General features: G+C 44.4%; 3 protein-coding genes across 3 annotated transcripts; all 3 read right to left on the reverse strand.

Annotated features, from left to right (window-relative positions):
* Nucleotides 1–11,725: 11,725 nt before the first annotated feature.
* On the reverse strand, nt 11,726–17,499 carry LOC123130209 (phospholipase D delta-like). The gene is made up of 3 exons (XM_044550163.1): nt 16,498–17,499; nt 15,171–15,287; nt 11,726–13,376 (listed from the first exon to the last, which is right to left on the reverse strand). The coding sequence occupies exons 1-3, from the start codon at nt 17,485–17,487 to the stop codon at nt 11,874–11,876; spliced, it is 2,610 nt and encodes an 869-aa protein (XP_044406098.1). The 5' UTR covers nt 17,488–17,499; the 3' UTR covers nt 11,726–11,873.
* Nucleotides 17,500–18,478: 979 nt separating this feature from the next.
* On the reverse strand, nt 18,479–25,749 carry LOC123129401 (serine carboxypeptidase-like 51). The gene is made up of 14 exons (XM_044549583.1): nt 25,716–25,749; nt 23,586–23,947; nt 23,379–23,443; nt 21,266–21,366; nt 21,073–21,167; nt 20,859–20,966; nt 20,462–20,749; nt 20,291–20,358; nt 20,067–20,172; nt 19,685–19,960; nt 19,514–19,564; nt 18,855–18,907; nt 18,639–18,771; nt 18,479–18,547 (listed from the first exon to the last, which is right to left on the reverse strand). Exons 1-14 carry the CDS (start codon nt 25,747–25,749, stop codon nt 18,479–18,481), a joined length of 1,809 nt encoding a protein of 602 aa, XP_044405518.1.
* Nucleotides 25,750–27,839: 2,090 nt separating this feature from the next.
* On the reverse strand, nt 27,840–32,592 carry LOC123131909 (serine/threonine-protein kinase STY46). Its single transcript, XM_044551620.1, has 16 exons — nt 31,990–32,592; nt 31,773–31,887; nt 31,525–31,610; nt 31,314–31,436; nt 30,880–30,934; nt 30,367–30,477; nt 30,211–30,261; nt 29,832–30,010; nt 29,644–29,751; nt 29,426–29,499; nt 29,158–29,333; nt 28,955–29,050; nt 28,788–28,868; nt 28,596–28,649; nt 28,332–28,466; nt 27,840–28,137 (listed from the first exon to the last, which is right to left on the reverse strand). The coding sequence occupies exons 1-16, from the start codon at nt 32,208–32,210 to the stop codon at nt 28,066–28,068; spliced, it is 1,737 nt and encodes a 578-aa protein (XP_044407555.1). The 5' UTR covers nt 32,211–32,592; the 3' UTR covers nt 27,840–28,065.
* Nucleotides 32,593–72,089: the final 39,497 nt, after the last annotated feature.

Below are 72,089 nucleotides of genomic sequence, written 5' to 3' on the forward strand. Positions count from 1 at the left end.
GACGCGGTCATTGATAGAATCCTTCAGTCGCTTCCACCGAGCTACAAGAGCTTTGTGATGAACTTCAATATGCAGGGGATGGAAAAGACCATTCCTGAGGTATATTCAATGCTGAAATCAGCAGAGGTGGAGATCAAAAAGGAACATCAAGTGTTGATGGTTAATAAAACCACTAAGTTTAAGAAAGGCAAGGGTAAGAAGAACTTCAAGAAGGACGGTAAGGGGGTTGCCGCGTCCGGTAAGCAAGCTGCCGGGAAGAAGCCAAAGAATGGACCCAAGCCCGAGACTGAGTGTTTTTATTGCAAGGGAAGTGGTCACTGGAAGCGGAACTGCCCTAGATACTTAGCGGACAAGAAGGCCGGCAACACTAAAGGTATATGTGATATACATGTAATTGATGTGTACCTTACCAGTACTCGTACTAGCTCCTGGGTATTTGATACCGGTGCGGTTGCTCACATTTGTAACTCAAAGCAGGAGCTGCGGAATAAGCGGAGACTGGCGAAGGACGAGGTGACGACGCGCGTCGGGAATGGTTCCAAGGTCGATGTGATCGCCGTCGGCACGCTACCTCTACATTTACCTACGGGATTAGTTTTAAACCTCAATAATTGTTATTTAGTGCCAGCTTTGAGCATGAACATTGTATCAGGATCTCGTTTAATTTGAGATGGTTACTCATTTAAATCCGAGAATAATGGTTGTTCTATTTATATGAGAGATATGTTTTATGGTCATGCCCCGCTGGTGAATGGTTTATTCTTAATGAATGTCGAGCGTAATGTTACACATATTCATAGTGTGAATACCAAAAGATGTAAGGTTGATAATGATAGTCCCACATACTTGTGGCACTGCCGCCTTGATCACATAGGTGTCAAACGCATGAAGAAGCTCCATACAGATGGACTTTTGGAGTCTCTTGATTACGAATCATTTGACACATGCGAACCATGCCTCATGGGTAAAATGACCAAGACTCCGTTCTTAGGAACAATGGAGCGAGCGACCAACTTATTGGAAATCATACATACTAATGTGTGCGGTCCAATGAGTGTTGAGGCTCGCGGTGGCTATCGTTATGTTCTCACCCTCACTGATGACTTGAGTAGATATGGGTATGTCTACTTAATGAAACACAAGTCTGAGACCTTTGAAAAGTTCAAGGAATTTTAGAGTGAGGTTGAGAATCAACGAGACAGAAAAATCAAGTTCTTGCGATCAAATCATGGGGGAGAATACTTGAGTCACGAATTTGGCACGCACTTAAGGAAATGTGGAATAGTTTCACAACTCACGCCTCCTAGAACACCTTAGCGTAATGGTGTGTCCGAACGTCGTAATCGCACTCTATTGGATATGGTGCGATCTATGATGTCTCTTACCGATCTATCGCTGTCATTTTGGGGCTATGCTTTAGAGACTGCCGCATTCACTTTAAATAGGGCTCCGTTGAAATCCGTTGAGACGACACCGTATGAATTATGGTTTGGGAAGAAACCTAAGCTGTCGTTTCTAAAAGTTTGGGGATGCGATGCTTATGTCAAGAAACTTCAACCTGAAAAGCTCGAACCCAAATCGGAAAAATGCGTCTTCATAGGATACCCTAAAGAAACTATTGGGTATACCTTCTACCTCAGATCCGAAGGCAAGATCTTTGTTGCGAAGAATGGATCCTTTCTAGAGAAAGAGTTTCTCTCGAAAGAAGTAAGTGGGAGGAAAGTAGAACTTGATGAAGTATTGCCTCTTGAACCGGAGAGTGGCGCAGCTCAAGAAAATGTTCCTGAGGTGCCTGCACCGACTAGAGAGGAAGCTAATGATGATGATCATGGAACTTCAGATCAAGTTGCTACTAAACTTCATAGGTCCACAAGGACACATTCCGCACCAGAGTGGTACGGCAACCCTGTCCTGGAAATCATGTTGTTAGACAATGGTGAACCTTCGAACTATGAAGAAGCGATGGCGGGCCTAGATTCCGACAAATGGTTGGAAGCCATGAAATCCAAGATGATCGGCGAAGTATGGACTTTGACTGACTTGCCCGATGATCGGCGAGCCATAGAAAATAAATGGATCTTTAAGAAGAAGACAGACGCGGATGGTAATGTAATCATCTATAAAGATCAGCTTGTCACTAAGGGTTATCGACAAGTTCAAGGGGTTGACTATGATGAGACTTTCTCACCCATAGCGAAGCTGAAGTCCGTCCGAGTCATGTTAGCAATAGCCGCATTCTATGATTATGAGATATGGCAAATGGACGTCAAAACGGCATTCCTTAATGGTTTCCTTAAGGAAGAATTGTATATGATGCAGCCCGAAGGTTTTGTCGATCCTAAGAATGCTGACAAGGTGTGCAAGCTCCAACGCTCGATCTATGGGCTGGTGCAAGCATCTCGGAGTTGGAACATTCGTTTTGATGAGATGATCAAAGCGTTTGGGTTTACGCAGACTTATGGAGAAGCCTGCATTTACAAGAAAGTGAGTGGGAGCTCTGTAGCGTTTCTCATATTGTATGTGGATGACATACTGTTGATGGGAAATGATATAGAATTCTTGGAAAGCATAAAGGCCTACTTGAACAAGTGTTTTTCAATGAAGGATCTTGGAGAAGCTGCTTACATATTAGGCATCAAGATCTATAGAGATAGATCGAGATGCCTCATTGGTCTTTCACAGAGTACGTACTGTGACAAGATATTGAAGAAGTTCAATATGGACCAATCAAAGAAGGGGTTCTTGCCTGTGTTGCAAGGTACGAGATTGAGCACGGCTCAATGCCCGACCACGGCAGAAGATAGAGAAAAGATGAGTGTCGTCCCTATGCCTCGGCCATAGGGTCTATCATGTATGGTATGCTGTGTACCAGACCTGATATAAACCTTGCCGTAAGTTTAGTAGGAAGGTACCAAAGTAATCCCGGCATGGAACACTGGACAGCGGTCAAGAATATCCTGAAGTACCTGAAGAGGATTAAGGATATGTTTCTCGTTTATGGAGGTGATGAAGAGCTCGTCGTAAAGGGTTACGTCGATGCTAGCTTCGACACAGATCTGGATGACTCTAAGTCACAAACCGGATACGTGTATATTTTGAATGGTGGGGCAGTAAGCTGGTGCAGTTGCAAGCAAAGCGTTGTGGCGGGATCTACATGTGAAGCGGAGTACATGGCAGCCTCGGAGGCAGCACAAGAAGCAATCTGGGTGAAGGAGTTCATTACCGACCTAGGAGTCATTCCCAATGCGTCGGGCCCGATGACTCTCTTCTGTGACAACACTGGAGCTATTGCCCTTGCCAAGGAGCCCAGGTTTCACAGGAAGACCAGGCATATCAAGCGTCGCTACAATTCCATTCGTGAAAGTGTTCAAAATGGAGACATAGATATTTTTAAAGTACATACGGACCTGAATGTAGCAGATCCGTTGACTAAACCTCTCCCTAGAGCAAAACATGATCAACACCAGAACTCTATGGGTGTTCGATTCATCATAATGTAACTAGACTATTGACTCTGGTGCAAGTGGGAGACTGTTGGAAATATGCCCTAGAGGCAATAATAAAATGGTTATTATTATATTTCCTTGTTCATGATAATTGTCTATTGTTCATGCTATAATTGTGTTATCCGGAAATCATAATACATGTGTGAATACATAGACCACAACACGTCCCTAGTGAGCCTCTAGTTGACTAGCTCGTTGATCAAAAGATAGTCATGGTTTCCTGACTATGGACATTAGATGTCATTGATAACGGGATCACATCATTAGGAGAATGATGTGATGGACAAGACCCAATCCTAAGCATAGCTCAAAGATCGTGTGGTTCGTTTGCTATTGCTTTTCCGAATGTCAAGTATCATTTCCTTAGACCATGAGATTGTGCAACTCCCGGATACCGTAGGAGTGCTTTGGGTGTGCCAAACGTCACAACATAACTGGGTGACTATAAAGGTGCACTATGGGTATCTCCGAAAGTGTCTGTTGGGTTGGCACGAATCGAGACTGGCATTTGTCACTCCGTATGACGGAGAGGTATCTCTGGGCCCACTCGGTAATGCATCATCATAATGAGCTCAAAGTGACCAAGTGTTGATCACGGGATCATGCATTACCGTACGAGTAAAGTGACTTGCCGGTAACGAGATTGAACGAGGTATTGGGATACCGACGATCGAGTCTCGGGCAAGTAACGTACCGATTGACAAAGGGAATTGTATACGGGATTGATTGGATCCTTGACATCATGGTTCATCCGATGAGATCATCGAGGAGCATGTGGGAGCCAACATGGGTATCCAGATCCCGTTGTTGGTTATTGACCGGAGAGTCGTCTCGGTCATGTCTGCGTGTCTCCCGAACCCGTAGGGTCTACACACTTAAGGTTCGGTGACGCTAGGGTTGTTGAGATATTAGTATGTGGTAACCCGAAAGTTGTTCGGAGTCCCGGATGAGATCCCGGACGTCACGAGGAGTTCCGGAATGGTCCATAGGTGAAGAATTATATATAGGAAGTCCAGTTTCGGTCATCGGGAAAGTTTCGGGGGTCATCGGTATTGTACCGGGACCACCGGAAGGGTCCCAGGGGTCCAACGGGTGGGGCCACCTATCCCGGAGGGCCCCATGGGCTGAAGTGGGGAAGGGAACCAGCCCCTGGTGGGCTGGTGCGCCCCCCTTGGGCCTCCCCCTGCGCCTAGGGTTGGAAACCCTAGGGGTGGGGGGCGCCCCACTTGACTTGTGGGGCAAGCCACCCCCTTGGCCACCGCCCCCCCTTGGAGATCCCATCTCCTAGGGCCGGCGCCCCCCTAGGGGTCCTATATATAGTGGGGGGGAGGGAGGGCAGCGGTACCCTAGCCCCTGGCGCCTCCCTCTCCCTCCCGTGACACCTCTCCCTCTCGCTAAGCTTGGCGAAGCCCTGCCGAGATCGCCGCTGTTTCCACCACCACACCGTCGTGCTGCTGGATCTCCATCAACCTCTCCTTCCCCCTTGCTGGATCAAGAAGGAGGAGACGTCTTCCCAACCGTACGTGTGTTGAACGCGGAGGTGCCGTCCGTTCGGCGCTAGATCATCGGTGATTTGGATCACGACGAGTACGACTCCATCAACCCCGTTCTCTTGAACGCTTCCGCTCGCGATCTACAAGGGTATGTAGATGCACTCCCCTCTTCCTCGTTGCTAGATGACTCCATAGATTGATCTTGGTGATGCGTAGAAAATTTTAAAATTCTGCTCCGTTCCCCAACACATCATGCCCGGAGAAAACACCTACCTTTAATATGCACCATGCATGCTACTCATATTCAATAAATATTATACAACTATACGATAATAAAAGCAATAATGTGTATGCATTTATGTATATAATTATCATATTGTTAATCTAAATACTAATATTTCATACAACCAAATCTAGTTGAAATAGCCGAAACCAATTTCCATGGCAATACGCGCAGGGGTATCATATTAGTTCTCATTTGATATGAGATAAAGGATTGGGACATCCCTTGTCCTTTTTTAAACCAGGGGACATCCCATGTCTAACTACAATACAACTCATTCTATAAACATCCATTCTCTCTTTCCCAATAGTTGCTAAACGCTTTGTAAGTGTACAGTAGCTTTAAAAAAACCAGATCATAATAAATTGCTACAAATCCCATTTTCCTTAATTTATGTAAACATAATGTGCCACAATTGACAATTTAAACATTTATATGTTATTTCTAGTTTAAGTGATTAAACTATTTCCATGGAATTTTGATTATTAGCACCACTAATCTACTAAATGCCCTGCTCTAGCATATTCTGCTTATATTCCATAGTGTGCAAAACTCCAAGGAAAAAAATGGCCGAATAGAGATATTTTGGTGAAAGGGAAACTACATAATAATATAATTGGCGTGTCTTAATAATCTAGGTGGTCCACGGTTATTGGTACGTAGATCTAGGTGTTTTATTTTATAATTGTCTTTCTATTTAATATTGTATAGTCTCTTGAGAGTTTCTACTTTCAAAACTATGAACCCATCCCTCTTTATCACTATTGGAACTCTATTTAGATGCACTTTTGCTCTCTTTTGGACTTTAGTTTTATTTAATCCTAAAATAGAAAAACATTTTTTTAAAATTTACTTACATCTAAGATAACAAATGTATAGTCTGAGATATTTGAACCTAGATATTAGAGGATACTAAAATGAACCATAGCCCATATACACTATAAATTATCAAAGGGAAACACATCAATATGTGGAGGCATGCTATTTTGTAGTTTATTCACATGTCTAATAGCAATCAATTTGCTGAATAATATTGTTGAGAGAAAATGTATTAAAATAGAAAAAAGGGAAGTAACTTTTGCTATAAGATATTACTTAAATTTAGTGGAAACATATTTGCAATGACAAACATCAAAATTACATCACAAATGAAATTATATATCTTTATATTTGGAAGCAATATTATTTGATTGACTTTGTTAAGTGTAATAGAAAACTTTAGTAGCTAAATTGGTACAATGTCTACGGGCATGAAGGCTACTACAACATCCATCATATTGGTAATAATTGAAAATAAACAATTTGTTTGTTGGATATACTAATTGTGCAGCTACAGTGTATATACAATTAAGTTATTTTCTTATAAAACAATTGTTTCAAACATATAGCTTGAATAAGTATATAAAGCAAGATCCTGTGGTAAATATTTGTACTGCATTTTTATTGGAAAAATTATTTGTTTTGTGGCTTACATATACATGTGGATCTAGGTTCCATCTGTGAGTAAACAATCACCTCCGGTTCTCGAGCATAATTGGGCAATGTTTGAGGTTTCAAATCACAATTTTTTGCCCATAAGCCTGAAAGTATGTTATTCATATGGTGGACAGAAATTTGCATATCCAAAATTTTATAAACTAACAACATTGAGATTGGATCTCATCGACTGTCACACCTTTTTTCACTCCCCCTCCTCTATCCATGCAGAGATAATATAGACATATAATAAAAAAGGTGGTGTAAATGACACACAACAAAAATGAGGATGACAAAAGTTATATGAAGTTTTTCCGACGCATTTTGTGTGACCGGATCACACTTAAAGAATCGTATTTGTACATTTTATCTTAATTTTGATCCATGTCCTAAGAAACTGACAAGAAGTTAATAATAAAAGACACAAATCGAATATCATTAAAAAAAGAGAAAATATGGTATCTTAGCTTACCTTTTTGCCTGGCCACGTTGACCTTGCTTCTAGGGTAGCGATGTGAGAGTACACGGATCGTAGATGAGTGTTTGAAGAACTTCTTCATGTCTTCGTGTGATGGCCTGGCTTATTAGGGATGATAGACTACTCATATTAATAAGGAATTCCTTCTTTTTTGGGAGCCCATTCAGACAGAACTCCAAAGTTAAGTGTGCTCAGCTTGGAGTAGTGTCAGGATGGGTGACCGACCGGGAAGTTGCTCCAGGGTGCGCACGAGTGAGGACAAAGTGTGCAGAAAAGACTAGTATTGATCTGTGGGGCCAGTCTAGATCCCGCCAGGAGTAACGACCACCGGCGGGTGTGTTTGGAGCGTTACAAGTTGGTATCAGAGCCGACCCTCGCGGTTACACGGATGTTTGCTGACAGGTACGCGGTCATGTTGTTCATGACGTTTGTGACCCGTCGTGGCACGCAGCATCGTACATGTACCGGACTGGATGCACAGACGTATGTGCCAAGAGGGAACGTTCCTGTGGCCCGACGAGGACGTTGGTTCCTCTGAGTGGGGGTGTATGTGATGGCCTGGCTTATTAGCGATGATAAACTACTCATATCAACAAAGAATTCCTTCTTTTCTGGGAGCCCATTCAGACAAAACTCCAAAGTTAAGCGTGCTCAGCTTGGAGTAGTGTCAGGATGGGTGAACGACCGAGAAGTTGCTCCCGGGTGCGCAGAAGTGAGGACAAAGTGCACAAAAGAGACTAGTATTGATCCATGGGCCAGTTTAGATCCCGCCAGGAGTAACGACCACCGGCGGGTGTGTCCGGGGCGTTACACTTCGCCACTGTTTGCATCATGCCTCCCGGATAAAAGAGTAAACAAAAACACACAACATAAGAATAAACCTATTACTTTTTGTTCTCCATTCACACATTTAGTGGTGTACATCAACCTGGAATTCTAGCAGTTGGGCTCTCGGGAAGGTTTTTATGTTAGAGAATTATCATATTGCAATTTTAGAATTCCGATCAGTACTAGGAATTTCAACATCATATCCAAGAGAGCATGCACTACATATGTATTTCTTCATGTTATATCCAAACTTCAATTCGTAATTTTATTTGCATGGGCATTTATCTATAAATTATCTTTGTTCTCTTGTGTGCTATTTAGACTCCGTTATTGAATTGTGATGTATTGTGCTTTGTTTTATAATCTTATATAGAAACATATGAACAGAAAGTCAAACAAATACAAAAATAAGCAAAAAATAGTAACACAAATGGGATTATCATAAATCACTATAATGACAACTCAACCTTTGCCTTAAATGCTCGCTCAAGCATACAAAGACTGCGACAATAGTGCATGTATTTTCTTTTCCAAATTCCTTTTTGTGTGTGGGAATTTCTGGTTCAAATCCAAATGAGAGATATTCAATTGGTTTTACTCAATCATGTATTTTGGGCACAAAATAATTATATTGTGTAGGAATCCAATCAAGGTTTGACGAAATTTGACAAAAGTTTGAATTATGCATGAATTCATGTCTCATTGAGATGACCTGACCGAACTGCAAATATGTTGGTACATACTGAAATCGCTGAAAACTTTGACGGAATTCCATTGGAATCGACAATTACGCACAAATAATTAGTAGTCTGATCCTACCTTGAAGGATTAAGGGTTGGATCTGATAGAATGGGGCACCTCATCTTGGTTTTATTTTACTACACCTTATGACAAGCTTTGGGAATAGTGAGTTATAGAACTTGACAGCAAGCTCACCATGTTGGTTGCAATGTGCAACATTGCTAAAAAGTGCCTACATCAATAAACAAAGTTGTAACTGAATCTATGATGATAATGATGAAGTTACATAAATAAAAGAAGCAACATGGACTTGGAATAGAAAAGAAACAACAATGAGTACACAAAGGATATAAGATGTGGCTAGAAATGTTAGCTCAGAAACCTTTGTCTCACAAGAAGATGCAAATATATAAATATCACTAATTACTTTCATTGCATCGATCAATCAATACAACACTAGATGTCATTTTTGTTGATCAATTATCATACACATGTAGATGAAATTGAGTGTCATTGACCACATAGACACATAGTACATGCTACGGCGAATGTATAAACACACAAGGATCCTTCATGTGTCGGTATCTGCTAGGAACCAACGACCAATGTGTGACAGAGCTACGTGAAGGCTAGCCCCCCCCCCCCCCGCCACCATAGCCTCAGAAAAGATAGTGAAGACTTATTTTTGGGTGGAGATAAGTTACCAACTTGCATCATGTTGCATAAAAAAACTCGAAATCCCCATATACATAGACAATGATTTGTTCTCTAACTTTAGTGCCACTACTATCAGCGTCAACAAGCTTTAATCTTGCGATTTGAGTTGTCTCGCTAAGGTTTGGTTTGTAATATAGAATTAAGATTTTGACCAATCCATAGGCATTTTTATTGTTATTTTTTATGTAGGAAGGTGCACTATTCATATGTATTTCTCACGTTATATCCATATTTTATTTCATATATTTTTTATTTGCACATGTATTTGTGTTACAATCTTCATGTTTTCATTTAGTATTTAAAAGAGATCTAAAATCTTGTTGATCATACAAAGATAGAGGTTGTGGTGCACAGATAGTACTCTTCAAATCCAAGGTAAGATATCCAACTAATCTTTCCTAATTAGGTTCCACACAAATTAGTCATACGAGTAGCAATCATGGTCCCGCATTTTGGTTTGGAAAGAGTCCAGACACTAATGAAATGATTGAAAGTTAAAAAAGGGTATTTAGTTTCGCTAGTATGGAAAATTGCACTTGAAATTGTCTAAATCCAATTACAGTTTGAAAAAAAAATTGAGATCACATTTGGCTCCAGTTAATGTGCCACTCAAATATTTTGATGGAAGTCTAATTATTTAGGCATGTACAACAATGACTAAATTTCCTAAATTTTGAGGAAAGATTATTTTTTATGTTATATGTATAAGGACTAATGGTCGATACCTACCATCTCCATTATGTTTATTTCCACCTTTCAATAAATTTAAGTGTGCAGTAGAATTGTTTTTCACCTTTCTCCCCTTCGAGAGGTTTGATTAAAATGTTATTGTGAATACCGGCAGAAAAGAAACTGTTGATGCAGATTTGTTACAATACTTATGTCAAAGAATTCAGATCCTTTAGAGTGCTAATTCAGACACCATTAGCACTTGCTAATTGAGGTGAGTGCACACATATCAATACTTACTTCCCATGTTTAGTTACAATTGTTTGGCAGTATACGTCAAAACTCAAAGGGTCTGTATAGAACACATCTAGATGTGACATAGTTATGTCACATCTAACTTGATGTCTACTATGTTTGTGGTCTATTTTTTGTCCCAACTTTTTTTTGGGTTCCTTGTCACTGTGTATTTGTAAGAGTTTAGATGTGGCATCCTTAGAAAACATCTAGATGTGAATTAGAGGCTACATGCTCTTTTTTTCCACTGATTCTATCTCTTACTCCCTGCGAAGTGTTAAAAACGCTATTATATTATGAGACGGAGGAAGTGCGTAATAACAAGTTTGATTAGAGGTAACTAGAAGTAGGGAATGGGAATTTAGAAGACACATGACCTCAAATCCGTCTTACGATTTATGTGTGAGAGTTGATAGTCCACTTGCGTCGTTTTTAGTAACATGGGAGGTGATGAAAATTGGAAGATAGTTGTTTTAATTACATCTTGACGCTCATCATAACTTAAGTTATCATGTTTTTAAGTACTATAATATTTTACTAATTCTTAATACTAACCAAACAAGGAGTACGCTCAACTCAAAACAAAAAAACAAGGAGCAAGCTTCACCCTTAATTTCCTACATCCAATGTCAAATTGTAATACCACTCCGTATCCTAAGCACCCATGCCCACTTTCCCAACTAGGACTATATGTATTCGTCTGAAAATTTATTTTGGGTAACTCGATTTTTGAGGCCATTAGATTAAGATCCAATAGTCGAGAGCGGACGTTTGGCTCCCGGGAGCCATGGAGGCCTTTTCTTGAAAACAAATCAAAATTCAAACTTTTCGGTTTCAAAAAAATTTTAAAAAAATTGTGCAAGTAAACAAGTATGTTATGTCTATGTGTGTAAGATTTCAGAATGAAAAACGTTGAAATGTGACCTGTACAAAAAAGATAAATTCATGGCCTGAAAGGATGAATAGTATCATGTGTTAAAAAGCCCCAGATTTGTCTTTTTTTGCACAGCCCTCATTTCAACTTATTTTGCCCTGAAAATTTACACACATGTGTGTTATGCCTTCATGTATATGTTTTTTTTCAGGTTTTTTTGAAATTTAGAAAATATGAAATTCGACAAAATTCAAAATTTTCAAAACCGAGTTCCATGGAGCTCGGCCTCCAAAGACAATATCCGCCAATAGTGATCCTTCTTTCTTTTTCCTCCTTCAACCATTCCTTCTCTCACAAAATCGACTTATCCAAATTATAAATTTAGTCAACTTACATATAGCTTTTGTGAACTCAAACGCGTTGTAAGTGTGCAGTAGGTTGCTACAAATCCCATTTCCCTTAATTTGTGTAAACATAATGTTAGAGCTCAAAGGGTCAGTACTCAGTAGGAAGGCTACATGGTGAGATGATCGGGAAACTTGTTGGTGGAGCCTAGGACCCTGCCGCCGACGTCGGGGAAGAACTCGTGCCCCGTCAGCGGCCACACGCTGCCGTCGTGGTCCACCTCCACCGGATACTTCATCAGGTGCCCCTGCATCGTCTCCACCACCTCCCCCTCGTCCGTGTACCTGTCCCAGTTCTCCCGGGCCACCTGATTCACCAGCCTCACGCACTCCGGCGACTCCGGCGCCTTCAGCACCTCAGCCAGCCCGCCCAGGTGCTCCTCCCACAGCGACATCCTGTACCGGTGCACCTGCCCGCGCGGCCGCCGTCCGGTGTGATGCGGCTGGTGCGCGCCGACGGCGATCTCGGTGTCGCGGGAGCCGGAGAGGGAGCGCTGGTTGACGTTCGCGGAGCCGAGGAGCACGTACTCGTCGTCCACGACCATCCCCTTGGAGTGCACGTACACCATGAACCGTCCGTGCCTCCGCGCCAGCGCCGCCGGGCTCGTCCCCGTCTCCGCCGCCCGTCCGTACAGATCCGCCGGTGCCTGTTCGCGGTTGCCGAGGCAGTAGAAGTTGAGGTAGTCCTGCGGGTGCGCTCTGCCGCTGGCCCCGGCCTCCACGATCGCCGACGCGACGACCTCGTACATCGCCTGCATCGTCTTCCCCTGCCAGAAGAGGGCCTCCTGCGCCGGCGCCGACCCAGGCGGCCCCTCCGCCGCCGGCCACATCGGCAACACCACGTACGCCGCGAAGTCCTCCCCGGCCCTGATCTTGCTCGCCGCCTTCAGCGCGATCTCCATCGGCACCAGGTTGCCGGCGCCCGGGTGCCGGAACGGCGCCGGCCACGCGTACGACGATCCCAGGAAGCGCTCGGTCTCGAGGTACACGAACCGGTCGGCGGCGCGGATCGCCGCCACGTACGCCGCGTGGATGCTCTGCTCCACGGCCAGGCTCTTGTCGCAGAGCAGGTGCCGCGCCTCCATCTCCTCCGTCTCCCAGGAGCGCGGGAACCCCTTCACCGACCCGGCGTCCACCGACCGGAACACCTGCGCGTGCCAGCACCGGGGGTCATCCTCCGGCAGGACGCGCAGGGCGTCATCTTCGCCGTCGGCGACGACCGGGCTGAGGATCCAGGGGATGCGCTGGAGCTTCAGCAGGGCATCGTCCTTCCCGTGCTTGGACGCCTTCAAGTGCTTGGCCGTCGCCCTCCGCCACCGCTGCTCGAAGTTCTTGAGGACGTCGTACGCGGCGGCGCCGTCGAGGCGGCAGTGCATGTCGTGCCACGGCAGACGGGGCCCGTTCTCCCCGGCGGCGTCGCCGAGCGTGGGGTTGTGGATGTCCCCCCGGAAGACGGTGTCGAGGTCCCCGAAGAGCCGGTGGGCCGGGGTGTCGTATCGGCCAGCGGCGAGGTCGAGGCCGCCCAGAAAAGCCGTGATCCGGCGGGTGGCCTCGGACGCCGGCGTGTCGACGAGGATGCTCTTCTGGTTGTGCGCGTACGGCGTGCCCACCACCTGCACGCTGGACAGGCATCGCACTGATCAGCTCATGCATCTAGTTCCAAATTGAGAAAAGTTATATAACACTCTTTTAAATGTTGTTTTTTTATTTAACACTGATTCCTAGGATGAGGATTTGTGGCACGCAAGTGCGAGGGCACTCAAGTGCCAGCCTTTTATTTTGGCTTCCAATTTTCAAAGTTCTATATCTTTTAAATGTTCCTCGTGACCAGTGCTTTGAAATAAGATAATTTCGAATAGATTTTGATTACTTTAAAAAAATTAAGTTTCGATTGTTGAAACTTAGTACAAGTGTAAAAAAAATGTGTCTACGATTGACAGAAAAAATTGCTTAAAAATATATCTCAGAAACTTGTTGAAACTTTGCATTTTTAGATGAAAAAATCGTAATTTCCATCGTTCAAACCTAAATCTTTTTGAGGGATTTTCCTTTTTAATGTGCCCTCATGCGAGATTCAACTACTTCGCGAATCGCAAGGCAGGTCGAGTGCGCGACAAGGCTTGACAGGTTAGTGCCCCCGCACTTACGTGCCCCTGCGAATTTCCGCTGATTTCCCCCTCCTTATATAACATTAACTCTAAAATTTGTGCCTTCTATAACACTTCCATCACTTCTGTTAGCATATATCGTTTAGTTTGCTTGTCAGTTTTTTAAGGCAGAGAAAATTGCCCCTGCCTATCACACAAACCGTCTCTGATTTTCTTTCGGTTTTCCCCCATGTCTTCCCACACCTAGCGAGCGATGGCGGCACAACGATGGCAGCGGGGACTCGCGAGACACAGGAGAGATTAAGGGCGGCGTCATTGCTGGGTAAGACAGTGCCGCGGAGGTCGGCCATGGAGGGGCTGGAGATGGTAGCCATGGAGGGACTGCAGATGCGCCGGACGACGAGGTACAACTGTGGACTAGGAGTCAGTTCTCAACCATTTGTAAGGTGGACTATGTAACCAACAACCTGAGAGAGTGATTCAATAAATGGATTAAGCACCACAAGACTTTGAACTTGGACGACTTAATGGGCAAGCTTAGGTAGATGATTATGATCATGTGGAATCGAAGGAGAAAAGTAGCAAAAAAAGTTAGTTGGTTTAATTTTGCCCCACATAATTAATAAGTTGAATGCAAATAGTAGAGTTAAAGTTGGAGGTGGTAGAATGCTCGGAAGAAGTTGCTGAAGTTACTCAATTGGGAGGCATCAGATTTAGGTTTGTCGTCAACTTGCATAGCACTACATGTTCTTGCATACAATGGCAAATTGTCGGCCTTTCTTGCAAACATGCTCTAGCATTCATCACATCACTTGTCAATGCACATGTATAGAATTATGTGGACTTAGATTACTCCATTGACATGTTTATAGCAGCTTATGACCAACTAATCCCTGCTATTTGTTCATTTTTGGGGTAATATGCAAACCATGTGTTTGTTTTTTTTTTCTAATTATGCAACTGCAATGTATACAAATTAGTTTATCTTTTTTAAATGATATTTTCAAACATATAGCTCGAATAAATATATACGTCAAGGCTCCATGAACAATTAATGTACTAAAAATAAAGGTAGTGGAAATGACACAAAGCTAAACTGAGGATGATGAAAATTTTATGAATTTTTTTGAGGCATTTGGTACGATAAGATTATACGGGACTTGTGAACTTAAAGGATTTAATTTGCACATTTACCTAAATTTTGACCAATGTCCGAAGAAACCATCAGGTAGTTAATAATAAATCACACAAACCAAAAAACATTACAAATATAAGAGAAAATATGGTATCTTAGCTTGCCTTTTGCTTGGCCATGTCGACTTTGCTTCTAGGGTAGCGATGCGAGAGTACACAAATCACAGATGACTGTTTGAAAAACTTCTTCGTGTCTTCGCCACTAGTTTGCATCATGCCTCCCTAATAAAATAGCAAATAAAAAACACAACATAAGAATACACCTATATGTTTTCTTCTTCATTCACACGTTTAGTGATGTATACGAGCCTCAAATTCTAGATATTGAGTTCTTCCACGAAGGTTTTTCTCGTGTCAGAGAATTTTTCATATTGCATCTTTGGTATTCATATTGATACTAGGAATTTCAACATCGTATTCAAGAGAAGCATGCTATATCCAAACTTCAATTTATACTTTTATTCACATGGGCATTTATCAATAAATTGTCAATATTCTCTTCCATGATGTTTAGACTCAGTTGCCAAATTGTGATGTCTTGTGCTTTGTTTTATGACAAAATATCGTGTGAAAACCAAGTTTCAATGAAAACTTTGCGGAAACCATGTTTGAAAGTTTCAAAAATTCTAAAAAAATGCATTATGTTAAGAGAGTGGTGTTATACTGACATGTGAAATTCCAAGTTCAAACACAAAACAGTTTACACGCTACAATAAAAACGATTTATGTTAAGAGACGTTTCTTGTTCGGCACTATTCAATGCTGATTTTTTTTGCACCTCATTATCAAATTTGTGTTTCAACTTGGAAGTTCACATGCTAATAGAACATCACGTTGTTAACATGTCGTATTTTCTATTAGATTTGCTCAAAACTTCAAAACATACTTTTGCACGTGGTTTCCATCGGTTTCCACCGAAGCTTGACTTTCACATGATATTATCTAGTTTTATAACCTCACGTAGAAAAATAGGACAAATATAAACAGAAAAACCAAACAAACACAAAAGAGGGCAAAAATCTAGTAAGGCAAACAGGATTATCATAAATCACCGTAATGACAACTCAACCTTGCCTTAAATGCTCGCTAAAGCATACAAAGACCAATGCAATAGTACATAGACTTACTGGTTCAAATTCCTTTTTGTGTGTGGGAACTTCTGGTTCCAATCCAAATGCGATATATTCAATTGGTTTTACCCAATCATGTATTTTGGACACAAATTAATTATATATATATATATATATATATATATATATATGAATTTTGATAAAAATTGGCAAAAGTTGGAATTTGGCCCCAATTCATTTCTAACTGAGATAACCTGATCGAACTGCAAATATGTTGGCACGTACTGAACTCGCTGAAATTTGCTAAATTTTGACGAAATTCCATTGGAATCGCCAATTACGCACTAGCAGGCTGATCTTACCGTGTTTAGGAAGAAGCTGGGGTGCAGGGGAGTGTCGTGATGGTCAGAGACGAGGAGGCAGACGCGGACGCCCTCCTGCGACTTGTACTTGAGCAGATCCCCCAGCGCCATCTTCTCCACCTCCACGCCGGCCAGCGCCCTCACCTCCGCCGCCTTCTCCGCCATCTCCGGCGACATCTCCTCCCGCAGCAGCCGCACCCTCGCGCCCACCGCCCACCCCGCCACGTACACCAGCTTCTGCGCCCCCAGCACCGCCATGCACACGTCCTCCCAGCACCGCCCGCGCTCGTACGAGCACGGCGCCCCCACCGCCACGTGCGCGTCCTGGTACAGCTTCAGCTCGCACCCGCGCCGCGCCGGGAAGTACGCCGGCACGCCGCCGAAGCGGCGCCGCCGGGAGGGCGACGACGATGCGGGGGTGAAGGTGAGGGAGACGCGGATGGCGGAGTTGGGTTTCGGCGGGCCGCGGCCGTCCGGGCGGAGCAGCGGGAGCCAGGCGTCCGCGATGGGCTTGCCGTCGAGGAGGGTTGCGGCCGGGAGGGTGGCGAAGCCGATGAGGTCGGAGCCGAAGGGGTCGGAGTCCCTGACCTGGAGGACGAGGCGGGAGGCCTCGTGCGCGAGGGGGATGCGTATGCGCGCCGACCAGTCCGGGGCCTCGGAGTTGCGGACGACGTAGGTGCGCGCGAGCGTGGTGTCCGGGCCGTCCGGCCCCGAGACGGCGACGACGGCGTAGGGGTCGGATGTCGGCACGATGCTGTGGCGGCCGCGAGGCTTTTGGCGGCGGCGGCGGCGGCGGCGGCGGAGGGGGCTGTCGGCGTCGGTGTCGGCGTCGATGTTGCGGCTGGGGAGGCGGCGGGGCCGGATGCAGAGCCGGCGGAGGATGGTGGAGAGGACGTCCATGTTGGGGAGGCCGCACGCCTCGTGGATGGTCAGGTCGAGGTCGCCGTGGAGGAGCTCGAGCCGCTCGCCGTCGTCGGCCATGGACGACATGGCCGGCCGGTCCGTCGGCGTGCGTTTGCGCGCGTCCGATCTCCGGGCCGTGCCGTTATGCTCCCGCCACCTTTATGAGCTAATTAGCAGGCGTTGCAAGACACTGACAGGTGGGGCCAAACGAGGAAACAGCGTGGACCTGAGAGGTCAGGTGGGCCCCTGAGATGCGATTCTTGGCTTGGCTCGAGGCTGATGCTTGTGCTGCTCCTCTACTCAACGTCCCCCTCCTCTTCCGTTTTCTCTCGTTTCTTTTCGAGTTTAGGATGATGTACACGCCATGATACAAATATATTAAATAGAGTACGTAATATAGTTTTCTTTACGGGGTTGTATGTAATATACTTCTTCATGAAAAAACATTTAAATCAACCTTTGGACCTTTAACATTGGAAAAATAGTGTTTCTTTTGTTTTCATTTTCTTTGCTACAATTTTTATCGACCCACCTCGGTCTCTGTTGAGGGGGTCACAAGCAACAAGAGGTGCAAAAGGCAGCCACAACAGGAGGCACGAGAGAGGTCACCGAAGACGAAGAAGGGCAGCAACAATGGCGACTAACTCAGTCGGCGGAAAGTCTTTTTATTTTGGATTTTAGCATTGGTGCAATGATTTATTTTCTGATAAGAAAAAATACTAATACTAAGAAGATATCAATTACACCTAGCTCTCTATAACAACACGATATGAAGAGCTATTCAAAACATCGAGGATTCACACAACAAAATAATTAGAAATATATAAGGAAAGAGAAATGGTGACACACACCAAGCAGACACATCAACCAAACCATGACAATACCAGGAATACAAGTCTCCTATAGAAGCATCTCCAAGAAGGGAATGATGTGCCAACGCTGTTGTTCCCAAATCCAATCAGCAAAGGTCGGAACATGGGTTTTCACTGAATCATGATCACCATTTATCTTCTCGCAGATGGTACAATAGAGCTACCCCACCAAAAAAAGTACAATAGAGCTATAGTTGGTGTATCATCTAACTTGCCGGAGACTGGGTTATGCTACCTATCATGCTCAGTGCAATGCAAGGCTGGTCAGCAGGCACCTGCAATATCAGACATGCACCAATATCAACTTCAGCTCAAGAGCATCATATAAGACACCAAGGAGGGAAGCATATATGTTGATGAGCTTACAAAGTGTCCGGCTCGAAGGATCCAGTAGAAATGCAAGTTCTTGTAGGATCTGACGAAGGCCTGGGTGACCTTGGAGGACCCACAGTACAGGGGTTGCCTTGGCAGTCTTGTCAAGTTCTTTAGCCCCTCCCATCTGAAAGTACAAAAGCGTGATTAGAGGGCTCACACCTATCTGAACGACGAGGTGAAGCGTGACAGAGGAATTGAGGGCCTCACTTGAGCTTCTGCACCCATGCTTCTGCGCCGATCGTCGAGCAGATCACATCAAGCTTCACAAGAATAAATTTGTTGGACTTCTAGTACTATAAATAGAGACTTACATAAATTACGCCCATTCATGAAATGCTATTCATTTGGAAATAGCTGGGTATAGAATGTGGACCGTGGGAGTGGTTGTCTCTAAACTGAAAGACGAAAGTTCATGTGAACATTTTATTCAGAAAAAAAATTCATCTCAAATTCAGGAGCCGTTTCTTACTCAAAATGCTTCCATTGCTAATCTGGTACCTTCGTCCAATTGACAGTACATCGACCATTCGTAGCAATCAACCATTTGCTTCACACCGAAGATGAAATCAAGTCGTTTTTAGTGTCTTGGTTACAAGTTAGCCAGTTTCCATTTGTAAATTGCATGGTGACACCATTTCTCTTTCTAAATTGGAAGTAATATTTCAAGAAAATTTCACGGTGATTTGATTTGTAATTTGACTAAATGTTCTTTCATTACTCCTATTAATAAACTTCATGAACAATCAACAAATATATATGTACTAACATTACGCCTATAATAATTCACAAGCACACAAAAAAATGTCAAGGTTTTTATAGGTACTATTTGCCAGAGACATTAAGCAAAAATGAAGAGCAACAGTCACCTGGCCATTGTACACTGTCACATTCACGCCGTAAGACAACAACTCATCAACCTGTGGAAATTGCAGAGAGTTCATCAATTAGTGAAACATCGTCCCTTTCGTCGTAGTTTAACAAAACAAAAGTAAAATGAACAAATATTTGTCGGTCGGTCTGGAGCCAGGCTCACTTGCCTCGTCTATCCTAGGCTTCATGAAGTCATTGACCAGCGCGTTGTAGACCAGCTCAGATATCCCTTGCCACGTGAGGTTACTGGGGATGATTTTGAGCTTCTCCTTGATGACCCCATTCATGATGCCGCTTAAGGTGTTGGGGCTAGATGTAGCCTCCTTGCGGCTGAGGTACGTCGAGTACTTCATTGTCTGGGCATTGCTCGCCGCCGCCACCGATGACGAAGAGGCCGCTGACACCGGGTCCATGCCGGCTTCAAGCAAGAAGTTATAGGTGTCCTACAAAGGGGAAAACAAAACCCCCTAAGGTTTTCAAAGAAGTTGAAAGCCACACTAAGCTAGTTGAAAGCTACACTAAGTTAGTTGAAAGCTAGTTCACACTTACAACGCTGGCGCTCTTTGACTCGATAAACAAAAGCAAGTCCGTCCACGACTTCCACGCGGCGGCGAACTGCCCCGCAGCGATCTGCTCCTTCACGGTCGCCGCCATCCTGGTCAGAGTTTGCGCGCGCATGCATGCATGTGATCGGTGAGTCCGAATATATGTTTCCTTTTTTTGCCGTGTTAAGCAAGAAGGCAGGAAGGTAGGCATGGTAGCTCGAATGTTACCCTTTGGCGGCGTCGCCGGCGTTGTCGTCCAGCCTCGACACGTCCAGCAGCAGCGGCGCGTAGGAGAGCTGCTCCGATCCATCCATCCAAAAGAGCGCTCTTATTAATCTTAACAACGCATTATGCTACGCGATGAGATCAAATAGAAATCCAAGAAACCATTTCGCTCACCGCGAAGTCCTCCGGCGAGATGAAGCTGTCACCGAGCGCGACGCCGGCGAGCGTGAGGTTGAGCTCGCCGGCGCGGATGGCCCGGACGGCGGAGACGCCGAGCGTGACAGCGTACTTGCCGCCATAGGACTCGGCGACGAGGAACAGCGGGCTGCCCTCCCGCAGGGCGGGCACCTCCGTGGCTAGCGCCCTGAGGAGCGCCGTGGCGTCCGCGGCCGCCTGCCAGTCGCTGGTCACCAGCTCGCTGGCGTTCTCCACGTAGCTGTACCCGACGCCCACGGGGTTGTCCTGCCATTGCCATGCATCGAGCCAGCCATCAACACAGGGAACACGTTCCGACTCGACTGGTCAGGTCAGGAAGAACAAATATGGAGAGGAGTTTCGAGCTCTGGCTGACCACGAAGATGAGGTCGGCCTTCTGCAGCCAGGTGGAGTTGCGGGGGTTGAGGTCGACGTCCAGCGGCCCGACCTCCAGGAAGTTGCCGATCCCGACGCCGGACGCTCCCTGCTCGACGGAGAGACATCGACGGTGAGCTTTCGGTGGTACGGTGGGCAGCCATGGCTCCGGCATAGGTACGTAAGTAAGAAGAGAAGAGAAGATGATGGTGTACCGGGCCGCCCTGCAGCCAGAGGACGGTGGGCCATGGTTTTGACGGCGTGGACACCCTCTGCGGGCTCTTGTAGTACCACCAGAAGAGGTGAGCCTCTGCAACACACACCAAAAACCAAAAGCAGCCTCAGACTCTCGCGCCAACGAAACGATGACCAGACCAGCGTATATAGGGAACGGAGCACGTGGATTACTTGGCCGGACTTCGACGTATCCCCAGAGCTCGCTGCCGTCGGTGGCGCCGGCGGTGACGGACGCGGCGGAGCCAGCCCGGAGCAGAGACAGGCAGCAGAGGCTGAGCAGCAGGAGAGAGGACAGAGCGACGGGGCGGCAGTACTTGCCCATCTTCCAAGTGGCGCGTTATGCGCGGACTTGCACGGACTGTGGTCTGTGGTGGGCGTGCGTCTAGTAACAAGCGTTACGCGCCTAAAATAGGTGCCGCCATTGTGCGACATAGGCTGCGCATAAACAATTGCTTCGTCGGGAGTTCTAATGCGGCGGCTAGCCAGCAGCATCAGTCGTAACGACGTCCGGTCGACCACAATTACGCCGGCAATTTCACCCCGCTCCAAGGCGGCTTGGTCAGAGCTGCTGGCTACCACGACAGTGATCCCATGCATCTCTCGCCGGCCGCGCTTCAAACGAGGATGCACGTAGACGTAGCCATGCTTCAGCCTGTTAAACCACAATATTGGGCAACTGCTCGACACCCAAGGGGGGTGCGGCTATCTCATTATATATATGTATCAAAGGGTACAAGTACAAGGTGTATACACAAGTCTACGTATAAACAAGTCTACGTATACATATATAGTTTAACACCCTTCCTCAATCTTAACTGTGGCCTGAAGTACAAACTAAGTTAAGATTGCGCCTGCAGCCTACAAACTGTGGTTGTGGGAGAGGCTTCGTGAAGATGTCAGCAAGTTGATCTTTTGATGAGATGAACTTGATGCTAAGCAGCTTCTGTGCAACACGCTCTCGAACGAAGTGATAGTCAACCTCAATGTGTTTCGTCCGAGCATGAAACACTGGATTAGATGACAAGTACGTAGCACCAATGTTATCACACCAAAGCACTGGAGAAGGAGCCGAAGGGACTCGCAATTTTCTCAACAAAGACTGAACCCAAATGATCTCAGCCGTCGCATCAGCAACTGCTTTGTACTCAGCTTCAGTACTGCTATGAGACACCGTAGCCTGCTTGCGAGCATTCCAAGCGATCAGGTTAGAGCCAAGAAACACTACATACCCTGAGATCTCATAAGACGGCGCAGGTTGGAGGAGCAAACCATAGGACGCAGTGAGACAGATATAACGCAGGATGCGCTTCACAGCTGACCAATGAGATGTCCTGGGTGCATGAAGAAACTGACAGACACGATTGACTGCATAAGAGACATCTGGTCTGGTGATAGTAAGATACTGCAGGCCTCCAACAAGACTGCGGTACTCAGTGGCATCATCAGGTGAGAGAGGGTCTCCATCAAGAGCAGACAACCGATCAGTGGCAGACATCGAAGTACTGGCAGGTTTACACTTCAACATACCAGCACGACGCAACAAATCCAGAGAATACTTCTTCTGAGTAAGAGTTACTCCAGCAGAAGAACGTGAAACCTCCAGACCCAGGAAGAAGTGCAGAGCACCTAGATCCTTGACAGCAAAATCACCACTCAACGCAGCCACAAGACGATCTGCTGCAACATCTGAGGAACTGATGAGGATAATATCATCAACATAGACCAGTAAGTACATCGTAACCTCAGGACGCTGAAGAAGAAACAGCGATGTGTCAGCAGTGGAGGGAATAAACCCAAGTGCCCTCAAAACCGAGCCAAGTCGTGCGTGCCAGGCACGAGGAGCCTGCTTAAGCCCATAGAGCGCCTTAAAAAGACGACAGAGATGATGAGGACGTGCAGGATCCACAAACCCTGGCGGTTGATGCATATAGACCTCCTCCTCCAGGACTCCATGCAAGAAAGCGTTCTGCACATCAAGCTGACGGAGAAACCATCCACGAGTAACAGCAAGGGACAGCAGCAAGCGAATGGTAGTGGGCTTGATAACTGGACTAAACGTGTCTTCATAATCAAGACCATACCTCTGTTTGAAGCCCTTAGCCACTAGCCTTGCTTTGTAACGCTCGATGGAGCCATCAACATGTCTCTTAACTTTAAACACCCACTTAGAATCAATGATATTGACCCCAGATACGGGGGGAACAAGCTGCCAGGTGTCATTCTTCAGCAACACTTGAAACTCCTGTTCCATCGCAGCACGCCAGTGAGGAATGCCAAGTGCAGCCTGAAAATGGCGAGGCTCAGCAGTGGGATCCTCAGCAGCATGAGCCATGCACGCGGCGAGCCACGCTACAGTCCCATCGGTACGGATCTTGGGCTGAGAAACACCAGTCTGGCTGCGTGTGCGAGGTCGAGGAGCAGCAGTTTGTGGTTGCGGCGTCGGGCTTGATGCAGGAGACGACAGGGGCGAGGCCGAGTCGCACAGGCTCACGCCAGAGCCATCTGGCGCTGGAGAGGCGGGCGGTGTGTGGCCCGGCGAGGCCGACCCATCAAGCGCCGAAGTTCCTGGGCCAGGAGAGGAAGTGGCCGGCCCAGGAGACACCACCTGCGAAGCGGGCTCAGGCGACGCCCGTATGGCGGGCAAGGGCGATGCCCGCGAGGCGGCCACAGGCGAGGGCGATGCCTGCGGGGCGGGCGAGGGCGACGCCCGCGAGGCGGCTGCGGGTGCAGCTCCCGCGGGTTGCTGGGTGCTGCTCGGTATGCATGCCCCATGCACGCGATCATCCCCCGGATTCGGAGCGTGCGTCGATGCCTGTTCCTCAAGGAGCTCAAGACGAGCACCACGTCCAATACCTGCAGCATGGTTAGGAAGCAACACAGGAGCATTTACAACATCCACAAATTGATCAGGCGTAGGTGTGGTAGAAGAAACGTCTGGCATAGATGTGTTCGGAAGTGCGCGAAAGGGAAACACATTCTCATCAAATACAACGTCATGAGAAATGTAGACGCGATTGGTAGGAACATGCAGGCATTTGTACCCTTTGTGAAGGGAACTATACCCAAGAAAAACACACTTTTTCGACCGAAACTCTAGCTTATATTTGTTATACGGACGCAAATGAGGCCAACATGCACACCCGAAGACTTTGAGAAAGGTGTAATCTGGGATTTCATTAAGCAAGAGTTCAAGCGGAGTTTTCATATTCAGTAGTCGTGAGGGCAGCCTATTGATCAAAAAACAGGCAGTGGAGAAAGCATCACTCCAGAACCTAAAAGGTACGGAGGCATGAGCTAATAAAGTAATGCCGGTTTCTACAAGATGATGATGCTTACGTTCAGCAGTCCCATTCTGCTGATGTGTATGAGGACAAGACACACGATGAGCAATCCCAAGTTTGTTAAAGAACGAGTTGAGGTTGTGATATTCACCCCCCAGTCGCTTTGGACATGAATAATTTTCTGGCTAAGGAGACGCTCAACATGTGCTTGGAATTGTATGAACACATCAAACACATCAGATTTTTTCTTAATAAGATAGAGCCAAGTAAACCGACTATAAGCATCAATGAAACTGACATAATAATTGTGGCCACTGACAGACGTTTGGGCATGACCCCATACATCAGAGAACACAAGCTCAAGAGGATGTTTCACAACACGACTAGACTCTGAAAACGGGAGTTGATGACTCTTGCCTTGCTGACAGGCATCACAAATAGTTTCAGCAGTTTTATTTGACACAACCGGTAGTTCATGACGATACAACACATGACGGACTATGGGAGCAGCAGGATGACCAAGTCGCGCGTGCCAATGTGTCGGTGAGACACGAACACCACTGAACGCCTGAGGAGAAAACTGCATGGGAGGTGCGGTCGGCGCGTCAAGTGCATACAAGCCACGGCGAAGACGACCGCTAAGCAGAACGGCCCTCGTGTTCCGATCCTTGATAAAGAAACGAAAAGGATGAAACTCAGCAAGGACATTATTGTCACGAGTAAGTTGTGGAACAGACAACAAACTACGCGAAGCAGTGGGAATACGAAGGATATTAGAGAGATGCAGTTTTCGTGAATTGTGTGCAAGAAGGGATGCCTGACCAACATGGGAGATGCGCATACCTGCTCCGTTGGCGGTGTGCACCTGATCATGGCCGCGATATGGCTCCTGAGTGGAAAGCTTGCTCATGTCGTTGGTGAGGTGGTTCGTAGCTCCAGTGTCCATGTACCATGTAGGATCAATCGAGTAGGATGGAGTACGTCCATGCTCATGACTCACTACCGCAGCAGCCGCCTGTTTTTCATTCCCCTTGCCATTGTTGCCGAGGCCAAGGAAATCTTGCTTGTAGCGGCGATGACAGCGAGAAGCTATGTGGCGCTCTATGCCGCACAGTTGGCAGGCCTGCTGAGCGCCGCAACATGGGCAGCACGCCACTGGCCGCGATCCGCCTGTGATGGATGGTGCGGTGCTCCGCGAAGTCTGCTGAGATGGAGCCGCCGGCTTGGCAGGGAGCGACGGCTTCTATGATTTGCCGCGGGTCGCGGCGTTAGCGGAGGCAAAACTCGGAGCAGCTCTATGCGCTTTGATGCGCTGTTCGCGACCAAGAAGACGCGCGTACAGTTCCCGTGGCGGGAGAGGCGCCTCGCGACCATGGACGTTCTCAATAAGATTATCATAGTCATCATCAAGGCCATTAAGCACATGGGTGGTGAAATCCTCATCTCCAAGGGGCTGGCCAATTGAGGCCAGCGTATCGGCAAGACCGGACATCTTGTTGAAGTACTCCGTGATAGTGAGGCCATCGAGCTTGGTCTCCCCCAACTCAGTGCGGATAGAGTGAGCACGCGCCTGAGACTGAGAGGCAAAACTGCTGTGAAGCGCAGACCAAGCATCCCGAGATGTCACGGCGAAGATGACAAGTGACGATACGCTCGGAGTGAGCGAGGACTGAATGGCAGAAAGTATCGCCTGGTCTTGAGCCACCCACACGTGATGAGCCGGATGATACGGCGGCGGACACGGGATGGAGCCATCAACATAGCCCTCCAAGTAGCGACTCCGGAGGAGGGGTAGCACCTGCGCCCGCCACGACAAGTAGTTGTCCGGCGTAAGCTTTACCGAAAGGAGATGCGAGAAGTAAAACGGCGATGGCGCCGGAGCATAACCCGCAGGAGCATGAAGGCCCATCATCGGATCATCAACACGAGGAGGAGCAAGCGCCAAAGACGCCTCGTAGCCAGGAGCAGCCGGGGCATCGACCGGACCATGCGGGATTCCCGAGGACACGGCGGACGCAGCATCGTAGGCCGCCCCATAGGGCTGCAGATGCGACGTAGCCACCTGAGACGACGGGAGCGCCGACCCGTAGGTGATGCCGGCCAAGCAGAGGGCTGCGGTGGCGCAGCGCCATAGGTTGATGCAGGGGCGCCGTACCACGGGGCGTAGGGCTGGGGCGCGCCATAGGGCGGATGGATGCCGTAGGGCTGAGGGAGAGCCACCCCATAGGCAGCCGGCGCAGGGCCGCGAAGAGGCGGCGGCGCAAAGGCAATGGTCGAGGAAGTAGCGCCGCTGGCGGCGATCGGCGACCGTAGATCGCCCTGCCCGCCCTGCTCCTGCCCGCCCTGCTCGACCAAAGGGCCAGCCGAGGGTTCGCCGGGCAGCGAAGGCGGCCGCCAGGCTGTGGCGAGCGGGGGCGAAGCAAGGAAGGGCGACGAGGGGGCGATCGGCGCGACGGCGGCGGTGGAGGCAGCCAGGGCGGCGGCGGGGTTGGAGGAGGCCATCGCGGCGGCGGCGCTAGGAGGTGCAGCGGAAGATGCGAAAACCCTAGTCTGATACCATGTTAAACCAGAATATTGGGCAACTGCTTGACACCCAAGAGGGGTGCGGCTATCTCATTATATATAAGTATCAAAGGCTACAAGTACAAGGTGTATACACAAGTCTACGTATAAACAAGTCTACGTATACATATACAGTCTAACACAGCCCATCTACAGTTCTGCTTATCGGTCTCCTTACGCATGCGTAATCGATCTTTTGTGTTATCCGGTGCTTGCGTGGCATGCCAGCTCCCAGTTCAGCTGATAGTCCAGGGAACCCGTTCTGTTCTCTCGGGTAGGCGACTAGAAACCCTAGTTGCCGCCAGGGGAGTCCCTTCGCCTCGTTCCTCCGCCTCACCTCTGTCGGCGACCTTGGTGGTGAAGGGGGGGGGGGGGGGGTCATTGGATGTTCGCTTGTGGATCGTGTATCTTTAGGTTAGGCCCTAGTAGCTTAGGTTTTTGGCTCTTCATCGTCTTCGTTTCCGCGGCGGTAATGGCAGCGCTGAATAAAGAAACTTCAAATCTGTCCTCAACGAGGCAATCGGCCCTATGGTTGGTGGATGACAGGTATTGTTTCCTTCTTCGGCATCATAGTCGTGGTGGGGTGCTAGATCTAGAGTACGATGGCGTGTCCGAGATGTTGTCCCGGTCTGATTCATTCAACAGCAATGTCTTCACTTTTAATGAGTCACCTTGGAGGTCCGCAAAGCTGCATATAGGCGACGGACCCACGTGAAGCTCGGGTGAGGAGGTGATCCATTATTATTTTTCTTTGGTAGCTGCTGTGGTGGTGCCGGAGGAAGGTGACGGACATTGATGTTAAGCTCAGAGATGTTTAGCTATCTTTTCAGTTTTGTCATGTCAATCTTTACATGGCTTATACTTTGATTTTTATGATACAAATGAGACACGTTTTACCACGATTTTTTTCCGGATCTTTTGTGTTTTATCGTTCATTCAACAATAACACTAGAACAAGAACAGTTGATACATGGCAAGAGAAAAAAAAGAGGAAGCGAAATGGGGCAAAACAGCTACTACGTGAGGAAATTATTATCAGTGTACACTACAGTAGCGCGGGCATCGAATCACCTATACTCGGGCATCAACACAGAGGAAGCTTTGTTAGAGCTGGTGCTGCTGCTGCCTTCAGTGGCTCCTCTTCAGCGCCGAAAGGAAGCCCGACTTTGTTTTCTGCCGGCCGTCGCCGTCGGCTCCCACCTGTCATGTTACTTCCGAGTGAGATATGAACCGCCAAAACGTCTTATATGTAGGAATATGTTACTTGGCAAGAAGTAGTCGGTGAATTCCGACAGAATAAACTGCGTTTTGGTGCAGTTAACTGGGAAATCACGAGAAATTCGCTGAAACATGCGATGGATTCCGATGCAAAAACAAGGGTAGGCGAGGCTGACCTCTTTGGAGAGTCTCTGAAGGATCTCCAAGATCTGGGAGAAATCGGGCCTCTCGGCTGAATCTCTGTGCCAACATTTCTGAAGCAGCTCTGCGAGCTTGGGATTGGTATCCTTCGGAATCGTCGGCCTGATGCCCTGCACAAAATGCGCATCGAGAGGAGGGTTAATTAGCATCTCCGGAAAATGCTATCTCATAGCAATGGGTTCCATCAAGTTTATCGACAAGAAAAAAAGGCGGTTCCAACAAGTATCTGCAAGGCTTACCTTCTGAACAACACCTATTGCTGCTTGCAGTGGAGTTAGATAATCATAAGGAATCTGGACAAATAGAACAGTTACAATTTAACTCTAGAAGTAGAAGTAGACATATACAGATATATATGCTGCTTAAAAAGAAAGCGACATAAAAATGTTAGTCTACTTATGTAGAATAATAATAATAATAATTGCAGTTACCTTGCCGGTTAAAAGCTCCCATAGAACAATGCCAAAGCTAAAAACATCTGCCTTGTGATCATACGGCTTATGCTCTATGACCTGAAGTTAGATAGCACATACATGTTAGAATAGACAAAAAAAATCACTACTGTTTTCTTATGACATGTATAAACATGACGGCACACCTCAGGAGCCATCCAACGGTAAGTTCCAGTCTCTGCAGTCATCACTCCGGAAGTATCTTTCACACGTGCAACACCGAAATCCGCAACCTTTACAACCTGAAAAGGATGCTCTTTTTAATTATAGAGTTTTAACTATTAAGTGAAAATATCAGTAGGAAAGCTATCTGCTAAAATGCATAGCATGATTTATAACACACACCAACCTTGTTTTCATCCATGAGAAGATTTGCAGTCTTGAGATCTCGGTGAATTATGTTGTTCTGATGCAGGTAGCTCATTCCTTTAGAGATGTCTGTTGCCACTCTTAGTATTTCTGGGAGCTTGAAGGAACTGCCCTTTTTATGGAGGTAATCGTATACACTCCCTCCTGACATGAAGTCTAAAATATACCAAAAAGGGGGAAAGGTGTCAAAAACAATTAGCATTATCTGCATGATAACAATTACAAACATTAATCCCATTGTAATCTACCTGTTATAATATATAAGTTGGGCTGTCTTGTACAGGCACCGATAAACTGCACAACATTCCTGTGACGAACCTTTCTGCGAGCATGTGGATTAAGCAATAAGTCTATAACTCTATATAGGCATAAGTAATAATTGCCAGTAACTCAGTCAGGCATTTGAATACTGGCCAAACAAATCGGAGATGGAGCCTGTATATGGAGACTAAACTTTTAAGCTAACCTCATAATGTACACTTCCTGCGCAAAATCTTGGTACATATCTGCACTGATGCGCTCAGGTCTCACTACTTTAATGGCCACATCCTGGATGCAGTATGATCCACGGTACCTAAGAAAACAAAGAATAAAATGACATTCTGCCAGGTTTTCCAAGGTTTAACTGTTCTCACTTCACAAACAGGAACTTACAGGTCACCGTTTGATCCAGATGCAACCTTGTTCCCAAACTTGAGCAGCTTCAGGTCTATTTCCCAAACATCTGCTCCATCTGATGGTATTTGCACACTGGTAGATGTGGGCCTACTCTCTCCACCTTGCAGGCCTTCCAATGAAGGTGATGATGCGCTTGATACTGTACAAGCTTGTGCCTGTACACAACCCAATTTAGTATTCACAATGCATGTCTGCACAAACTTTTCTTTTGCATCATGAAACGAGAACTCTAGGAGATTGCATTTTCTATTATTCAGGTAAAGTTAGCAAATTTACTGAAACCAAACAGGAGAGTGCTTATTATTCAGTTAGAGGTATTAAACTTCACACAAGAAGCCCAGACAGAAGCCTATACCTCAACACTGCGAAATTTCTCCATTATCTTTTCTTGCAGCTGTTTAGTACCCTATGAGTGGCAGTAAAAGAGAATATATCAACACAAAAATTACTGAAATAGTAGTAAGGAAAAGGACACGCTCTAATGTGCTGAAATCAGTTAGCTATTGCATACCACAAGACGCCAACCGGTGACAACGAATACATCCAGTGAGTAGCCATCGATTGTTGAAAATGCGTGTGCTTCTTGGATGTCAAGACCGAGCTCACCAAGCAAACAAGTCAGCTGTAAATGTATATAAGTGTCAGTACAAGAATCCAGCCAGATGCTGAGTGGAGGACCTGGTCTGAAAGTACTTTACAGTAAAGTTCAAGTGATTTCAGTACAATGACATTAATTTTGATGTGTGTTAGAGAAAAGGTGATTTCAGTAAAATCCTGTAGATTTCTGATGTCAATGCATCTTAATAATTTATTTCTTGTATTTTATTTTATTCAAATTCTTCTTCTATTCACTTATTTTTGCGTATCATTTCTTAGTGACTACTCCCTCCGTCCCATAATATAAGAATGTTTTTGACACTAGTGAGGGAGTACTTGCCAGCTTCTGCATATACTGAATTTCATTTGCTGTGCTAAGAGGCCTATTTAGATGGGGATTATGCCTTGTCCTGGTACGTTTGTTTACCTGACTAAGTAGCTTTGGCTTATCAGTTGATGCAAATGCTATCTCATGCATTGGCCTGCAATATTCAGAACATAGAGAGAACTAATCAACTACACAGAAAAAAATATATAAAGGCACCAATTTATCCCTCTAAAGAAATTCACAATATTGTTCGAGGACAGTAAGGAAGTGATCTAAAACAAATATCTTATACAGTATAAATTTAGGAGCAGATTTGCAACTAAGCACTAATTATTTCGATTGTGGGGGGTGTTTTTCTACTTCTACAACTGCAAAGCGGCACCAAATAACACTTCCAATGATTATGGCCAACCTCTTCAAATGGAATAGCAACATTGTGAAATACAATCATATTAATACACCTTCATATTACTGTAAAAAATGTCGTAATCAAAAAGCAAGAAAGCACTTGAACTGAAAAAGAAATTATATACCTGGAGACGAGATGAACGCTATTATCATCGTCGTTATTGCTGCTACCAACATCAGACTCATTTGCTTCGAGAGCTAGTGCCTCTAGATTGGAGGACGAGCCGAATGCAGGAGGGGGGTGAACCCTGAAGAATAATTGCGCAAATCACGGCACAATTAGCAAACATGAGCAAATAAGGAGGTGTCTGACAGATATTCAGAGAGTATACGTACATTTGGCTGGGCAAGTGACTAGAAGGAACCATCTCCATCTCATGATCACAGGAATCATCCATATCACCATCAATAATCCTAGATACCTGAAGATCAAGCACGAAACAGAGCAGTTGCGTCAGTAATCATGAACAGAGACATGCAGAACACAATGTATGAAAACTGAATTTGTCAGAAGATTCATGAGATAACCCACACAAATTAAGTGTTTAACTTTGCAAGATTGTGCTCTGTCGGGAAGATGTTACCTGTACAACGCGCACCGACAGGGCGGGCCGGCGCGCCGGGTCGCGCGCCTCCTCGAGCAGCCGCTGGTGCGTCACCACGTCCTCCGCCCTCTCCGCGTTCACATCCAGCGCGTACCTGCACAGACAGGCGTCGCACGCACGACGGACGGCATCAACAATTCAGCTCGCACGCACGACGGTGCCGATCGGGCGGCGGGGAGCGGAGGAGAGGGCTCACCGGGCGGGCAGGCGGTGGAAGTGCGCCCAGAGAGCGTCCTGGAAGGCCGGCGAGATCTCGACGCCGCCGGAGGCGCGGAGGCGGGCGAGCACCTCGTTGTACACCTCGAGGCGCCGGCCCTGCTTGTCCGTCCGCCGTTCCCCCGCCCCGACTTCCGGCTGCTGCGGCCGTGGCGCGGACGAGTCGGCGGCCGGCGGCGGCGAGGGCTCCTCCACGGCCATCGGCTGCCGATCCAAGTCCAACCAACCAGGAGCGTCTGCAGGCGGGCGCGCGAGGTAGGAACAGGATGCCCGTGCTCCTACCGCCGCTGCGCTGCTTGCATGGGAGGCGGTGGCGGCCCCGCACGTGAAGAGGCGGCGAGAAGAAAAAGGCGGGCGCTTTATTATAGCGCTCGATCGATGCACGGGCGGCCAACGAGAACCGACGGCCGGATCAGAGATCAGAGACGAAGAAGACAGCGGAGATGACGGCGTCGCAAATTCGGCAATGCTTCTGCCTCTTTTGGGGTCGGATCGGGCCGGGATTGAATCGATTTGATTTGCGTCCGGAGGAGGAAAGAGGCTGTGAGGTTCGATTCGTGTTGGGGAAGAAAAGTGTAGGAGATCGTGGGGCTTGATGTGCGCCGCGCCCCCTGATTTATGTCTGTCTTTACACGGATTGATTTGATTAAGGATTAAATTATTTTAGGGCCAGATTGGGAGGCCCGTGACCAGATTGGTAAAATAATGAGGAGGCCAAGTCAGATGTGATGCGGCGAGTGGAGGATGCGCACTGACAGCCCGTCGTTTCCTTCGTCCCGGACAGATCCACGAGCATGAAACTAGTCACTGGCCTTCTGTCTACAGTACCATCTTATAGAGCTTAAATTTAAAATCTCATCAATCAAGGCAGCTGATGACTAAAGAAAAAATATCTCTCATATTTTACAAAATTAGCACTCAAACTTTAATCTGCATTAATTGCAATATATACATGGATGATCAGTAAATGAGTAGGAATGATTGCATGCATTTGTTGGTTTCTTTTAATCCTTGCATGCATCAATTTAATGCACCTTAGAATGTGAACATGTGGTGGAAAAGAAGTGAAAATAAGACTTATAATATGGTAAAACCAAGAAAATGAGATGAGACCAATAAACCAGAAAAGAGGGATTACTAGTAGATCTCACAAATCTTTGTTAACTAGAGACTAAGAGAGATGACACCCCACATGTTGCTGTGGGAATTGGATACTGTTATTTCTACGAGATTTTGTAGTAAGTATAAAACTTTAGTATTCGGATTAGCAATATTAAAAATTAAATTTATTACATTTGATTACTATATATAGTTGGCCAGTACTAGGCACTCGCGACAGCCCAAACACTCGGCCGGTCGCCTGCGGGCCGTTGGATCTGACCCGCACAGAACCACCACGACTGTTGGATCTGACGGTTCACGCTGGACTCGGTCACACCCTTCCTCGCTCCCATGAACTCTCTGCATCTCCTCCCCGCCTCACCTACTCCCTACATGCATGTCCTGCGCACCCCCGCACCTCCACCCCTATCGCCGGCTCGCCCCTTGCCGCGTCCCGTAGCAACGCCGTCATCGCCCGACGCTTTCGTCGTTTGCTCAATTAGCCGCTGCCGCCGTAGCACGTCGATGCCCGACGCTTTTGTCGTTTGCAGCAATTAGCCGCCGCTGTCGTAGCATGCTGACGAAGCACCGCCATGCTGTCGGCTGCAACTCCTAGTGTCGCCGCTCGCACCATCGTCGACATGTCGTATCGGTTGAAGCTTTTTTCATGGTTGAAGCTTTTTCACATACCGGTTGAAGCTTTTTTCGGCACCACTCGAAGAGTTTTTTCGCGGCTGAAGCTTTTTGTCCATGCCAATTGAAGCTTTTCCACATGGTTGAAGCTTTTCTCCTTCACTGGTTGAAGCTTTGTTACAAAAATAGTTGAAGCATTTTTCCACAGTTGAAGTTATTTCCACGCCAGTTGATGATTTTTCCACGGTTGAAGCTTTTTTTCATGTCGGTTGAAGATTTTTTTCCCATGCCAGTTGAAACTTTTTTCCATGCCAGTGGTAGCAAAAAAGTTGTGTCCGTTTGTAGCAAAAAAAAATTATTGTCGCTCGCTGTCGGGATTGCATCATCTTCATGAATGATTCAGTAAATAAAATGTCATCGCTGGTAGTAGCAAATGAAGTCATAGATAGTAGCAAAACCAAACGCCAGTTCCAGCAAACAAAAAACAACAACGGACTCCAGTAGTTGGTTTGAGCAAAAAGTTGGTTGTTTGTAGCATCCCTTGCCACCGGATGTGGCATATATTTAGCAATCGGTTGTAGCATCTCGCTCCCGGGGTTTGCAACACTCCCATGAGCGAAGGTGTGGGGAGGCGCATCCATGGCGATTGCTACATCGTCGTGTTTTGTAGACCCTGATGTGGCTGACGTGCAGAAGCGCCGCCACCTTATACCTCGTTGTTGGTTGCACCGCTTGCTGGTCGGGGGCATCCGGTGCTCGGCCCCATCTCGCGCGGCCATGGTGCGAGGGGGCGGGCGGCAGTGCATGACCTCACTCCGTGGTGGGTGCCTCGCCGGGGAAAAGAAGAGGGGAAAGGTGGAGGTTCGTCTGGTGGTGGAGGAAGAATATAACGCAGAGAAAAAAAATTGGGTGCCACAAAGACGCAGCAAACGCACAATTCACAGGAATCAAACGTGTGCGATGCGACCAGCCAAAACTTCATATGAGCGCCGTTTACAAATGGTTTCCTATATAATTATTGAATATATGAATAGCATGCATGGTGCATGTTAAGCTGTGATTATTTTTCCATGTATGGTGGCATATATAGTGATTTGGCATAGTTGTATGTTGAGATAATTAAAGTTAGTGCATGGTGACATAAGCATAGTTGCATTTTAAGATAAGGGAAATGCTTGCCTTCAGCGGGTGGATAACACGCAAGCGATCGCCGCCTCCTCTATGTGATGCGTGTGTCTTTTTGCAACATCATGTGTGTTGCAAAATTGCCTTCCACAACAATACCCATGTCCCTTCCTGAAAAATAAACACTCATATCTAAAAGAAGACGAAAAATGCAAATATTTTTTACAACATCATCGGTGCTGCAAAAATTCCCTTTCACAACAACACTCATGTTACAGAAATAGTGAAAAAAACTGCAACATCACCTATGTTGCCAAAGATTTTTGTAGCATATGCTTTGTTGCCAAGGATTCTGCAACATTATCCTTGTTGCAATGATGTGGATGGTATTGAACGCTGGATAGCTCTAGATCTGACGGTTGCAGAGTCGGCCGAAATGTGGATAATAGATCATTAAATATACAAAACATTGTTCCAAATCAGTGGACACAGTTTTGAGATTAAAACACATTACATCAAGCTCCAAATCAGCCTCTCCATAGAGCATGAGATAATAAATGGTCCACAATCTCATCATCACCGCAAAAATTATATGAGACCAGGTCTCATAAAAAGCAGGTGAGACCCGTCCTGATGGATGACACGTGGCATTCAGAAATCACAAAGCATCTAATCTCCCCCTTGATTTTAAGTAAGGGTGGGGTATGTGCTTTGTGATTTGTAAATGACACGTGTCATTCATCAGGATGGGTCTCACCTGCTAACCCGTGAGACCTGGTCTCATAGAATTCTTTTCCGCCAATCCAGCCCCTCTTCAGTAGGTTGTCTTTGGTCAATAGACTATTTTGTTTTGCCGGGTAATACACTATTTTTTGACACCAACTAAGGAGTAACTTTAATTTCAGGAGATGTTTTCACTTTCCTCATGAATTTATGTGGAAAGTTGGTCTGCCTGGCTCAGCTATCTGATTCTACTAACTAATATTGGATTAGCATAAACCATTTTATCTTTTTTGGGGGGCAACCAACCATTTCTCTTTGGTAATGTTGAAAATCTGATGTTTTAAAACCATGGCATATTGGATGTTTTTATGGCAAATTTAGTCAGTAGTCAAATCATTCTTCTTTTGCGAGGAGCAAATCATTTTGTTATAAGAGTATGAAATATAATTAACTCGTCATCATCTCTACAGCTAGCTACTGAAAGAGAAAACACATTGATGGTGCTACATATTTAGCAAGAGTCCCGCGGAATCGGCTAGCTTCATCCCGGTCGTCCAGGTACATGCAACCTCGAGACACCTCCCAACATTCAAAAACAAAATTTTGAATCCAGCTTATGCCATCCATGGCGTTCGTTAGTATGATATGCTAAACTAATCCAAAGGATCGGATATCCTAAACAATCCAAGTACTACCAGGAATTGATCGCTAAAATAAGGGCTTCCTGTCCTGGTGTTGCCATTCTTGGCTCCTCCTAGTTGCCATTTAGTAGCTTTTCGAATAAGTATAGTTTGACTTTGAAGACAAGACAAGCGGAAGTGGAACTAGCAGCACGCGTGGGTGACCCGGTAGTCGGTGCCAATCCGCCGCGTCACGTACTACGCATCGACGAGATTAGCTCCACGGGATATGCTTTTCATCCATGCATTATTCGCTTAATTAATCCATCCAAGAAGATGTGTCGGGAGGAGAAGAGGGTTTCAGCTAGATTAGCGCAGCCAACACAGGGCAAACACTGCACCACTACTTACGACTAGTTTATCATTGACTCGGAAAGCAACCCGGCCGCTGATTATTAATTATAGGGTTTATCTCAAGGATTTGGCCGTTCAAGGAAGCATATCCTTTTTGTTTAAAAAAAGAAGAAGCATATCCTTTGACAAAAGGAAAAAAAAAACTGAAACTATATCCTAGGTTATGATATAGGAAAATTAAATAAAGCTAAGCTTGTGAAACATATTTTCTCTTTCGAAAATTTTGCTTAACTTTGGAATCGAAACTTTCTCTAATGAATAATAACTAACCTGGATTGACATAGTTTTCAGCAAAATTTCTATAGTGCTATCTCTCTGTGCAGAAAAGTGTTGGAGAACAAACTAAAAAAAATTGGTAAGAGACTTTTGCAACAAAAGAGGAACCTGGTGCTGGAATTGGGTGAGGGGGTGGCCCATAGTGCCTAGGCGCCCACCTTCCAGGGGCGCCTACAACCTATGGGCCCCCTTTGGCCAGCTTCCAGTGTTGATGGCTTTATATTGCTTCGAAACCCTTCTTTAATTTTATCAGTGATTTTTCTGCGATACGGAGATGCCGCCACCATACTTCTTCATCCTGAAAGGAGGTTATGGTTTGCCTCCGCAGAGGGGCATTCTTCACCATTGACATCGTCAACTCCTTCCCCAACACCGTCATCATGCCCCCCCCCCTCAACCATGTGTTATCAATGCGTTGTAGGCACGTGTGATGGATGTGTTGGATGAGATTTATCATGTAATAGATTTCAGATTAATTGGGAATGATCCCTAGTGTAACGATTGTTCGAGAATTGATGTTGCTATGACTTTGCTATGCCCAATGATTATTACTAGGACCTGGCTAATATGATTTTAGATCTGAACCATTATGTCTATTTGTTCATGATTGCACATGTTATACTTTTGATTCGGAGAACCCAAGGGTGATAGACCGAGGTATCAAAGGGAATTGTTGTAATTTGAGGATAACATATATTCATATTGTGTTAATGCATTGTTCCAGTTGACCCACAAGGTCACCATAATAACCTTAGTTTCCTTGTGAACTCTGAAGCAAGGGGGATTGGACTCGAGAGGCAGTATCTTTTTAAGCACGTTTCTCGATTCATGGAATACATGCCTATGATGATTCTAGAACATGAGCTAGGTTGTGATGCCAACCAGCTGTCTGTTTGCATTTAGAAATCATCCATGCACCAACCAAATATCAGTCCCTATGCCTAAGTTTAATACTACTCTCAATCTCTTTTAAATTACATGTACTTGGCAACTACCGGATATTTTTGCTGTTGTGAAACTGCTTTGCCACATACATCACTCCATTCACCATACTATTATTGTTACTAATAATACTTGCAAGCAAGCATTTGTATCAGGTGTGGTTGAATTGACAACTCAAACGCTAAATCTTATAAATAAGCTTTGACTTCCCTTGTGTCAAATCAATAAATTTGGGTTGTAATACTCCCCTTGAAGATTGTAATGATTCCCTATACTTGTGGGTTATCACAACTTCCTAAGGAGCTTGGCTATAGTATGGGTGAGACTGATTGGCCTATAATCTTTTGGCCTCAGTTTATTGTCTTTCTTCGGGATTAGTGCAATGAATGCAATATTCAACATGCAACAACTCCTTCCATTAAGTGAGGACATTTGATTATGGCATTCAGAAGATTTTCTTGGTGTAGAGATATCCTAAAAGTGATCAGGTTGTCATCTGAATGGACTGGCCCATGGGTGCTTGGTTTTCGAAAGATGGGCATGCATCAAAGCCCCACGCCCGTCTTGGATGGTCGCAGCAGCCCATTGCCTCCTGTCAGCAGTGTCGACTTCGAGACCTCTATCTGGATGAGGGGCCCTTGCTTGTGTAACCAGGTCATCGCACACTTGTTTGCATATATGGAATTTATGTGTTCTAAATATACTAACTTTGCATTGACGTTACAAATGTACTAACTTTGCATTGGCATATCTGTAGACATAGATAGTCAAATAGAAAATGAGTAAATTTGAACTTTTTCTCAATGGGTACATCGCCACCTGAAGATAGTGCATCTTGGTTTTATATTTCCATGTCTTGCAATACATGATTTGCATTTGGAGGAATCACGGGGACTCATTCGTATGTCTATTTCAACTTTGAAATCGACTTAGTCCCACGTAACTTCGGCACCATGGGCATGGGGGGCACTAGATGCAAGTGTTGGTGTTCAAGATGATTGAGGACTTTGGCGTACAGATCTTAATGTTAGTAAGCTTTGTTTTTACCAGGTCTTTGTGTTGGTGCAAGTATCTTCGATCAGTTGTATTGTATTTGCTTTAATCGATAATAAAGTCATATATTGTTGAATGCTAGCTTTATGAATTATCTTTTGAACAAACTCACAAACTAGTCCAAGTGATGCAAATCAAGCAAAGAGCTTACATCCCGGAGATCCATCTCGGTTCACCCCGAAAGGGTTAGCCAGGTACATTCAACCTAGACACTACTACCACATCGACAATCATGCCCATATATAATGCCGTGGCCATGTTGACAGAGAGACACACGCGCGCGCGTGCGCACACACACACGCGCACGCGCGCATACCAAAAATTGGTTTCAGATGCCGTTCATAGCATGATATGCTAAACTAACCCAGTGGCATAATCCTAAACAATCGTAGGAGGCTACTGTCTAGAGCTTCCTTCCCGTTGCCGTTTTTGGCTCCTCCCACGGTCCTACTTGCCGTTTTAGCTTAACTTGAGTGGAGTTAGTGTAGCGGTTTGACTTGGAGAACATCATCGGAACTAGTGGCCCGCATGCGTACGTGCGTGACCCGGTAGTCGGTGCTGATCCGCCGCGTCACATACGCATCGACGAGATTAGCTCTATGGGATATGCTTTCCATGATTCCATCCATGCATTATTTAGTGCTTATTACAAGTCCATCCAGGAAGACGTGTCGAGACGAGAAGCGGCACCGCGCAAACACTGCACCACTAGTTTATCATTGACTTGCTGGAACGATAGGTTGGCCCGCTGGTAAGAATCAGGGTTTATGCCAAGGGTTTAAAGCATATCCTTTGTCAAAAAAGAAAAACTGAAAGCATATCGTAGCTACAAGCTTACAAGGAGTAAGAACATCTCTAGCAGATTCTGTAAAAGAGGTCATTCAGTGAAATAACCGTTGATTTACTGGATGAGATCATTTTTTCCGCCCCGAACAGAACCCGCAAAATTGGCTGTTTGCTAATTTTTTTTTTGTGAGATGCTGCAATGTCTGGGCCATTTCCGCCATATCTACGGGTTATAGCCCTCCTTTTGCCAGTTCATGTATCCCTCCCGCGTCTTGGCGCCAATAAACTTTCAGCTCGCGCACCCTTGCCCGCCGCCGCCACATCTCCCTGCCGTCTCTTGCTGCCCCCGGCCACCTCGCACTGTCCAGTAGCTCTGCCGTCCCATGCCACACCTATTCCACCAATTTTGGAGGCCAGAGGTGCCCATTTTTCTCCAAGGACGAGCGGCCGCCACCGGCGCCATTGATCCACCCCGGAGCTTGCCGCGCGGCCTTGTAGCGGCCAGATGGGAATCCCCCGAGGGACAGCCGTGCGAGCTGGCGCCACAAATTTGGGCCAAGAAGGGGTTTGGCCGCTTTGCTTCAGTTGGTGGAGGAGAAGAAAGAGGCGGCTCACTTGATTCCGGCCACGGAATTGCATCACAAGAAGGTAAGTTCAATGCACGCCGATTTATTGATTCAATTTTGACCAGTGAGATTCTACAAAAACCTAGTGTTGTTGTATCTCCTAGAAAAAATTGACAAGAGACCAAAAGAGAAAGCGTCGTGGATACACGGTTGGCCGGTTATGCATTCCCCGCAATCGAGCTCTCGGCAACAAGATGCTCATGAAGGACTACTTCGTCGAGGTAATGACATATCCGGCTCACCTTTTCCGTAGGTGATATCGAATGTGTATGCCTCTTTTCATGCGCATCATAGAAGCTTGTGAGCAAAATTGCCGTTTTTTTCAGTCGCTGGAGGAATGCCGCCAGTTTGCTTGGGTTTAGCGCATGTCAAAAAATATCAGTGGCGATGAGAGTGACTCCATATGGCGTTCCCGCCGACTATATCGATGAATATCTTCGTATTGGACAAGATACCATCATCAAATGTGTGTGAGTGTTTGCGAAGACAATGATCCGGGTTTTTGGCCTGAGTATCTTCGAGCTCCAAATGAGGTGTACACAAAGAAGTTGATGGCATGCAATGAACGAAGAAAGGGGTGGCTAGGTATGCTTGGGGGTATTGATTGCATGCATTGAAGATGGAAGAACAGCACGGTGGCTTGGGCAGGGCAATACACCGGTCACAAACTTAAACCTACCATTGTGCTTGAAGTCGTGTCTTCATGTGATGGATTTGGCATTTCTTCTTTGGTTTTTCTGGGTCTCTCAGTGATATCAATGTCTTGCAGCGATTTTATTTTTTTTGCTCAGCTGGCTAGTGGAAAAGCCCTGCTGGCTTGCAACTATACCGTCAAGGGCCATGACTATACCTTGGGGGTACTATCTTGCTGACGGTATTTAACCTGCATGGTCAACATTTATGAAGGCCATTAGTGACCCCAAAACCATGAAGCACAATATTTTTGCCGAAGCACAAGAAGCATACCGAAAGAATATTGAGAGGGCCCTTGGTGTGTTGCAAGCTCGGTTTGCCATTGTTCGATGTCCAGCTCGCTTCTGGGATAAGAAATCCCTCAAGAACATCATGACTGCATGTGTAATTTTACACAACATGTTCATCAGGACGAGAGGGGTTTGAACTTAGAGTTTTATTATGACAATGTTGATAGCCGTGTGAAGTCTGTCAGGGATGCATATGAGATCACTGCATTTGTTGACACCTACCGGAAGATTGAAAACACTGCTTCACACTACCAGCTCCGTGATGATCTTGTTAAGCACCATTGGCAACTCTATGGGAGATAGACCCTCATTTTAATTAAAAAAATCATACGTATTTGTGTGTGATTTGAATAATTTGTTGTCGTATTAACTAAATTTGAACATTTGTTGTAATGAAGACGATTGTTGTATTAAGAATTGCCTTTGGGACCATTTATATTCATATGTTTAATTTAATTATTCTATTCGGTTTTTATAGTTGAAAAACAAGAATTTTCAAAGTTCCAGACTTTTTGCAGTACTACAAGGCCTCTGACGCGGAACAGATCATGTAAACTCGTCTCGCAAATGTTTTGCGAGACGAGTTTACCTGATCTGTTCCGCCGAAGGCCTAGCGGTACCCTAAACTTTTTACAGGGAGCCCGTAATCGCATTCTGCGGGACATGGCTTTACCTTGTCTGCTTCTCTAAGTTAGATTTCTCTATTTTTATTGTAGCTGTTATTTCTCTATGAGGCGAAGGGAGTATTTATTTAGGCAGTATTTTTTGAAGCTGTATTTAGGCAGTATTCATCGTGCATATCTAACACGCGAAGAAGTAGAACGCATATGCTAAATGATCCTCAGCACAAAGCTAATCAAGCTTTGCTTTTGCTTGTCGTTGCTCTTGACAAAACAATCCAGTGGTGATCGATGGTTTGCTTGCCGACATGCACGTGCGTGCGGTGGTTGTCCATCCATGACGTCGACGGACCCATGCAATTGGCGCGCTCATCTGCCGTCACGTGTGCATGCTGCATGCTTCTTTCCATCGTCTTCGGCACGTGCCAGTATGAGAGACTAAGCTACTGGGCAGTAACTAGTAGAACGCCCGTGCTTTGCCATGGGCCATGGATATATTTTTATCGGTTGAATATATAAATATAATGCATGCAAAATTTTGCATGTATAGAAATGATAGCCCATAACAATGGAGAAGTAATTGAAATCCACTTAACATGCAATGTAAGTCGATAGCAAATCTAACAGAACGATGTGTTCATAGAGAACAATGATCCAGATAATTATCACTTACAAAATAAGATCTACCGGATGTGTTTAAATCATTCAAGTGAGTTAAAAACTAACTGAAAATATAAACTGGACATACAAAAATCTCACTAACATAGCATGGTGATTCATAAAAGATGTGCATCTGGGCGTGGCATTTCGATGGATTCAGCGCATGGGATCTTCCGCTTAGCCGCGAGGTCTGCATTGCGCTGAGTGTGCAGCGCCTGCCTCTCGTTAGGTGGTAGGCTTTATCTGCTTGCTCTTCGGCGGGCATTCGTCTCTTGTCTCTATTCAGTTGGTTTATTTTTATTGGTTTCCCTTCTGTGGTTGTTCATCTCTCGCCTCTCCTCAATTGTTAAATTTTGCCTTTCTGCCCTTTGGCTCACACTCCTCTCTTCATTAGTTTTATTTTCTCTAGCTTCTATTAGACATGCATTCACTTCCTCTCTTTGCTCGGGTGTTAGCCTATCTCGTCGTGCTTTATCACGGTTCCGCCTTTGCTGGTTTTTATCTTATGGTATACTTGCATTGGAAGCAATATGTTATAGGTTTTTTGCATGCAAGTGCGTAAACTTTTAAACCCGAGACCCATATTTGAAGCAATATGCCCAACGCAGGGTTAGACTTAGTGAATCTAAATCAATCGATAAATGGTTAAGGTTGTCTCCAAGATCGGAACTCATTTCTTTCTCGTACGTCCGGGCGTGTTCGGATATCAAACGGGCGCCTAGTAGCTGCCCAAATTTTGGGGCTTCCCCAATCTAGACTATATGTGAGGAAGAAATGTGGTTATCCGGATTATCCGTCATGTTATCTCCAACACGCGAGCCTAACATAAAAAACCAATAACACGACACACCATTTTCTTTTCCTGCCGGACCCTTCCCTTCCCGCTCGGTTTCAGAAATCCCACCCTACAAGAGAAAATACATGCAAAGAGAGATCTTTTTTTTACTTAATTGATCTACACAGAGACGAGGGCAAGAACAAGTTCAAAAGTGGTACTACATCCAAAGAAGATTATATCTCTGAGTGAGAAACACTACAATAGAATTGCTCCGTTTTGGTTCATTCTCGTGGAAAGGACGAGAAACTACGGTGTTAGCTTTCATCCAAGAGTCAGCATTATTCATTTCCTATAAATATATTATGCACATCAGAACTTAATATGAAGACGAATGATTTCTTTAACAGACATTGAAGTGTGTGTTTGACCGCTTTTAAGCATGGGAACATATGATTGCTTGTTCATTTACTATTGGCAAAAAAACCAAGGCCATTTCTTATTAAATACAAAATAACCCGATTTCTTAACATGATAATTCTGCCTTATTTTAATTGTTGAAAATACAACCCATACTTTCCGGTCAATATAAAATTATGTTTGGTGGATTTAATGGTGATTGACAATCCGGACAAGCTGAAGCATGACAAAAAGGAACACTATTACATCATACATGAGGATGGGGTTTAGTTTACAATCTGGATCCGACCGTGGCCATTCCAGGACGATTTCCGGTGTTGAGGGCGACCTCCATGCCGATTTCTATCTCAAGAGAGCTGCGTCGTGGACCTGGCCATCCCAGGCCGTTTTCTCGTGCCGAGGCGACCTCCACGTAAATTGGTGTTCTGTGTAGCCACGTTTGTGGCTCCTTGCCCCCCCCCCCCCCCCCCCCCCGGCAGCTGTCTCTCTACATCGCGCCTCCTATTTTCCAAGGTTCTCTAAGAAAACTTTATGCCTATTGGAGCAACAAAATGCCAAATCTTCCAAGGTTCTCTTTAGAGCCTCCTTTCCCTTTTGAGTACTCACCCACGATAAGAGATAGATATGAGAACTTATGTGCCAATTGCTAAGAGATTTGTCCCTCACAACATAATCTACACATGAAAATGGCTATGAAAATATTATCGTACTACAACTTGAACTTTCGTCATATTTTAATGGAAGCAACTGAAAGAGGCAACTACTTAGATTATTAAGTTCTTTACAAAATCATTCGCTACATCACTTAAGAACCACATTTTTTTAAAATGTACCACCATAGAAATGTTAATGCATAATGGACGGCGCCAGCTCTCATTAGTGTGTCAGATACATAATCACAAAACCCTGCAAAGAAATAGCCAACACATGCAATTGTTCTAGATATAAAGTTACATGGCGTTTTTAACAAAAGAATGAGGATTCTTTTTTAAAAATGGTCATACAATGTACAATTCATAAGCACTTCAGTGACAACTCTATTACACTAACAATTAAATAATTTTTTATTTTGAGAAGTGAGCATATAACAGGCTAATAATCTAATGTCACAAAGCTCAACTACTCGGCCGGGTTGTGAACAATACAAAGGCATATAATTTTAAAAATACGAAAAACTTGTTACAGTAGTGCTATTACTTACAAATGGAAGTGTATGTTTCCTGAGCAAACTGCAACTTTCTGGAATATTTGTTTTTTTGACAATCAATGTTCACTTTAGAACCCACGGAGAGTGTTGTGTTATAGAGCCATCAGATAGCTGGCAGCTGGCAGCCTGCTACCGTAAATTGGTGAAACGATTTGAGCCAGCAACATAATAACATGGAAAGCAAGTATGGGAAATCGGAAACTTCTTTTCCTTTGGCAGAAATCCAATAGAAATTCTAGACCCTGATATTAGTGAATCCTGTTGAGAATGAAGAAGATGCTAAATGCAAAAGTATAATTACTTTTATATGACAGAAAATAGACCGCAAGTAGACATTGTTGCACATAGCACAAAGTGCTTGTAAGGCAAGAAATCCACCAAAAAATGAAATAAAAACGGGGAGAAAAAAGTTTAGAAAGTTGAACCATCTCAATAATGATAGGAAGAAATATAAAGGAGAAAATTCAATAGTCAGTACAAAAAATAGGTCTCAGTATAACGTAAAATATGTACATCCAAATTGCTAGGGAGATCCTCTGCTAGACTACTCCTACAAGGACGTCCAGCATGTTGCACCCCTTACTTCTAAACACATGAAGAACTCAACATGTATGTGCTGAATGAAAAGATCCTCATGAAAAGTTAAAATATTCGATCAAGGTTTATCTTTAACTACATCCTTCTTAAATGTCATTCTTTGCATATAATCTTCACTCTAGCAACATTGTATCATGCAGAGATCACATTTTTCATGACAAACACCCCTCGCAATAGAAAATCTATATCTGAGTAGAAATTACAGGTAGCCTTGATGAGAATATACTAATGGTTAGATCGGGCATCACCTTCATCAGACTTCCAGCCTTTACCATCTTACCTCATATTGTACATCATCTCATGTGCTTCTGCTTTCAGCTCTCCATTCGCACCTTCCACGCAATGTAGCCATAACCACACGCAGCATGACCCTTTGACGGGTCCATAGACGATGGTTACACTGCAAGAAAATAATGCTACATTTCGGAATTCCACATAAGTGCTTAAAAGTTAGCAAAGGCAGAATGAAAGTTTTCTAGGCTTTTAATCCTTGCATCATGCAACTATTGTCTTTGTATCATATGGCCTAGACAGCATTTAGGATACACACTCATATATACGATGTTACTGCAGTCCCAAGATCTAGTTTACTCACTTGTGAAGTGACATGAAACAGGTAGTGTTGGTTTATATGGAAGATAATTCCTTAATGATGTATATGCTATGCTGTGTGAATTGCAGAATGAAATTCTTTTTGGACAAAGATTGTTGTAACTTTCTTGGAGAAAAATAATAATTATTTACATAATGAAATTCTTTCCGGACACAGACCGTCGAGCACATTGAGAGGGATGCATGCCTCTTACCTTGCAGAGTAGCACCTCTCCCCGGAGATTGCCAAATGACGAAATCCCCCTCACAACAGGCGCGACGTCGGCCAGCATCAAACACCACGCCGTGTGTAGTGAAATTCAGATAGCAACAACAATATCAAAATTCAGCTAGCAGTAGGAGAGCAGTGGTGCAGCACCACATCATCGCTATCTCTCTCATTCTCCTTTTCACACCTGGCCGAGCCCGTTCCCTTCTTATCTGCCTCGATATTCTCCCCGACAACCCCACCGGTGATGATCCTGCCACCGGTGATGATGCCGGCAGCGTGCACTGTTGCTGCAGAGCGTGACCTCGCGGGCACTGAGTGGATGATGACAGCAATGTGCTTCAATATATTTCTGCTGGTTACTTGCACAAGTTTGAGACCTTTTAAAGTACAATCACCTTAGTACTATAATTTAAGCAGGATTAAAGGATGACTATAAGAAATCATATCTGGATCAGTGGTAGTACAAGAATCACAAAAACAAGTCTGCATGGATGGAAATAGTGATATAAGTAGCTTACCATGTTCCCGATGCCCAACATCATGTTGTCATCAGAAGTGCTTCCTGGAACAATCCTCGAGGCCAACAAATTCCTAGGGACAATATGCCTCACCTGAAGCTCTATCTTCTTTCGTATCAGCTACAACCCAGCCAAGATGAACTCGTTTGCTATTGTGACCCTAACATTTTCTCTGAAACATATATCTATCAAGAAGACCCAACAAAAATGTAGAAAAATAGGAGCATGAGAAGCAACACACACATCTTTCCGTTGGGCAGCCTCACATGACTGACAGTTAATATGCATATCAGAATGTAGAACTCCCCAAAGTGCATTATTTAGAAATCACAACACTCCTCAAAAAAAAAATCACAACACGTTAGATCATCTATGGTTTGTATAAACCCCCAATACTTAGATTTATGTATAACCAGGCCAAAAATACAAATACCATGCATGGTTGCCCGGAACTCACCACGCCCACGCTAGTCCTCCTGGCCGTCTCATGCATTCTACTGCTGCTAGTGCGTAGCATAACACGAACCAGAAAACCTCCCGCGCACCGCCTCCCACCATCCTCGCAGGGTCTCCCGATCGTCCGCAACCTCCACGAGCTCGGCGTGCTTCCGTACCATGCCCTGTCGTGGCACACGGGCCCATCATGCTGCTCCGCCTCGCCCGTGTGCCCACCCTGGTTGTCTCGTCCGCGAATGCGGCGCGCAAGGTGCTGCAGCTGCAGGACCACGCCTTTGCCAACCAGCCCGCGCTGGCCATCCCGCGGCGGCTCCTCTACGGCTACACGGACATCGCCTTAATTCGCTCCCCACAGCGCCTACTGGCATGGCGTGTGCGGCTGAGCGGCTTCGCCAAGAACGTGAACGGGTGGATCGTGCTCGGGGTGCGCGCCTTGAGCAGGGCCGGGTGGCGCGCCAAGGTGGACGCCCTGCTCGAGGAGGCCATTGCACTGCTCAGGGAGTTCCACGTCGGCGACTACTTCCTGTGGCTGGCGTGGGTAGCCGCCATGGTCGAGAGGGACGGCAAGGTTAGCAGGGCGTTCAAGAGGATTGAATGCATCCTCGAGGAGACCGTCGAACCCCGGCCATCCCGCTCCCCTCCGCAAAGATCCTCCACCACACGTGTTGTTGGGAGGAGAAGGCAGTGACCAACAACGCTCAATCAAGGAAATCCTGACCTAGCCCAGGCATCTACGTGGCCTTCCCCACCATCTTGTAGTTCCGTGTGTGGCATCTCACTGTGGTGGAACAGATGCATGGCACCGGGCGAGGGGATCCCTACCGAAACGAGGTGACGGGAGGCAAGGGCGGGTGATCTCCGTCGGGGTAAGAGAAGCGTGGGTTGTGTCGGCCGGTTGAGGTGACGTAGAGGGACGGCGGCAATCTGGCATGTGGCAGGGAATCCGGGGCGCCGTGGTGGGTGGAATCGTGCCGCAGGGGCCATGGAGGAACCCTAACGGTGCTAGCGTGGTGATTCTCGTGGGAGAGACGAGAGAGACGAGAGTTTGTTTCTGTTTCATTGGTTTTTTCCTCTTTCGCGGTTATTTCCGGTTGCGTGGGTTTCGCGATGGAGGTTCGCGGTCCCAACAGGATCGGGAGCGACATATCTGGTCGCGGCCGGCCGCTGTGTGCGGGTGCGTCTTCTAGGGGGGGTCGTTCCTCCTTCAACGTTGGAACCCGAGCTGCTCACTGCCTCCTCGCCTGGGAACGTGGCGCATACGCGGAGCTAGTACTGCCGGTTGAGGGAACGTCATCCATGACCGTACACGTACATGCTTACTTCCTTCATCCGGTGAAAAATGTACATCTAGAAATTTTATGACAAATTATAAAACGGAGTAAAAAATGCATTGAAAAGATGCAAGTCATCATCTATCTCCTCTTTAACTACCCAACCCCCAATGAGCTAAGGCTGGTCATAGTGGGGAGTAACTTATACTAGTGTCATGCATATGACACTACTCTAAGTTACTACCTTCATAGTGTAAAGTAACATACCAGTAGTGTCATATGTGGCTTCATTTAATGGCCTATAGACTCATCTTGTCTTGAAAAGCGCTATGTTACATTAACATATTATGTTACCACTTCTCATTAACTACATGCTACATAAGAATTTTTTGTCTGAAGTGCGCTATGTTACTATCTAAGTTACTCCCACTATGACTAGCCTAAGTGCATGTAGAAATTAAGGAGACCATGTGTAAATGTTATTGTTTAATTACTGTATGATGAGAGAAAATCATTTCTTTTTTACTTTAAAGTGCATTGGGAAGATAGAAGTACACTCTTTTAGGCTGGTTATAGTGGGGAGTAACTTAGAATAATGTCATGCATATAACACTAGCCTATGTTACTACCTTCATAGTGCAAAGTGTCATAAAAAATATTATCATATATCATTGCATTTATTAGATTATAGACTCAACATTTCTTGGGGAAGCACTATGTGATATTAACATAATATGTTACTCCAAACACCTATCTCTCTCATTAACTAGGTTTCACATAAGCAAACCTATTTTGGGATGTGTTATGTTACTTGCTAAGTTATTCCCATTATAACTAGCTTTATGGACAAATTTTAAAACCAAACATACACTCTTCGCTGGACGAAAGGAGTATGCTATAAGATTACTTTTTTAGAAACAGATTACACCACTTTTTTCTTAAGGGAACGCTACACGATCACATATTTTTTAGGGCTCGCTACATGATAACCTTTTAAAAAATCCACTACAGGATTATACTACTACTCATGGGCCGCGGCTATGTGCGGGACCTCCTAATCAACGCTTCAGGCGCCAGTTCGGAATCTGGAAAGTAACTAGTTGACGAGCGCTTCTTCAAGAGTCTCACAACAATCACTTAGGAATGGGACGAGAGCGCGTCTCTTGGCGCACTCTCAGCCACCGACACGTGTCGCGCTTTGGGCACTCTCTCCGGATTATTTTATTTTACCGCACGTGTTTTGGCTTTTTAAACATTTTTTATTTTTTTTGACTCTTTGGTTTTCCATCGGTGTTCCTTAGCTTTTGGACAAAAAAATTGGAAAAATTTTTGCATGAAAAAAATATGTGTTCATTTTTCCTGTTGCTTCTACGAGAGGCACGTTTTGCTTTCACGAGAGGCACGCGTTTGCTTTTGCGAGAGGCACAACCATGCCTCTTGAAAATGAAAAACATGTTTTTCTTTTTTTTTTCTACGAGAGGTACGGTTTTGCTTTGGAAACAAAAAAAAATGTATTTTCTGTTTTTTTCCTTTAGCGAGAGGCACGACCGTGCCTCTCGTAAACAAACAACATGTTTTTTGTTTTTTCTTCCACGAGAGGCACGGTTTTGCTTTCGCAAGAGGCACGATTGTGCTTTTGCGAGAGACACGTCCGTGCCTCTCGGAAACGGAAAAAACGTGTTTTCTGTTTTTTCCTTCATCGAGATGCACGATCGTGCTGTTCTCGAGAGGCATGGCCGTGCCTCTTCAGAAAGGAAAAAACGTGCTCCTGGTTAGGTTTTTGCGTTTGGATTTTTTCGTTCGGTTTTTTTGTGAAAAAAAAGTTCATCAAAATCTATCAACATGGAATATTGATTTGAAGATTTCAACTTGAGGAATTTAATGTTGAAAATGGTTTGATATTTAGACGCACGGTTTAAGAGATAAAACATTTTGAATAAACGGATGTACGAAAAAAAGGAACACTCCCTCAAGTGGCATGTATGCAGTGCGTCACTTGTTGCAACCTGAGAAGGTGAAAGTGATCTTTAGGAGTACTCTTTAATTAGCCATTTCGGGGATCCAGGTACTCAAGTAGCTCCTGTCGTGGGCCGGGCCAACAAGCGATGCTGGTCGCTCCTCTCCTTCCTCGTTCAGGCACGCCCCATGCTATGCAGTTTCATTTTTTGTTTTGTTTTTTGTGCTGTTGATCTGGTAGGAAAAAACGGCCGGTTTTCTAATACGTCAGAAAAATTTGGGGAATCAAAAAAGGTTTACATATTTCGTAGAAAAATTCAGTCATTTGTAAAAAAGATCAACAATTATGGAAAAAGGTTCATCAAATTTGAAAACAGTTCACAAATTCAAGAAAAGTTCATGCTTTTTGAAAAAAGTTCATTGATTTGAAAAAGTTCAAAAACTTGGAAATTTTTTATCAATTTTGAAAAAAAGTTCAGAGATTTTTGAAAAGGTTCATCTATTGCAACAAAATTTTATCAATTTCGGGAAATAGTACACAAATTAGGAAAAAGTTCAGAATGTTGAAAAAAGTTCATCGATTTGGAAAAGGTTCACAAAATTAAAAAGAAATCTTCAATTTTGAAAACAAATTCAGCGATTTTGGAAAAAGTTCATTCATTTCGAAAAAAGCTTAACAATTTCAAAAAACTGTTCACAAATTAGGATGAAAGGTCACGAAATTGAAAAAAAATCATCAATTTTAGAAAAAGATCAAATTTTCGTTCAAAATTCGTCAATTTAATAAAGAAAGTTCACAAATTTGGAAAACTTTCATAGAGTTTGAAAAAATGTTCACAACTTTGATAAAATGTTCATGCGTTTAGCAAAAAGAAAAAAAGTGAAATGAGACAAAATGAGAAGGTAACCAAGAAAGAAAGAAAAAACCGAACAAAACAGTTCAAAAAACCCATCAAAAACTGTCCGAAGGAAAAGAAAAGAAAAGAAGAAAAGAGAGCAAAAGCTCTATGTAAATACCACAGTTGATGTGGTCGGGTGGTTAGTGCAGCGGATATATAGAAGTGAGGTCGCCGGTTCAAACCATGCTATGGCGACCTTTTTATTGCGTTTTGAAAAGTAGGAAAAACTTGAAGATGGGCCGAACCCAACTAGAAACCAGCACCTGAAGCTCCAAATAGGATTCCCCGGGAGCTCCTATTGGATGCTCGTCGCATCCAAACAGCGAGCCGACGCACAGGGGGCGCTACGACTGGGGTCGGCCCAAGTTAGCAAACAACAGTTGTCTTAAAGAAATGTGAGGCTTTCCAAAAATCGAACCCAGGATCGAAAAAATTTGAAGATGGGCCGAGCCCAACTACAACTCTTGGGTAGGCGCCGGTTTGTGAAAACACTATAAATCGGCGCCTGAAGCTCCAAATAGGATTCCCCGGGAGTTCCTATTGGACGCTCGTCGCATCCAACAGCGCGTCGATGCACAGGGGGGCTACGACTAGGCTAGCCCAAGCTAGCGAACAACCGTTGACTTAAAGAAATGTGAGGCTTTCTAAAAATCGAACCCAGGATCTCCTGTAGCCGAAGAAGTGCTATTACCAATTGAGCTCGCATACATTGTTGAACACAAAATTAAATTGTTTATGAAACGCGAACACATTCCAAACTTCTTCTTTTTAAAAGAACTCAAACATTTTGAAAAAACATGAATGTTTATACAAATAATGGACAACTTTTTGAAACACGTTTTTTTAAAACTCTCGAAAAAAATGCGAATATATTTTAAAATTCCACAAAAAAATGGAAGGCAGGCATTTTTTTAGCTTCTGGAACAAAATTTGAAAACACAAACAATTTTTTCCAAAACTGGAACATTTCTTTGAAATTCCAAAGCAAAATTTGGAATGCGAACATTTTTGAAAAGTGGAACGTTTTTTGAATCTCCAAAATATTTTTTGAAAATAAGAACATTTTTGAAATTTTCTGAACAACTATTGAAACATTAACATTGTTTGAAGCCCTTGAACAATACTTTAAGGTATGATCATTTTTTGAAATTGGTGAACCATTTTGGAAAATGGGAACATTTTGTGAATCTCCCAAACAAATTTGGAAACATAAAATTTGTTGAAATTTGCAAACAATTTTGGAAATGGAATTATTTATTGAAATCTCCAGCTTTTTATGAAAAGTTGTGAACATTTTGACATTTTAAAAAATTAACCAAATAGAAAAGGAAAAAAATGGTAGAAAGACAAAGGAAAAATCAAAGAAAACAAAGAAACAAAAAAGAAAAAAGAAAAAACCGATAAAACCAGGACAAAAAAAGCCAGTTCAGCAAGAAAAATATAGTACAGAAAAATAAGAACGCTAGATAATTGACCGGCCCACTGCATTACTTGCTCGCATATCGCTGTATGCGAAGAATCGACTTTACAATGCAGTGAGTGTCCTATGGGATTTTCCGGATTTTCACGCCGCATGCTGCGACGGGAGCCCCTATTTCCCGGCCCATGTGGCACGCAAAATATCCCTGCTTTTTCCTCGAGATTTTGAATAAAAATACTCACCTTCGAAAACGTTCACGGATTCAAATAAATGTTCACGAAATTTAAAAATATTTAGTTAATTCAAAATCAGTCCACCATGTAAAAAGAATGAATATTTTTGAATTTCAATGCGCATTTTCCAATAATGGCGAACATTTTTAGGTATTCTTCAAAAAAAATTTGAATTCGATGAAAAGACCTGTATTCTAGAACATTTGTTTTGAAAAATGAGTGAACAAATTTTGAACTTTGATGAACATTTTTTGAAATTGAAAACAAATTTTGAATTTGATGCATAGTTTTTTAACTCAATGTACAATTTTTGAATAGCAATGTACATTTTTGGAATTTGATGATTTTTTTAACATATTTTGATTTTTTTAATTTGATTAACGAAAATATGTTCGGAATTTGATTTTTTTTGCAAAAAAGTGAAAATATAAAGAAGAAAAAATAGAAAGGAAAAAGGAAATAAAAGAAAAAGAAAAAGAACAAAGAATAAAAACAAAACGGCCTAGCGCGTGAGGGTGTGCGAGATTATTCTATTTGAAGATCGTTGCGTCAAACTACCGGGGCTTCACACATGCGAACGACCGAGTAGCTACGTGATGGGCCGGCCAACATTTTGCGCGTACAACCACAACTAGCCTGACGGTTTTGGAAACCTTCTAGAAGGTTCCCTGAACCGGTTTTTTCTTTCTTTTACTGTTTTTTCTGTTTTCTTTTTTTCTTTTTTGTCTTTTTCTGTTTAGTTTTTCTTTTTCCCTTTTCAAGGTTACTTTTATCTTTTTAAACTAAGTTCATGTTCGAAAATTGTTCTTAAATTTAGAAAATGTTACTCCCTTTAAGAAATGTTCAAAATTTTAAAAATGATCGTCATTTTTAAAAAATGTTATTGTTTGCAGAAAATGTAGCAAATGCTTTTTTTCAATTTTTTTTAAATGTACGGGTGTTAAAAAATGTTCGTGATATTCACAAAATGTTTTGGTTCAAATTTTTAAAAAATGTTCTTCCTTTAAAATTTTGTTCAGATTTTCAAAAAATGTTCATCCTTAAAAAATCTACAGGAATTTCAAAACAATTATTCTTTCCAAAATCTGTTAACAATTTTAAAAAATCTCATTTATAAAATTGGTTCACAATTTCAAAAAATATTCTCGTTTTCAGAAATTTCACAGTTCTACAAATTTGTTCATGCTTCAAACACTGTTCAGGAATTTCAAAAAATATTCACGTTTTCAAAATTTGTTCCCAATTTCAGAAAAATGTTCATTTTTCAAAAAATGCTTGTGATTTCAACATTTTTGGGATTATTATATGCTGAACTATTATTGTGTGAACAAATAAAGGACAAAAATTAGATTGTTAAGGTGTATTAATTATTAAAAACTCGAAAGCATGGAAGATTCATAATATATGGGTCAATTGTAATGTATTCGATTATGTAATTTAATTTTATAGCAGTGACTCATATTTTAGTCGATTGCTGCCTTTGATCACTTGGGGTTTAGCTATAGTTACCTCATCCTAACCCATGTCGTCTCTAGATCATTGTACCAACTTGTGCTTTTTAGAACATTTTTCTGCAAAATAGAAGTGCCGCTTTTCCAAAACATTTTGATATCTTATTTGCATTTTTCTGAGTTCATATGAATTTTCAAAATAATGTTCAAATGCTCAAAGGGAAATCGGGAGACCTAAAATGCTTTTTAGAGGCAAAACTGAGTAGAGTCGAAAACTAGGGGCAAAACTAAAGGGTAGGAACCAACTAAGGGCAAGAAAGGAATTGTCCTGCCAATCGTTTTCTAAATCTTGATCTGGTCGGAGATTAAACCAAGATCGAGTATCCATATTTAAGGGGCCTTATTGACATGGAATTTTTTGCTTGCAGCTTTACTAGCTATTCTCACATGCTTGTCTTAAAATTACGAAACCTTAAACAAATATATCTAAGTTATTAATTATGTAAGTAGTGTAACTTTAATTATCAGGTGTAGGGAAAAATTAGTTCCAAACCAGAGGTCATAGATTAAGCAAAAATTGGGTATGCCATGCTAATACAATAATTCAAATGATGCACGGAAAAAATACACGCATGGATATTAGTTTAAATAAATACAAAAGTGCTATTTCCATGCAATAAATACATGCTACTACAAATGCATCGTGAGACCGTGGCCATGATTTTCTTTACAAGGAGAAAGAAAATATGGATTTGACAATCATATGGATTTGACAATCAAAAAAATTAGTTATGATGCATGATCAAGTATAATAAAAATACTCACTGTGAACAATGAAAAAACAAAAAGATAATATCCAAAACATCTTATAATGAAATGTACCTAAGGGTTAAATGACAACTCACTCTTATGAGACGTTATGTTTGGAGATCAATCATAAACTATATGGACACAAATGCATGTTTAGTGATTGTTTAATGCACATGAAAGGCAAGTTTGTAGAACTATTTACATAACCTATGCGTCCATTTATAGTATTAGCCAACAGAAAGAAGTCATGCATTTCCATTTATATTCTTTAGTGATATTTACATGACAATAACTGTCTCATGTGAAAACCACAGGGCCATACAATGCATCCTTGGTTGACTACGATGGTAACGGATAATAGATACTACAATTATTGCGAAAGTTTTGTATATCCCATAACGGAAGATCCGACACCTCATAACAACCCATCCATCTCATTCACGGGCCAGATGACGTCGCTGGTTGATATCAACGCCCCTATGGCAATTATTGCTGCCTCATCATGCAAGTGCCTTCTTCCATGGTATGATTTCATTGTTAGAATCTCTAACCTTGATGAGGCGTACATTTTCGTAGTTCAACACCTCGTGCACTCTCCAAGGCATGGTGAACAACCAACTAAAGGAGGTTGCAGCGGGTACTATCAACAGAAACTGATGCATAACGTTGTGTTGCCAACATACCTGACTAGGGTGGAAGTGTGTATGGTATTTCCTAGTTGCAAAGAGGTGAACCCTAATGAACAACCTCAAGGCGCAGATGAGGGAACACACTATACGCTCATAGAGTGCCCGAGTTGGACCCTTAGGTGGCCTAAGTGACAAATACATTTGGGGACACACTCCCCGCAGCTAGCAAACACACTCAATGCTAACACTTTGTACGAATGTCCCTACACCAGGACCATCTACTTTGGGTCCGTGCCAAGCTGAAGGTCCTTATGACATAGTGGTGGCTAATGATGAGGGCGCTGACAAAGATGAGCCGCCGCCCGACACACTATGAGCATGGGGAGGAGAATGTTAATATTGTATTTTAACAATGAATATGATGATGGCATGACTTTTGCGGTTAACCATAATGTTGCTGAGAGTTTGCTTAATATGCCGCTAGTGGACCACACTCAGAATGATCAATGTCCCTCAAAGCGAATGTCATGACTTTGATCACAATGAATGGGTCAATTTGAGACACTCTGGCAGCCCCCAATTATTGTTGTACCCAGAAGTGGGAGGAAGAAGAGACGGAAAAAGTTGGATTACACAAGGCACGAGCGTTCCTGGCAGACAGAAATTGGTTCGAAAGTAGATTGAGGATCATCCTTGTATGTTTTGAGGGACTCATTTTTTGGTGAACCTGTGGTACCCAGTTGTGACGCCCCCGATTTGACCGTACACTAATCATACACGCAAACATGTACGATCAAGATCAGGGACTCACGGGAAGATATCACAACACAACTCTACAAATAAAAGAAGTCATACAAGCATCATATTACAACCCAGGGGCCTCGAGGGGTCGAATACAAGAGCTCGATCATAGACGAGTCAGCGGAAGCAACAATATCTGAGTACAGACATAAGTTAAACAAGTTGCCATAAGATGGCTAGCACAAATTGGGATACAGATCGAAAGAGGCGCAGGCCTCCTGCCTGGGATCCTCCTAAACTACTCCTGGTCGTCGTCAGCGGCCTGCACGTAGTAGTAGGCACCTCCAGAGTAGTGGGAGTCGTCATCGACGGTGGCGTCTGGCTCCTGGACTTCAACGTCTGGTCGCAACAACCGGATATAGAAAGGGGAAAAAGGGGGAGCAAAGCAACCAGTACTCATCCAAAGTACCCGCAAGCAAGGAGCTACACTACATATGCATTGGTATCAATGAAAGGGGTAGTATATGTGGACCGAACTGCAGAATGCCAGAATAAGAGGGGGATAGCTAGTCCTATCAAAGACTATGCTTCTGACAGCCTCCATTTTGAAGCATATAGAAGAGAATAGATGGTAAGTTCACCAAGTATCATCACATAGCATAATCCTACCCGACGATCCTCTCCTCGTCGCCCTGTTAGAGAGCGATCACCGGGTTGTATCTGGCACTTGGAAGGGTGTATTTTATTAAGTATCCGGTTCTAGTTGTCATAAGGTCGAGGTACAACTCCGGGTCGTCCTTTTACCGAGTGACACGACTATTCGAATAGATAAATTTCCCTGCAGGGGTGCACCACATTTCCCAACACGCTCGATCCCCTTTGGCCGGACACACTTTCCTGGGTCATACCCGGCCTCGGAAGATCAACACGTCGCAGCCCTACCTAGGCACAACAGAGAGGTCAGCACGCCGGCCTAAATCCTATGGCGCAGGGGTCTGGGCCCATCGCCCGTTGCACACCTGCATGTTGCGAACGCGGCCGGTAAGCAGACCTAGCATCCCTAATACAAGAGCAGACGTTCCAGTCCAATCCGGCGCGCGCCGCTCAGTCGCTGACGTCAAGAAGGCTTCGGCTGATACCACGACGTTGAGTGCCCATAACTGTTCCCGCGTAGTTGGTTAGTGCGTATAGGCCAGTGGCCAGACTCAGATCAAATACCTAGATCTCGTTAAGCATGTTAATTGAATTAACCACGGACGCCGACCAGTGCCAGGCCCACCTCTCTCCTAGGTGGTCTCAACCTACACTGTCGCTCCGCCACAAAGGTTCACTCAGAGGGTCGTCGGGACAAACGTCCTTTCGGACCCAATCTGTGAATCACTCGCGAGTACTCCACGAGCCGACCCGTCTTTAGTCACCACAAGTAACATATATTATGAATAAGTATATACCCGTGATCACCTCCCGAGTGATCACGACCCGATAGTATAGCATGGCAGACGGACAAGAATGTAGGGCCACTGATGATAAACTAGCATCATATACTAAGCATTTAGGATTGCAGGTAAGGTATCAATAACCGTAGCAACAATGACAGGCTATGCATCAGGATAGGATTAACGAAAAGCAGTAACATGCTACACTACTCTAATGCAAGCAGTAGAGAGAAGAATAGGCGATATCTGGTGATCAAAGGGGGGGGGGGCTTGCCTGGTTGCTCTGGCAAGTAGGGGTCGTCAACAACATAGTCGGTCGGGGCACCAGCAGCGGCGTCAGTCTCGTAGTCCACCGGATAGAAGAGGGGGAAGAAACAATGAATACAATGCAAACAGATGCATATCGATGCATGACATGACAAGTAACGGTGCTGGGTGTGCCCTAACGCAATATGAGGTGATACCGGTGAAGGGGGCAAACATCCGGGAAAGTATCCCCGGTGTTTCACGTTTTCGGACAGATGAACTGGAGGGGGAAAGTTGCGTGTTTTCTATGCTAGGGATGTGTGGCGGATGAATGGGCTGCATATCCGGATTTGTCGTGTCGTTCTGAGCAACTTTCATGTACAAAGTTTTTCCATCCGAGCTACGGTTTATTTTATATTAATTTTAAAAGATTTAAATCATTTTAGTATTTATTTAATTATTTTAATTTGACATTATCCAGAATAGTGTTTGCTGGAGTCATCATGACATCAGCAGTGAACAGGGTGTTGACCGGTCAAACTGACGTGTGGTTCCCACATGTCATTGACTGTTTAGTCTAATTAGGGTTTAACTAATCTAATTATTGTTTAGTTAATTAACACAAGTTAATTAGGTTAATTAATCATTAATTAATTAACTTAATTGATTTAATTATTTAATTATTTATTTGATTTTTGTATTATTTATTTTTTAAAAACCTTTTTTTAAGAAAACGTTCTGGGGGTGGGCCCTGACTGTCATTGGGCCAGGGGCCTTAATGGGCGCCGGGTGTTGGGTGCAGGGCGCAGCCCGAACGCACGGGGCGGGGCGGACCCGACTGTGGCCAGCGGGCGCGGTGGAGGTTCGCGGCCACGGAGGAGCGCGAGGCGATGGCCGACAACAGGGGGCGTGGCCAGGGCCGCTGGTACGCAGCCAGAGAGCGGCTCGGGGTGGCCGAAGCGACAGGGGGAGGCATCTAGGCAGACAGGGGCCGCGCGGACGGGCGTCGGGGTAGGACTGCGTGGGACGGCAGCGGAGCAGCAGCAACAGCGTGGCAACGGGCATCGGCGGACGGCGGGGTGCGCTTGCGTACTCCGGAGGCAGCAGCAGGCGAGGCAGGCCGGCGCGGGCACAACAAAGGCGACGCAGCTAGTGGACGACGGGGAGCCGAGGCCGGCGGCAGGGAGGCGACGACAAGCAGCGGTGTAGGCGGGGCGGCAAGGTAGTAGCCGGAGCTGGGGATGGCCACGGCGTGGGGGAGAAGCGGCAACGGAGGTGGGACTCAACCTTGCGCTGGTGACGGCAGGGTGCAGGAAGGGAGTGTGGGTGGGCATGACGGCTTCGGGAGGAGGTGGCCGGGGCGGGCGAGGGGAGCACATCGCAGGTGTGGGCTGGGTGGTGTCGGGCGTGAGCGGGGCCGTGCGCGTGCACTGCGAGGAGTCCTGGGCGCGCGAAGACACGAAGACGCGAACGCGACGTGCGTGTAGGGGGGCGCGGAGGACCACGGTGAGGCGCGGGCTGAGCGCGGTCGGCGCGCGGCGGACAGCGCCGGCGACAGAGAACGAGGGGAGAGAGGAGCGAGGCCGGAGCCCGGGGGCTTACACGCGTTGGAGGGGAGTGGGGCATCGAGGCTCGGTGATGGCCGGTGATGGAGAGACGGGGATGACGGTGAATGATGATGGGGGTGGGGCGACGAACTCGGGGCCGACTCGGCGACGGAGAGGACGATGGCGATGGCGATCCCGTGCGATAGCGGTGGTCGGCGACGGCGGTTGGGGGTGATCCAACGGCGAGGGGCTACTGAGAGCGCCCGATCCGATCTGGATCGGGGAAAACAGAGAGAGGAGTGGGGAGGTGAGGGTGGTTGGGTTAGGTTTTTCCCCCGGGTGGGGATATGGATGGGGGAGTGGGCGCCGGTTGGGCCGGCCTGGCTAGCCCAGTGGCCAGCTCGGCCGAGGCCTAGGTAGGGGGATTCTTTTCTTCTCTTTTTTTATTAATTTTATCTTTTCTGATTTTATTTTACTTATTTAATAGTTTATGATTTTACAAAAAGTAAAACCCACTCCTAAATTAGAGTTTTAAATTTAACTGTTGTCACAAAAGTTTGGGACAAAAGTAAAGTACCTTGCATTCTTTATTAATTAAAAAGACATTTAAGTTATTATTTCAGTCGTTGTTTTATTTATTTTAGGGCATTCAAATACTTCTAAAAATGTTGGCTCCTCCACCAATATTACTTAGGATTTATTTGCCAGAGTTTGTACTTTTTGGTTTTGACTTTTGAAAACTTTAAATTTTGACTTTGATTTAAATTTTAATTTGAACCAGCTTTGAACTAACGTGAGATTATCAACAGTAACCGGGGTGACCTGGCATCATTAGCAGAGGTTCACTGTAGCTTAATTATCCGGGCGTCACAAATCTCCTCCACTACAAGAAATCTCGTCCCGAGATTTAAGAGGTAGAGTAAGGGGAAAGATGTGGTTATGAAATTCTATCGACTCTTCTTGGTCTTGGTTGGTCTTCTCGAAGAGCTCGATCCATAACGTTGATGTCTTCATACCTCTGCTTCAGGTCAAAATGATGAAGTCGTCATCCTTTCCTCGGGATCTTCATCGTACGTACAAAAAGGATAAGGGGCAACTTTAGAAGAACGGACCTCTACACGGTTTCTATCTGGTAGATAACGTCAAGGAAAATGGCGGAAAGTAACTCTCGAATTGAAACTTGGAAATTTCGAGAGGATAGTAAGACGGTGCAATAAGAAGTTTCAAGCGGGTAGGCAATCGTTCGATGCCTGAAACAGGGCGAGAAAGGGGCTCAAAGCAATGGAAATAAGTATTGTGCCTGTTACCAAAATTGAGGATCTCTCAGAAGGTGGCTCGTGAATTACCTATGAGGCCACGCGCGAGGAATAACTATGGGAACAGGGGGTGTACATGAGAGTCAGGTCTCGATCATGTGAAACTGTGGGTTATGGGCCCGCCATGTGGTTAAAAGTAAGAGGGGCGTTAACATCTTGCACGGTCAGGATAGCAAGACATGTCAGAGTGTAGCCTATCAGTTATGTTAGCAACAATGTCGGTAGAAAGGGCGAGGGATGAAGAGAACCATTTTCCTGCTCGTTGAATGAGGCGGACCAATAGGCAAAGTTCTCGTCCATTGGTGGTTACCGGAGTGTCATCAACAATAGTAACACGGTCTTGCTGACAAAATTGTACACCGAAGAGTTTACATAAGCAGGGAAATATTACTGCTTAGATCATATAGATCACAAGAAAAAGTTAAACCAAGCAATGGAAAGGAAAATATGATTATCAGATTAAACAGAACAACGGAAAGGAAAATGTGTTTAAACACATATTTCAAGGGTATATCCTTCCCAAGGACAAGCAGAGCATGATATCCATGACAAGATATAATGTAGAAAACTCTTTAGGTAAGGGGAGATTGCTACCTCTTGAGCACTGCGTTGGTTTTCCCGTGAAGAGGAAAGGGTGATGCAGCAAAGTAGCGTAAGTATTTCCCTCATTTTTTGAGAACCAAGGTATCAATCCAGTAGGAGATCACATTGAAGTCCCACTCACCTACACAAACAAATAAGAACCTCGCAACCAACACGATAAAGGGGTTGTCAATCCCTTCACGATCACTTATGAGAGTGAGATCTGATAGATATGATACGATAATATTTTTGGTATTTTTATGATAAAGAGAAATAAAGATGCAAAGTAAAATAAACGACAAAAGAAATAACTAAGTGTTGGAAGATTATTATGATGGAAGATAGACCCGGGGGCCATAGGTTTCACTAGTGGCTTCTCTCAAGAGCATAAGTATTACGGTGGGTAAACGAATTACTGTTGCGCAATTGATAGAATTGAGCATAGTTATGAGAATATCTAGGTATGATCATGTATATAGCCATCACGTCCATGACAAGTAGACCGAAACGATTCTGCATCTACTACTATTACTCCACACATCGACCGCTATCCAGCATGCATCTAGAGTATTAAGTTAATAAGAATAGAGTAATGCTTTAAGGAAGATGACATGACGTAGAGGGATAAACTCATGCAATATGATATAAACCTGTAGGATCTAGAAGTAGATGTGTCTAGAGGGGGGGTGACTAGACACTTAATGCTAAAGTTGCAATTTTTAAGCTTTTTCGGTTTAAGTGGAGTTTAGGCATAATTTCAACATTCACAATACATATCAAGCAAGCATGCAAAGAGTATATGAGCAGCGGAATGTAAAGCGTGCAACTTGCAAGAATGTAAGGGGAAGGGTTTGGAGAATTCAAACGCAATTGGAGACACGGATGTTTTTCCCGTGGTTCGGATAGGTGGGGTTATCCTACATCCACATTGATGGAGACTTCAACCCACGAAGGGTAACGGTTGCGCGAGTCCACGGAGGGCTCCACCCACAAAGGGTAATGGTTGCGCGAGTCCACGGAGGGCTCCACCCACGAAGGGTCCACGAAGAAGCAACCACCCACGAAGGGTCCACGAAGAAGCAACCACCCACTAAGGGTCCACGAAGAAGCAACCTTGTCTATCCCACCATGGCCATCGCCCACGAAGGACTTGCCTCACTAGCGGTAGATCTTCACGAAGTAGGCGATCTCCTTGCCCTTACAAGCTCCTTGGTTCAACTCCACAATCTTGTCGGAGGCTCCCAAGTAACACCTAGCCAATCTAGGAGACACCACTCTCCAAGAAGTAACAAATGGTGTGTAGGTAATGAACTCCTTGCTCTTGTGCTTCAAATGATAGTCTCCCCAACACTCAACTCTCTCTCATAGGATTTGGATCTGGTGGAAAGAAGGTTTGAGTGGAAAGCAACTTGGGGAAGGCTAGAGATCAAGATTCATATGGTAGGAATGGAATATCTTGGTCTCAACACATGAGTAGGTGGTTCTCTCTCAGAACATATGAGTTGGAATTGTGTATGTGTTCTGATGGCTCTCTCTCCGAATGAAGAGGAGGTGGAGGGGTATATATAGCCTCCACACAAAATCCAACCGTTACACACAGTTTTCCAATCTCGGTGGGACCGAATCAACAAACTCGGTCGGACCGAAAAGGTAAACCTAGTGACCGTTAGAGATTTTCGGTGGGACTGACATGCAACTCGGTAGGACCGATATGGTTAGGGTTTGGGCATAACGTAATCTCGGTGAGACCGATTACACAAACTCGGTGAGACCGATTTTGGTAATTAGCTAAATAGAGAGTTGGTCAGGCAAACTCGGTGGGACCGATCTGCTCTTTCGGTGAGACCGAAAAGTTACAAAAAGGAAACACTGAATTTACATTGCAATCTCGGTGGGACCGATTCGCTCTTTCGGTGAGACCGAAAAGTTACGAAAGGGAAACAGAGAGTTTGCAATCCCATCTCGGTGAGACCGAGATCCCTATCGGTAGAACCGAATTGCTAGGGTTTGGCAGTGGCTTATGACAAGTGAAACTCGGTGGCGCCGGATAGAAAGAATCGGTAGGTCCGAGTTTGGCTTTGGGTTTAGGTCATATGTGGAAGTGGGAAAGTAGTTGAGGATTTTGGAGCATATCATTAAGCACATGAAGCAAGAGGCTCATTAAGCAACACCTCATCCCTCCTTGATAGTATTGGCTTTTCCTATGGACTCAATGTGATCTTGGATCACTAAAATGTAAAATGAAGAGTCTTGAGCTTGAAGCTTTAGCCAATCCTTTGTCCTTAGCATCTTGAAGGAGTTCCCACAACCTTTAGTCCATGCCACTCCATTGTTGAACTTATCTGAAACATGCTAGATAGAAATGTTAGTCCAACAAGAGATATGTTGTCATCAATTATCAAAACCACCTAGGGAGCACTTGTGCTTTCAATCTCCCCCTTTTTGGTAATTGATGGCAACATACATCAAAGCTTTAGATAAAGATATAAAGAACAGCAAGTAAAGCTTTGGAAGGACATGTAACAAGCATAGGCTCCCCCTACATGTATGCACTCATGTAAATATGAAATATAGAGGCATGTGAGAGCATAACCATGACAGAGTAGGAAATGTGTTACATGTATCTTGGCCATATGCATCAGAGCAAAAGATTATCAAGGAAAATACCTTCATGCTCATGAGTCCTTCTTGCAAACAGTATGTACATAAGCAAGAACTCCTCATACTCATGATTTTGATGCATATACTTACCTTGTGGTCTTGAGTTGGCTTAGGATGGAATGAACCTGCACAAACAAAGTTAGATAACACAGGTACATCCACTAGCCAGAGCAAACAAAAGAAACCACAAGAATACCAAGACTGGGATGACATGTCGAGAGTAAGTACTAGGTACTATATTGAATTCAACATGTCCCCAAGAGTAAAGATATGCAATGAATTTGACTGAATTTCTTTCCCTTAGGTGTCTTGCTCCCCCTGAATCTTACATGGGATATTGGGAGAAGATAGGGAACAGCAAATCAGAGCTGAAAGATACAAATGAACATGTCTTTCCCCCTAAAAAGACATGTGACATCTCTCCTCTTGAACATCAAGCATCTGGGATCCTTGAGTATTTTCTCTCCCCTGGAAATCTCTTTCTCCCCCTTAATACTTTCTCTCTTGTAGGTTTGGTCCTTGAGACTTCTCTCTCTCCTACAAGCTTTGATGTGATCTCTCTCTCCCCCTTTGACATCAATTTCCAAGAAGGGCTTTCTGGAATCCGTCGTATAGGTTTGGTCCTTGAGACTCAGCACAAAGCAATGGATAAAACTGTGATGCTTGTAGAGGACAAGATTCATTGAGTAGAGCTGGATCAGAAGAAATATAGAACAAGTGGTAAATTGTTTTTCCTGTTGCAAAGTCGATGGCACCGAGTGGAATGTTTCGGTGGTACCGAAAGGATTCGGTTGGACCGAAAATTACAGGTCGGTGAAACCGAGTTTACACAGAGAAAAACACTTGTCACCTCAGCTCACTAGACATGTAGGATCTCACAAAGATTTGCAATGAATTACCTGAAAGATTTGCAAGGAATTGAATGCAGAAAATGCAGAACAAAAACAAAGAGAAAAGAGAAGAAACTGAAAGATCTAGATGAAGTTTTTTTTTGAAAAAGAGAAAGAAACTAAACATGCATGAGATACACACAAAAAGAACACAAGAGAACTTCATCTAGAGTTGGGCGGTGACATAGTCACCTATGTTAGAGTATATTGACTTAGGAGTCAAGTGAGAACACTTGATCATAGGTCATACTCATCGTTTAGGCTCAAAATGGGGTTACCATTTTTCGTTTAAGCATCTTGATGTATTCACATCTTGTTGAGTTGCTTTGACTCATGTCTTGGAGTAAAGCTTCTCTAAGATGGAATAACATACCTTGGGTGGTGGTGTGGTTCTTGCTCATGTAGTTGAACTTGTGTGGGTGCTCAAGGTTGATGTAGCTCATCAAGAGTTTGGAGCACCACTTGGAGTTTGAGTTCATCTACCTACATGGGTTAGTTCTTGCAAGAAAGAGCACTTGTGTATCCAAAAATCACAATCATGAAGCTCAACACAGAATTTGTCAAAGGATATGTTTGAATGGTTTTGTGCTTCCTTGTCTTCAACCACCATTGTGTAGAGTCTTGGTGATGTAGAGATTGCTCAAGATGTGAGTGAGTCGCAATCTCATGGAATTAGATTCAACCAAGCACCTACATGGGTTAGACAACATGCAAAGTGCAAATATATCCAAGACATAAGATAGTCATCATAAGAGATATATCATGGATTAGTCATAAGCTCATGTCTTGCATGTATCCAATGGAGTTTCTACTCCAAGTTCGAAGCATCAATGATGTTCAATTCACCTCTCAACCTGCAAAATACTTTCTCATCAAGAGGTTTAGTAAATATATCTGCTAATTGCTTATCAGTGCGAACGTGCTTAAGATTAATGTCACCCTTAGCAACATGATCTCGAATGAAATGATGACGAACTTCGATATGCTTAGTTCGAGAATGTTGTACAGGATTATGACCAATTTCGATAGCACTTTCATTGTCACAAAGCAGTGGAACATGTTTCACATAAATCCCATAATCTTTAAGAGTTTGGGTCATCCAAAGTAATTGAGCACAACATGAACCAGCGGCAATGTATTCCGCTTTGGCGGTGGATAAGGATACCGAGTTTTGTTTCTTGGAAGACCAAGACACAAGAGATCTACCAAGAAATTGACAAGTACCCGAAGTGGACTTTCTATCAACCTTGTCTCTGGCATAATCCGAGTCGGAATAGCCAACAAGATCAAAAGAAGACCTCTTAGGATACCAAAAGCCAAAATTTGGTGTATGGATTAAATATCTCACTATCCTTTTCACAGCCTTAAGATGACATTCTTTAGGAGCAGCTTGATATCGTGCACACATGCACACACTTAGCATAATATCGGGACGTGAAGCACATAGGTATAACAATGAACCAATCATAGAGCGATAAACCTTTTGATCAACCGGTTCACCATCTTTGGTCAAATCATTATGTCCACTAGTAGGCATGGGTGTAGACATACCTTTGCATTCTTGCATATTGAACTTCTTGAATAAGTCCTTGGTGTACTTCGTTTGAGAGACAAATGTACCTTCCTTAGTTTGCTTGATTTGCAAACCGAGAAAGAATTTGAGTTCACTCATCATAGACATCTCAAACTTCTCTGACATTAGCTTTCCAAACTTTTCACTAAAGAGAGGGTTAGTTGAACCAAATATGATATCATCGACATAAATTTGGCATACAAATAGTTCTCCATTAACCCTTTTAGTAAAAAGAGTAGAATCAATTTTACCAATTTCAAAACCACTTGTAGTAAGGAACTTCGTCAAGCATTTATACCATGCTGTAGGAGCTTGTTTAAGACCATAAAGAGCTTTGTGAAGTTTGTAAACATGATTTGGTTTCTTAGGATTGATAAAGCCGGGAGGTTGTTTGACATAAACTTCCTCCTCTATTTCACCATTTAGAAAAGCACTTTTAATGTCCATTTGGTACAAGGTGATATTATGGTGATTAGCATAGGCAAGTAAGATGCGAATGGACTCAAGTCTAGCAATGGGAGCATATGTCTCACCATAGTCCATACCTTCGACTTGTGTGTACCCTTGGGCGACGAGACATGCTTTGTTGCGAACCACTTGTCCATCTTCATCTTGCTTGTTGCGAAACACCCATTTGGTACCAATGATGTTGTGGTTGTTGTCGGGCTTCTCAACCAATGTCCAAACTTGGTTTCTCTCAAAATTGTGTAGCTCTTCATGCATAGCGTTTATCCAATCCGGATCTTCCAATGCTTCTTCAACCTTCATAGGTTCAATGCTAGAGACGAATGAATAGTTTTCACAAAAGTTAGCTAAACGAGTTTTTGAGCGAGTGATTCTCCCGGTTTGTATATCATTGAGGATTTGCTCGACGGGATGATCTTTGGCAATTCTTGCTCGAACTCGTGAGAGCTTTTGCTTCGGTCTTCGTTGAACATCTTCTTCATCTAGTTCTTCTTCTTGGCCTTCTTTATTGTTGACGTCGTCGTTCTCTTGCCGTGGTGGAGAAGGAGGTTGTTGATGTTCGTCTTGATGCATTTCCTTGTCTTCTTCATCTTGGTGTGTCCCACTTGTGGATGCTTCCGTGTCGATTCTTGGTTCACCTTGTCGTGAAGTAGAAGCTTCCACTTGGACGGATGAAGTACTCTCCTTCACCTCCGTTGGATGAATTTTGCCAATGGACAAGTCTTGGATTGCTTCTGAAGGGTCTTTGTCTCCTACATCAATTGGCAGTTGCTCTACTTGCGAGCCATTAGATTTATCAAACTTCACATCTACCGTCTCTTCAACCTTTCGGGTGAAATTGTTGTAGACACGGTAAGTGTGAGAGTTTGAGCCATAACCAAGTAGAAAACCTTCATGAGATTTAGGAGCAAACTTTGAACGACGATGCTTATCAAGAATGTAGCACTTTGAGCCGAATACTCGAAAGTATCCAACTTGGGGTTTGTTACCGGTGAGAAGCTCGTATGCCGTCTTGCCGAGTAGCTTGTGAAGATATAAGCGATTTGTTGCGTGACAAGCTGTCTCAACTGCTTCTGCCCAAAAGTGCTTCGGCGTCTTGTATTCATCAAGCATCGTTCTTGCCATTTCGATGAGCGTCCGGTTCTTCCTCTCAACAACTCCATTTTGTTGAGGTGTGTACGTAGCCGAGAACTCGTGTGAAATCCTTTCTTCGTCAAGAAAGGTGTCCACATTTGCGTTCTTGAACTCCGTTCCGTTGTCACTCCGAACCTTCTTGATCTTCACGTCAAACTGATTTTGGGCCTTCCTAGCGAAGTTTCTGAAGATCTTCTGGACCTGCGACTTGTCATTAAGAAAGAACACCCACGTAAATCTTGAAAAATCATCAACTATAACTAGACCAAAAGAATTTCCACCGAGACTCTTGTAGGCGTTGGGACCAAAAAGATCCATATGAAGTAGCTCGAGTGGCCTTCTTGTGGTCATGATGTTCTTCACGGGATGCCTTCCTCCAACCTGTTTACCTGCTTGACAAGCACTGCAAAGTCTATCCTTATCAAATATGACATCGTTAACCCCAATGATATGATTTCCTTTAATAAGCTTGTCAAGGTTCTCATGCCAACGTGACCTAGTCGTCTATGCCACAACCAACCTTTTGAGGATTTAGCAACAAAGCAAGTTTTAGGTTGTGCCTTTTTAGAGAAATCGACAATGTAAAGATCACCTCTACGCATACCGGTAAAGACCATTTTATGATTGTCTCGACGAAATACTTGGCAATCTACCTCAGTAAATAGGACATTCAAGCCGAAATCAGCAAGTCTAGATACTGAAAGTAAGTTGTAGCCGAGAGATTCAACGAGCATGACATTTTGAATGGAACTATCATGAGAGATGGCCACCTTACCAAGGCCAACCACTTTACCCTTTGAATTATCACCAAAGGTGACATATTTTTGAGGGCCGTCATTTTCAGCAAGCTCACGAAACATCTCTTCATCTCCGGTCATATGATTAGTACATCCACTATCAAGAACCCATTCCTTTCCTCCTGATTCATATCCCCGAAGATTTGCCATAAGACCAAAATGTCTCATTGCATCATCAAGATCGAAGTCACTATCATCATCATCATCATAGTATCCATGTTCATCATGATCTTGTGACTCATCATTTCCTAGAGAGGGTAATTCATTAGATAAATGATCATCAAAGTGGTCACTTTTATGAATTCTTATAGCTTCGAATATGATATCACTAATGATTCCAACATCTCCTTTAGCATGCTTAAGATTGGTAAGTTCAGATAGACAATTACCAAAACTAGGATCACTAGAGTTCATCTTACTCAAGGCAATAGATTTATGGAGAATTTCATCCAAAGTTTTCAAGGAATGATCGGGAAATCGTTCCTCAAGAAATTTCCATATAGTATAGGCACAATTAAGAGTAGGCAAACTAGCAATCAAATTTTTGGGCAATCCTCTAATGATGAGCTCAATAGTTCTAAGATTGCGAATCATGTCAATATCTTCATCTAGGGTAGGATGCAAAGGATCAATATGAGGTGCACAAGGGCTAGCAATATACTTGTTCAAATGATATTGATTAAAAATTACAAGCATCTCATTTTTCCACTCATGAAAATACTCTCCATCAAGAATAGGCACTCTATGTCTAAGACTCCCTAAGGTAGACACATCCATCTTCCTCCAATGGAGACCAAAGCTCTGATACCACTTGTAGGATCTAGAAGTAGATGTGTCTAGAGGGGGGGGGTGACTAGACACTTAATGCTAAAGTTGCAATTTTTAAGCTTTTTCGGTTTAAGTGGAGTATAGGCATAATTTCAACATTCACAATACATATCAAGCAAGCATGCAAAGAGTATATGAGCAGCGGAATGTAAAGCATGCAACTTGCAAGAATGTAAGGGGAAGGGTTTGGAGAATTCAAATGCAATTGGAGACATGGATGTTTTTCCCGTGGTTCGGATAGGTGGGGCTATCCTACATCCACGTTGATGGAGACTTCAACCCACGAAGGGTAACGGTTGCGCGAGTCCACGGAGGGCTCCACCCACAAAGGGTAATGGTTGCGCGAGTCCACAGAGGGCTCCACCCACGAAGGGTCCATGAAGAAGCAACCACCCACGAAGGGTCCACGAAGAAGCAACCACCCACGAAGGGTCCACGAAGAAGCAACCTTGTCTATCCCACCATGGCCATCACCCACGAAGGACTTGCCTCACTAGCGGTAGATCTTCACGAAGTAGGCAATCTCCTTGCCCTTACAAACTCCTTAGTTCAACTCCACAATCTTGTCGGAGGCTCCCAAGTAACACCTAGCCAATCTAGGAGACACCACTCTCCAAGAAGTAACAAATGGTGTGTAGGTAATGAACTCCTTGCTCTTGTGCTTCAAATGATAGTCTCCCCAACACTCAATTCTCTCTCATAGGATTTGGATCTGGTGGAAAGAAGGTTTGAGTGGAAAGCAACTTGGGGAAGGCTAGAGATCAAGATTCATATGGTAGGAATGGAATATCTTGGTCTCAGCACATGAGTAGGTGGTTCTCTCTCAGAACATATGAGTTGGAATTGTGTATGTGTTCTGATGGCTCTCTCTCCGAATGAAGAGGAGGTGGAGGGGTATATATAGCCTCCACACAAAATCCAACTGTTACACACAGTTTTCCAATCTCGGTGGGACCGAATCAACAAACTCGGTCGGACCGAAAAGGTAAACCTAGTGACCGTTAGAGATTTTTGGTGGGACTGACATGCAACTCGGTAGGACCGATATGGTTAGGGTTTGGGCATAACGTAATCTCGGTGAGACCGATTACACAAACTCAGTAAGACCGATTTTGGTAATTAGCTAACCAGAGAGTTGGTCAGGCAAACTCGGTGGGACCGATTTGCTCTTTCGGTGAGACCAAAAAGTTACAAAAAGGAAACACTGAATTTACATTGCAATCTCGGTGGGACCGATTCGCTCTTTCGGTGAGACCGAAAAGTTACGAAAGGGAAACAGAGAGTTTGCAATCCCATCTCGGTGAGACCGAGATCCCTATCGGTAGAACCGAATTGCTAGGGTTTGGCAGTGGCTTATGACAAGTGAAACTCAGTGGCGCCGGATAGAAAGAATCGGTAGGTCCCAGTTTGGCTGTGGGTTTAGGTCATATGTGGAAGTGGGAAAGTAGCTGAGGATTTTGGAGCATATCATTAAGCACATGAAGCAAGAGGCTCATTAAGCAACACCTCATCCCTCCTTGATAGTATTGGCTTTTCCTATGGACTCAATGTGATCTTGGATCACTAAAATGTAAAATGAAGAGTCCTGATCTTGAAGCTTTAGCCAATCCTTTGTCCTTAGCATCTTGAAGGAGTTCCCACAACCTTTAGTCCATGCCACTCCACTGTTGAACTTATCTGAAACATGCTAGATAGAAATGTTAGTCCAACAAGAGATATGTTGTCATCAATTATCAAAACCACCTAGGAGCACTTGTGCTTTCAGAACCCCATCTTTTTATCCTTGATGGCAACAATACAATACATGTCGGTTCCCTTTGTGTCACTAGGATCGAGC

This window comes from Triticum aestivum, chromosome 6A (genome assembly GCF_018294505.1).
Source record: "Triticum aestivum cultivar Chinese Spring chromosome 6A, IWGSC CS RefSeq v2.1, whole genome shotgun sequence".
NCBI lineage: Eukaryota > Viridiplantae > Streptophyta > Magnoliopsida > Poales > Poaceae > Triticum > Triticum aestivum.

What these genes read in the sequence shown, in the direction of transcription:
- LOC123130209 (XM_044550163.1), bottom strand. Translation starts at nt 17,487, where the DNA reads ATGTCGTCCATGGCCGACGACGGCGAGCGGCTCGAGCTCCTCCACGGC. An exon ending in CCAGCTTCTTCCTAAACACG is followed by an intron (nt 15,288 to 16,497) that starts GTAAGATCAGCC and finishes CTATTTTATTAG; the next exon opens with GGAGGCATGATGCAAACTAG. An exon ending in TCGACATGGCCAAGCAAAAG is followed by an intron (nt 13,377 to 15,170) that starts GCAAGCTAAGAT and finishes TCCAGCGTGCAG; the next exon opens with GTGGTGGGCACGCCGTACGC.
- LOC123129401 (XM_044549583.1), bottom strand. Translation starts at nt 25,749, where the DNA reads ATGGTCGCGAGGCGCCTCTCCCGCCACGGGAACT. An exon ending in TCTCGCCGGAGGACTTCGCG is followed by an intron (nt 20,359 to 20,461) that starts GTGAGCGAAATG and finishes GGATCGGAGCAG; the next exon opens with CTCTCCTACGCGCCGCTGCT. An exon ending in AGTCAAAGAGCGCCAGCGTT is followed by an intron (nt 19,961 to 20,066) that starts GTAAGTGTGAAC and finishes TCCCCTTTGTAG; the next exon opens with GACACCTATAACTTCTTGCT.
- LOC123131909 (XM_044551620.1), bottom strand. Translation starts at nt 32,210, where the DNA reads ATGGCCGTGGAGGAGCCCTCGCCGCCGCCGGCCGCCGACTCGTCCGCG. An exon ending in CAGGAAGTGTACATTATGAG is followed by an intron (nt 29,500 to 29,643) that starts GTTAGCTTAAAA and finishes ACATGCTCGCAG; the next exon opens with AAAGGTTCGTCACAGGAATG. An exon ending in TTCTCATGGATGAAAACAAG is followed by an intron (nt 29,051 to 29,157) that starts GTTGGTGTGTGT and finishes CATCCTTTTCAG; the next exon opens with GTTGTAAAGGTTGCGGATTT.